The sequence below is a fragment of the Silene latifolia genome, chromosome 5 (genome assembly GCF_048544455.1).
Source record: "Silene latifolia isolate original U9 population chromosome 5, ASM4854445v1, whole genome shotgun sequence".
Classification (NCBI taxonomy): domain Eukaryota; kingdom Viridiplantae; phylum Streptophyta; class Magnoliopsida; order Caryophyllales; family Caryophyllaceae; genus Silene; species Silene latifolia.
In genome coordinates, this window is record NC_133530.1 from 71221565 (window position 1) to 71292629 (window position 71065).

The 71065-nt window shown below is 38.8% G+C and overlaps 6 protein-coding genes, 1 long non-coding RNA gene and 1 pseudogene across 16 annotated transcripts; 7 read left to right on the top strand and 1 right to left on the bottom strand.

Annotated features, from left to right (window-relative positions):
* The first annotated feature begins 6158 nt into the window (after positions 1–6158).
* LOC141657520 (uncharacterized) lies at positions 6159–14033 on the top strand. Of its 2 annotated transcripts, XM_074464786.1 has the most exons (9): positions 6159–6496; positions 9835–9950; positions 10590–10643; positions 10740–10764; positions 10937–11059; positions 11717–11883; positions 12398–12467; positions 12612–12710; positions 13652–14033. In XM_074464786.1, the coding sequence occupies exons 1-9, from the start codon at positions 6284–6286 to the stop codon at positions 13733–13735; spliced, it is 951 nt and encodes a 316-aa protein (XP_074320887.1). In that variant the 5' UTR covers positions 6159–6283; the 3' UTR covers positions 13736–14033. The 2 variants fall into 2 exon arrangements, with proteins under 2 accessions (XP_074320887.1, XP_074320888.1); XM_074464787.1 differs by lacking the exons at positions 12398–12467; positions 12612–12710; positions 13652–14033 and adding an exon at positions 12179–12341 and having other exon boundaries at positions 6194–6496.
* Positions 14034–17540: 3507 nt separating this feature from the next.
* Positions 17541–18894, top strand: LOC141657519 (ribonucleoside-diphosphate reductase small chain-like). Its single transcript, XM_074464785.1, has one exon. The coding sequence runs from the start codon at positions 17719–17721 to the stop codon at positions 18715–18717; it is 999 nt and encodes a 332-aa protein (XP_074320886.1). The 5' UTR covers positions 17541–17718; the 3' UTR covers positions 18718–18894.
* Positions 18895–18995: 101 nt separating this feature from the next.
* Positions 18996–20675, bottom strand: LOC141657523 (arabinogalactan O-methyltransferase 1-like). Its single transcript, XM_074464790.1, has 2 exons — positions 20149–20675; positions 18996–19507 (listed from the first exon to the last, which is right to left on the bottom strand). Exons 1-2 carry the CDS (start codon positions 20673–20675, stop codon positions 19186–19188), a joined length of 849 nt encoding a protein of 282 aa, XP_074320891.1. The 3' UTR covers positions 18996–19185.
* Positions 20676–20743: 68 nt separating this feature from the next.
* On the top strand, positions 20744–23687 carry LOC141657524 (large ribosomal subunit protein bL27c-like). Of its 2 annotated transcripts, XM_074464792.1 has the most exons (5): positions 20744–20839; positions 21045–21217; positions 21475–22283; positions 23231–23332; positions 23420–23687. In XM_074464792.1, exons 3-5 carry the CDS (start codon positions 22017–22019, stop codon positions 23603–23605), a joined length of 555 nt encoding a protein of 184 aa, XP_074320893.1. In that variant the 5' UTR covers positions 20744–20839; positions 21045–21217; positions 21475–22016; the 3' UTR covers positions 23606–23687. The 2 variants fall into 2 exon arrangements, with proteins under 2 accessions (XP_074320893.1, XP_074320892.1); XM_074464791.1 differs by lacking the exon at positions 20744–20839 and having other exon boundaries at positions 21004–21217.
* Positions 23688–23815: 128 nt separating this feature from the next.
* LOC141657521 (uncharacterized) lies at positions 23816–27882 on the top strand. The gene is made up of 3 exons (XM_074464788.1): positions 23816–24119; positions 24513–24750; positions 25989–27882. The coding sequence occupies exons 1-3, from the start codon at positions 23856–23858 to the stop codon at positions 26567–26569; spliced, it is 1083 nt and encodes a 360-aa protein (XP_074320889.1). The 5' UTR covers positions 23816–23855; the 3' UTR covers positions 26570–27882.
* A 60-nt stretch (positions 27883–27942) lies between these two features.
* On the top strand, positions 27943–29616 carry LOC141657522 (uncharacterized). Its single transcript, XM_074464789.1, has 3 exons — positions 27943–28512; positions 28784–28935; positions 29029–29616. Exons 1-3 carry the CDS (start codon positions 27943–27945, stop codon positions 29201–29203), a joined length of 897 nt encoding a protein of 298 aa, XP_074320890.1. The 3' UTR covers positions 29204–29616.
* An 8417-nt stretch (positions 29617–38033) lies between these two features.
* Positions 38034–41052, top strand: LOC141657526 (uncharacterized). Of its 8 annotated transcripts, none has more exons than XR_012548782.1 (5): positions 38035–38953; positions 39060–39097; positions 39177–39391; positions 40538–40703; positions 40793–41052. It is a non-coding gene; the product is annotated as an uncharacterized LOC141657526 (long non-coding RNA). The 8 variants fall into 8 exon arrangements; XR_012548783.1 differs by having other exon boundaries at positions 39191–39391; XR_012548787.1 differs by having other exon boundaries at positions 39240–39391.
* A 59-nt stretch (positions 41053–41111) lies between these two features.
* Positions 41112–42732, top strand: LOC141657525 (rhamnogalacturonan I rhamnosyltransferase 1-like; annotated as a pseudogene).
* The last annotated feature ends 28333 nt before the right edge of the window (positions 42733–71065 follow it).

A 71065-nucleotide genomic window follows, 5' to 3' on the forward strand; every position in this document is an offset into this window, starting at 1 on the left:
AAGAGGTTGTGGATGTTTTTCAAAAGGTGGTGTATAAACTGGGTATGGAGTGAATATGTCACAGGGCATGTTTGGTGGTATTTTTGGATTTTGTAAGGAGGATAACTGTGCTTTTAGGGTTTTTAATTCGGCCTCTTTTTGGGAAATAATTGGAGATGCTACGAGACTCGTTGCGTTGCAAGTCGCAAGAGTTCTTGGTGTAACAGAGAGATCTTTTGATGTATCTCTTTTACTGCCAGGTCCATGACTGTCACCTTTTTATCTAGTTGCTGCAATAGATTATTTTGGGCTCGAGCATTTTCTGATTGCCAGTTTAATGTTGCTTCTGCAGCACTTATTTGCTTTGAGGAACCATCAGGGTTTTTGATGACTGGATTTTTAATTTTCCAAGAATGTTTTGAATTTTCTTCTTCAAACTCGGTTGGTGGAAAATTTATGTCTTGAGAAGAGGATGGACCAAACATGAAACATGTAGGGATCTCTTTTTGTGGATTGGTATGTTTTTCTTGGCTGGAATATTGTACATAGTACTCAAAAGTTTTTCCAGTTGGTTTTCCCAAGAGACCAACATTAGGATCCCCTGATATATATTTTTCTTTGAGGATTTGTTGTGAGGATTTTTTGTTTTTGTTTCTTTTCTTTGGATAGTCATCTTCATCTGAGTCTGTCATCATGCAATTCTCACAGTCACAGACATCAAAGTACTTGTGTCCTGACTCATCTTTAAATACGTATACTGGATCTCCAAGAGAGTTAAAGGAATGTATAGGAGTATTAAGGTAACTCTCATTTTGTTTCATTGGAATGAAAAGTGGAGTGATAGTATTTATTTCAGTACAGAAAATTGGTGGACACGATTTTTCATTTGGTTCTTTTTTGAAAAAGATCTCAATGGTGCCATCTTTTTGTTTGGTAATTTTGGAGTCTATGGATTGTATAAGAGTGTTGACATCATGTATTCTTTCATAGTGAGTAATCCAGGACTCTGGGAGCAATTTGATGAGTTCATCTTTGGGAATTTGTCTGGGTATATGAATACAAGAGGGGCTATGTGGTGATTCTAATTGAATAAAGAGAGCATCATTTGTATCCCTTGGAATACTAAGGTCCATAGCATGGTTTTGGACTCTATATGCCATTTGATGGTGTAAAGTTGCGGCATATGTGTTTCCAATTTGTGGGGTTCCAGTTATTTGTAGCTGGATGTGAAGATTTTGGAGAATTTGTGGGTCTTCTAATGCCATATTAAAATTTGGAAACAGGGTAATAAATACAGTACCTGCATTGAGTGTTGTTTGTATGGTTGCAATACAAGCATGTTTGTATTCTTTGTACCTTGTATCCAATAGGGCTATTCGTGCCACAACAGGAAGACCTTTCCTTCCATGGAGAGTTAGTGCTAAACGTACTGCTCCATAATGAAGGTGGGTGTTACCACTTGTTTTCCAAGAGTGAAGCATAGCTTCATTAAGTCGGAGAGGAATCATTTGTTCTGCTTCTGTAGCTGGAACAAAATGTTGTTCTAACTGTGAGGCTAGAATAATCTCTTTAGCTGTATTTTTATGTGGGCCAAATGCCTGTTTGATTACTTTTGGAAATGAGGAATTTGGTTTTGTGAAGGCTCGGTATGGATTTAACAAGGGAAGTTGAGTAATAGGAACTTTTTCTTTTTCATCTACATATTCTACTTCATAAAGATAATCTACTTTATTTGCATTTGATTTGCGAGAAGAGGAAAATGGATGTGCTAAAATATTAGAAGTATTTTCCATATTTTTTGATATGAGACCAGAAACCATAACAGAATGCCTTATTTCTTATCTTTCCTTTAAAATTTTAAATTATAATGAGTGTTCCTCCTCTTTAGTATAATATAGCGGTATAAAGAAGTAATTTTGATGTTCTTAAAATTGCTAAACCGAGACAACACATAGTTTTAAACTTTTGTCTCAAGGTACAAGCTTTTAAGAGCATCATAATTAATTCTCTACACTTTGTTTCTCCTAGTATGAATTTTTTCTGATGTGGAAGATCCACATAGTGGCAACCACAGAGCATACTTTCCATACTTAGGGTTTTTGTAGAGGGGATAACTCATTATACTTTAAAACTTTTTAGGAAGATAAGAGCCAAAGCTTAGACTGCCATGACTCTGATACCACGTTTACGAACACATAGTAAGTACAACCACAAAGGAGGTTGAGTAGGATCAAAGTTGTAATATTAAGGATATAGAGTAGAAGCTAGAACTTATATTAGGAACAAGAGTAAAGAAGATTTTTATGTGAAGTGTTTTTTTATTTCAACTTAGCTTGTGTTTGTGAGCTCACAAGCCTCTCTATTTATACTACTCAAGGTAGGTTACATGATAAGCATGCCACACACACTTGGCACACCTTTGTTGTGACACCCTTAGAAATTAGCGATAAATAAACGCGTAAATTCTGCAGAAAAACTGACAGGATATGTTTGTAATTGGTTCAACTAGACAAAACCTGTAATTTTTAAAACTTTCCTAAACCAATCACAAACATTTCCAACATTCCCAAGAGGAGGGTGCCAAAACCTGCAATGCTAACGAACTAATTTACATGCCATAGCTAATGATAAGAAAATATAATGATACAACCCAAAGAAAAAGAGGGAGACATATGTCCCTTCAAAATATATACAAAACCAAAAGTCTAAAGGTTTACTATAAAAATAGCCAAAACTAGGTCCAAGGTTCCTTTTTGCTCACTAGCTCGTCTGTGTACCCCAACTAAGCATCAAGTACCTGTCAATCGCATTTTATACAAACACGAAAGCCACAATTCAATGGGGAGTAACTTCGAGTCCTCCCAGCCACGAAACGTCATATTTAATGTAACATGTAGTATAACATGTAAACAACATGATAATTAATCTAATTTCCAAGTATTCTAACATATGAATACTAAACTGACCAATTTAAGCTATCATGTGAAACATATAACAAGTAGTAATCCAAACTTTATCAATCAGAATCACATCTCACCTATTACAGTTCATAAAGTCACCATACAAGAAAGGGCAATATATCAAAGACAGGCATAAGTTCTTAGCACCGTCAATAGTCACTCTGTAACTCGAGTCTATACCACGAGGTAGGGAAGGTAATCGAACCGGTATCTTGGCTCAGCGGTTAATATTAATAAAACATGGCCAAGACACAACACAACCCTAGCCTAAAATCTGCGCAGACCTAGACATACGGATACACACCACCGCACCCAAGACCCACAATTTTTCTAAAACAAAGTGAGTACCCTAAGGAGTCCACCAAAGGGTTGGCTAGTACTTAAGCTGACCACTTACTATCAAAATAAGTAACGAGGTCATGCCCCAACTTGGATATAAATCCACTAGTCAGAACACAAAGGCTATTAAGCGTTGAACATATACTCGCCGAAACTATATAGACTTATCTATGACAAACACAACAACCTGCAAGAAGTATTCAATACCAATTCTAGCAATATTAACAATATTAAAGGCTTCAGGGAATCTAGGGCCATTTCTACAATATAAGAAACTATTAAATTCAACCAACCATACATGTGAACTTTAAAACTTGATAAATGGCCTAAAACAAGAAAAAGGCCGATTATCCAATTCATATAAAATTTCATCCAACCGAATTTTTACCCGCAACCCCACTGCGGCAGTGCGGGTTAAATTGCGTGACCAATCAATCACACATTGACTGACATCGAATCAGTCAAAGGGACCAAGGCTCAGTTTTCGGCACAATCATCAAAACATTGCAATTAATGCTATAAAATTCATTTTGAGCCTATTATTTACAATTTCATTTTCTAACCTATACTAACATGTGCAACTACCAATATAAACATAATTTTTACCTTTAACATAATTTTTACTACTAATATGATTTAATTCAAAAGTGTACTCATACTAACTATGACATTAATAAACCTGAAATGACAAATATTGCATGGAAAACCGCGAAACATGCAACGGACCAACCCGGGCCAGCCGTGGGCCTGCCGGGCCTGCTGCCGCCACCCCTACACCTCCATTTTTCCGTTTTTGTTCATTTAAACTCCGTTTTAAACATTACTTAATCGTTCCTAAACTAATATACTAACTTAAACTAACAAAAGACAAGCATTAGACATGCATGCATCCAATTTTATCATGTGAAAATTACTACTCAAACAAAAATCACAAAACATACAAAAACAACAAAGAATGTGACGATTATTCGTCGAGTAACTCGAAATATGTTACCTTAAGCTAGAAAATGAGCAATTAGCACCTTAAAAACCAAACCCTAACAAGCAACTATCCGCTATCTTCGACAATATACGAGTCCCCAAACTCGTCTTCCAATTCTTCACCTAAATAAACAATAAAAACACAATAATAAGTATAAATACCGAAATTTGCCAAAATTCGTCTTAAAACAACTTCAAGAAAACTGAAATTAAAATATACCAGGTTGTAGATCTCGACGAGAGGATTCCGGAAATATAAATTATGTGAAAAATCGACTAGAAATGAGGAAGTTATGATGAATTTTGGCTTAAAAGCTTAAGTTTTATAAAAATGGTGTTTTTGGAACATGAAGGAAGGTGATAGAGGAAAAGAAAAATCAGAAAAAAGGGAAAGGGGAAGGGGGTGCCGCGGGTTAGGGGAGAAAGAGAGGAAAGGTGCGGGTTTAGTCGGGATTTTACGAGTCGGTTTTGGCTCGTTTCGATAATAATTAAAACCGTTTGTCAAACGCAAATTCCGACAAGACCAAAGTTCTTAAACACGAGATTACAAGAAAATTGAATACTCATACGACCCATTTCCAAAATCGTTTACCCAATTTTCAAAAGAATTGTCATTTTCCCCCCGATATGCCCTTATTTCGAAATAAAAAGTTTTTACACGGTTTAAACTATTTTTAAATATTTCGAAACTATCAAAATAAATACTTTTCTTCAAAATATAATAAAATTATATTTCTTTGAATTATTTTTACTTTAAATACATTAATATCAAATTTTACTTGTTTAATTAATTATTTCCAAATATATTAATCATTAAAAATTACGGGGCGTTACATTTGTGTTACACCTTGCACTACACCTAAGACACTTAGCTAACTTATTTATTTTACACTTAGCACCTATGTAGTGTCTACACCTAGCATACATGATTACTACAAACAATTTACCTTAATGGTAAATCTAGATTATTTATTTACATTTACATTTCTTTGTCTTATTCTACATTTCCTTGTCTTGGGTTATATGTATTTTGATTAAGCGATATGATATAATTCACTTTTAGGGTATGTTTTGAGGGAAAAAAAAGGGAGGGAGAGTAGGAGATTCAAAATCCATTGTTTGGATAGAAAATAGGGGTGAAGGACAAATCAAAATCTCTCCACAATAGGCAGGATTTGAAGAGAAATTGTATCCAAACACTTACTTTTCATTCCCCCTCCCCTCTCTTTCCCTTCCCTTCACCCCCCTCCCTCCCTTTCCCTACACTTTTGCTATCCAAACACACCCTAAGACTCACCCCCTCAACTAAAAACTTTGTCAAGATTATTATAGATTATTGGTAGTGTTGAATGATTATTATCTCAAGACTACCAATAATCTTACCCTTAATATCCACCAAAAGTGCTCGGATTTTCTTCGGCAGTTCTCTCCATATAAATATGGAAATAAAACAGATTGCTACTCAATAAACACTTTGTTTTTGTCTTATCTATACATATTTGACTTGCCGCAAGTTTGCGACAGATACGTTCCGTCATAAATGAGAATTTGTGGGAAAAAAAAGGGAGTACAGAAAAATACCAGCATAACGATATCACCGAAGCAGTAATTTTGAACAATTAGTCTTGCTGAAGTTCCGTCATAAATGAGAATTTGTGGGAAAAAAAAAGGGAGTACAGAAAAATACCAGCATAACGATATCACCGAAGCAGTAATTTTGAACAATTAGTCTTGCTGAAAACGGGTTGGAGCAAGTTACGGATAATGTCACTCACAAAACGAATAGGGGGGACAAGGTGGGGGTACCTCATGTGCTTTACTCTCTCTCTATTTGGGTCATTTGTGAGGAAAAATGGTATCCGTCATTCAAAGTGACGGATACGTGCCGTTACAAATGAGATTTTGTGAATTTTGAATTTCTCAAATTTATTACAGCAACTCCTTTACTAAGGTGATTTCCTAGTACAAGCGAGAGCAGTCTAGTACGTCACACATTCATACTCCGTAGCGTTTGTGGCTAAAAAATGGCGGCAATCGCCATGAAAATCAGCATACAAATTCCAGCAGATAAAGATATCACCGAAGCGTCATCACTCTCTTTCCGACGTTCTTTTTCTCCATTTCGTCGCACCGCCGTTTCTTTCCGACAACCTAAACCGTCGTCTTTCTCTGTCCAAGTTAAAGCTGTTAAGAAAAGCCCAAAGCGTCTCAAATACTCTGCTCCTCGCTTCTCCAAGGTATTCCTTTCTCTCTCCTCTCATTTTTACGCTTTATTTGCTCTAATATTTGTTGCGTATTGAACTAAATTTTCATTTTGAATTAAATTTCCCGAAATGTGTGTGTGAAAGGATGAGTTACTGTTGAATTGAAGATTGTTTAGTGGTTGAATCGAAATTATCTTGATTTTATTGTACTGTGAGGATTGTTTTTATGGAAGTTTGTTGAGTTTTTGGCGAAATTTATGTTATTTTTCTCTAATTTTTAGGTTTTACTTCTTCTTATTGTTACGCCTGCGTAAATTTTATGATTGAGGCGATTTTGTTGGGAAAAGATTCTATCTTTCTGGTTAAGTTCTTGGGAGAATTTGTTGTTTTTGGAGATGTTGATTTTGGTGGAGGGTAAATTGTACAGAGTAATGATTGACTGATTTGATTTTGAGGAAATGTTTTCAGTGAGATTATTGCAGTTCCGGAACATACCTAGAATCACATTACCTTTGCGCCTCAATCTCCCACATGTGTCGTGGTAGGGATTGCCTCATGTACAAGCCTTCCTACCCCGATCCTTACCAGTAACCAAGAACTAAAAATGCTCCAGAATGAAGTTTTGGTGGGTAAGTGTGGGCGAACTGATAAGTTGTGGTAAACTACCCTATGTTTTGTGATACAAGGAAATAATGTTGAAATCGTAGTCGTGATATTTCGAGTATTGTAGCACTTAGGACAGATATAATGTGACTGGTAATTTCGACAATGTGGATGTCGATATGGGCTGTTATTGAGATTACACACTCTACAGCTGTGATTACTGGGTATGTTTTACTTTCATCCAATTTGCTTAACTTTCGCTTCATTATTTTTCAGCATTTACTCAACTTCTGCTGTCCACTGTGTTCTTAATTTCTTATGACTGCCATGATTTGGGTGATCAGTGATCTGCTTATGATTTTTACTTCTAATTTTGATCTACTTTTATGATAATTTTTCTGGGTTTATGTTAGATTGCAATTATTATTTTAGTGTTCTTATTAAATGCAATTGGTCATTTTTGTATAATTGATGGATGTTAATATGTTATGGTTGTGACTTGTGATGTGAACCCTCCGTACTCCGTTCCAATCATTTGCTTACATTTGTAAAAGGTAAAGAAAATGACCGAGAGTCCGAGACGTAGGGAGTATCTGTTTATGTTGTTGATGTGTATGTAGTCCTCTTTGATCAGAGGTAGGTAGATAATTACGTGAGTTTTTGAAAGTTAGGCTGAGAATTTTCTGATTGACTTTTAATGACATGTTTGAGGACACGAAATTGACTTAAATTTTGTGATTGAGACATTTCAAGCGTTTGGCATTGGACTCGATTTCAACCTAATTAAAATTTTAAGTGCTCAAATTCCTACTCCCTATTAGTCATAATATTGTGTCCAAGTTTAAGTATACCGGCATGGGTTCGGAAATTCTCGCTCAACTGGAAGATAGGAGATACTGTGATGCTCGGACTCTTCACCTGACCCTGATGATCCGGTGGACACGGATCCGGACATGGATCCTTGACGGATCCTTCTATGAGAAATCGGTGTGAGAGTGTTTTGTTTTTAACCTCTGTTTTGTACAGCAACCCTATATCAAGAGTGATCTTGACATGAATTTAATGCTGTAATAAAGTCTTCATTCATGTTAAACATGAAGAAACTACTTTTCCTTTCTTTTCTTTGATTTTTTTAACTAATAATCAAATTTATTTTCAAAAAAATAAAACATTAGCCGAGTCCAAATTCAAATTAGGATCCTCGTATCTGAGTCCTTGTTTTTGAGATTTCAAGGATCGGACCCTCGGATCCGTGTCCGTGTCGGATCCTCGTATCCGAGTCCGGGCATCACAGAGGAGATATGCAACCATTCTCACGGATTCCACTTCCTTCAACACCTGTTTTACCCCCTATAAACTCCTTGTAAAACAAGCATCTCACATCTTCAAATCGGAAATCAACCCCCCTTGCGATTGTTTGGGCTGTATCGCCTGAAAACACGAACCCCTCATCCACATTTCTACATATATATTTGAAAAGGGTAATTTGCCTCATTGTCAAATCTTGCACTTCATCAATATAAATAAAGTCAATGAGGTCACCATTATATCCTTCATGCTTCAACCGCCTATGAAGATCGTTCACAAAATCGGCCAAATCAAACTCTCTTCGCTTCAGTTTCATCTTTTCATAATCTAAGAATATGTGATATATTGATTCCCTTGTCACGCGACATAAAGTCGATGTTCGACCTCCAGACAAATTAAGATAGTCTTCCTATGTAAGCCTACCACCAACAGTCTGTTCCACTTGGAGGCCACCTTTAATGCAAGATATTATCTCTGTGAATACTCTAGTAGCATTAACTTTCTTGGTCAACTGTGAATTTATCATAGTTTACTTCCTTCTTTTTCAGTAAGAATTCAGCTGATTTTAAACTAGTATGACCACCGAATGAAGATCCGATCCAGCTTCGTCATGAAACCGATGAAAATATGATGCACCCAAGGTGCCATCAAGCATAAGTAAGAACTTGTTGAAAGTTAGCACGAGCGGGTATGAATTTGGAGGGAGACCAACAAATGAATCTGGAATATCCTTGAACTGATCCCCGTCATCTATATCATCAATATCAATAGACACACTTTCTGAAGAACTGCTCTCGCTCCGCACAAAACTGTAGAGCAAATTTAAAGTTAGAAACACTAGCAGCATAAACTCTAACATATGTTGAAGAATGAAGAATTCAACAAAAATTGCAGCTGAGCATAGAATACTAATATAATTAACATAATTTGCATAGAATGCTAGGGACAAGGTCTCTTGTAAGGCGGTTTAACAATATACTTATGGTAAAACCGCACTTTATTTACCTAAATAGCCACATAAAGGTTTTACACAAGTAGTTCTGCTTTAGACACCCAATGCAACTCTTACTAGCTTAAGACTTCCTTAAAAAGTATTTGACGCATTGGATGCTTTAGCAGTGGGGAAAAATGGCTTCAGAATGAGTTACTTACGCAACACTACCTAATGCCTCAAAGGCTCCCATTTATGACGATGTAAGCGGGGGTTACATACTTACAAGTACACCGCCTTATCTCTTGTCAAAAACACAGAACTGTTTTCGGGCGGCCCATAGTAAGAACTGTCGAAAACTGCATTGCAAGTTGCAACCACTTCATAACATAGAAACATAAACAGTTTAATGATCATTGAGTGATTCACTGATTTGCTTTATATTATAATGTTCCAAAACCCAAATCAAATACTCGTACTAGTGAAGCTTCAAAATTAATTACTAAAAGCTCAATGTCGAAAATATCAGGAAGATGGCCTGCTTTATATTGAGGTTGATCCATCAGGAGCTGACAGTTGGAAACTAGAACCTGTTATTGAGCAACTTAAGCAAGGAGCTGTTGGTGTCATCCCCACAGATACCGTGTATGTTGCTCCCCTTCTTCAAATACGCGATTGAGGATAACTAATGCCCACTATTCTCCATTTTTCATCATTGATATATTTTACCAGCAGATTGGAACTTCTGCAGTGACCGTTCTTTTGCATGTATTGAAATAAATTATGATTAGTGTACAGCAGGTCTATCTTTTTTGTCTTTTGTTATTCAGTTGTAGTCTGTATCACAATTTTTACATCACCTTTGGATAACAAACAAGGATAGAAAGGGAGAGGTTGGGGAAAGAGGCAAGGGGAAAAAATGGGGGAAGAGAAATAATTTGATTTGTAGGGGGAAAATGGAGCCCTCCAAATCACTCCAACTCCATTTAACTTTCCAAACAAAGCAAATTGTCCCCTTCCTGATCCCTTCCCTCCAAATTCCCTTATCAAAACAAAGGGGTAACCGGGTAAGCTTACTACCTACATTTGGGAATAGACTAGTTGTACTTATTCCTTATTACACTACTCTCTATATCTTTCCAGAAGAAAAACAAAGTTAAAAAACCTTGACTACGACTTAGGCATTGCATCCTTTCCCTTATTGAGGGAGAGGATAAATAGCATCAGTTATAAGCTTTTGCTGAATTCTTCTTCTGAGGTTGTCTTTCTTTTTAATTTTTACAGGTATGCTATTGTCTGTGATATGAAGAGTCAGTCAGCCCTTGAACGTCTTAGGAGGTATTCCGTTAACAGCTTATCGCTCACTTTTACCATATAAATATGCTGAGCCTCTTTGTTACTTTGCTTGACTTCATCAATGGGCTACTTTTGCAGGATCAAGGAGATAGAAACTACTAAGGTAAAAATATTGACATCTCTAGCATGCTACAATATACTTAAATCTGTTTTAGATTGGCTACTTTGCCTGAGATGTTACTTTGTAAAATTTGTATGATGCTATTTTATATTTGACTCTATGTATCCTTTGCGAGCCGGTACTCTGATTTCTGTACACTTCTGTTGTTTTACAGCCACTTAGCATCTTATGTCGTTCATTCCATGATATTGACGTGTACACAATGGGATTCCCTCGTGGTGATAGCCTTGGTCACCCAAACATCTTTCGAGCTGTCAAGCATTGCCTTCCTGGACCTGTAAGTGATCTTTGTGTTTCTACTAATTCGCTTGGCAATATTTATTCTTTTTGTGTTTGAGCCTTGAGGATGAACTATAAATTTGAAGACTTGCGTGATGGTTGTTGTGGGGCCCATATCCTTCTATTTTTGAAGATTGAGAGGCAAGGCTGTTGATAGCTAGCCTATCCCTGCACTAGCTGATTCTCTTTTTTGGCCTTTGCAATCCCAATATGATGTGCAGAGCAGTAATGTCATATACTTTTATGGAATAGAAGACCAGCATACTCGTATGGCTTCTTGTTCTTTATCACTTAACACCCCCCCCTTCTCTCTCCCCACAGTACTTCTTTGGTCACGGAGACAGATCCTAGAGTACAGGGTCATATTTAGTTTCACTGTCATTTGTTTTTTCATTATGAAAGCTTTTTTAGTTGTTGAATGCTGAAACCTTAAGTTAGTTACATAGTTCTGCACAATGAGATTTAAGGATTGAGTGATGTCGTATTTGTTGATTGGATGTTGGATGTCATATTGTCATTTGGGATTTCCAATGATTTTCTCCTTCTCTTTACAGCACCAATTTTTTAGTTTCCTTTCTAAGATAAAAGAAACATTCCTTAGTTTCCTCATATATGTCAAGGTTCTGAATTTGGATTTGTCATATTCTGGTGGCAGTACACCTTCATATTAACGGCAAGCAAAAATTTACCCAAACAATGTACCAATTATGGCCCTGGAAATGCTAAATATACACCGAAGAAAAGCATTGGAGTCCGTATGCCTGATGATCCTATAACCCAAGCAATTGTCGAAAAATTGGATTCACCTTTAATTTCCACAAGGTCAGTTGGAAGCTCTGAATTCTGTAATTTCTTCTCTTTTTGGAATAATTGGTGAAATTTCAGCTGTTGTATGACATGTAAGTGAAGCACTTCAAAATGGTTATGATATACATAGATCTCCCAGGCCTTTTATAGTTGGATCTTTGCTGGATAATTTTTTCTTTTTATGTTCTTTTTGTCATGATTCCATATTTCCAATGGAGCCAAAGATTCATTACTCTTTGGTTCTGGATTATGATGGAATAAAGCAAAATGGCTCACTAAAGTGGCTGCTCTTCTTTCTCTTGTGAGGTAGTGGTCCTTCGATGCAGTTCTCGACGCAATTTTCATCTTGGGTCTTTCGGAAACAGCCTCTTTGTGTTGCTAACACAAGGGTAAGACTGCGTACATCCGACCCCCCCTTACCCCGCAATTTGCGGGAGCCATTGAGGCACTGCGGGTAATGTTGTTGTTGTATGTTCTTTTTGTCATATGTCCTAAATTTCTGGTTCTCTCTATGTCATCCTTATTGCAGTGTCAAGAGACAAACTGAAGCTGAATGGATATTAGATCCCGTCGTGATTGCTGACGTGTATGGAAAAGAGGTATCATTCGTGATGATGGAAATATGTAATACAAATTTTGGATTATCCCTTGGAGTTTTGAAGTGTTGCTATGGTCAACATGTTTCAAGTTAGTGACATTTTTTCTGTATTGTGGGCCAATGATGGCTCTATTTTTTTTTGTAGGGCCTTGATTTTGTTGTTGATGCTGGTCTTCGAGTAGCTGAGCCTTCGACTGTGGTTGACATGACTGGTAGTCTCCCAAAAATTCTCCGGTTGGGGAAGGTATGTGATACTTGGCGAACATGCTGTCGTTACAGTACTATTTGAATCATTGATTCTTTTGTGCCTTGCATAAGAATTTCTGCGTGAGTTATTTCTGAGAAAGTAATTTCTAGCCCTAGGAAAGGTCAGTGTCTCTGTGTTGCTGTATCTCTCTAGATCCTGAAATTGTTACTCGGATCGTTGGAAAGGTAATCTGATACAGATGATAAGTTGCTATTAAGTGATTGCTTATAACTTAGCTACCTTTCCTCTTGTGACATTCTGCAGAGGGACTGTTGCGAGTTTTCAACACTTCTGTGATGATATCTGCTCCCTTTTTTTAGTCATTTATTTTGAATCATTTGTTGGGGTTGGGTATTTTATTTTAAACTTGAATTCCTTGGTTCTTTGTTGGGGGTCATGCTTCAGTTGAGGCCTTAAGAGTACTGGAAGAGGTAATAGAGGTAAAATAAGGTGATGCATTGGCTGTGGCCTATGTGGCCTCCGCCAATGCATACGTAATTTAGTTTCCTTATTTGAGGGAAATAATTACCGGTTTCCCCCTCTTCTTCTTTGCTGCATAAAACTCACCAGTTCCTAATACCCATTTGAATTCGTAACCTTGGTCCAAGCAAGCCCATATTCTTTACAGAGCACTATGGGTCAAGTATTTGTTAGGACCAAAATACTATATAATCCGTATATATTTTTAAATTACTGTCACTTGCATTTGTACGCCTGTTAAAGTCACCGACACACTCCACCGTTAGGCGGACAGTACCACAGGAGGGGTAAAGCAATCCCCCCTGAGCTGCAATCTCTGGGAATCAAAATCAAAACTTCATACTAAGCTAGATCAGCCCCATACCAGTCCATCTAAGTGCATAGTAGTACCACCATTGCCTTTATTAAGTGTGGGAATTGTTGCTCAAGGCGCAAACTTACTAGGTTCATTGACGCAGGGACCACAACAACCTTGGATGGTTTTCGAAGATGATGAAGACGAGGAATTTCGGGGAGGCAGACTCATGCCTTCAGCTGCTTGAAGCATCTCAAGTCTTCACCCTTAGCTTGTTGACAACTTTTGTAGAAAAGCAAGACAATAATCCTTGCTTTTTTGTGTAGATAAGTGTGCTTTAAGAATCCCATTAGAAAGCCACGGAAACTGCAGCGTCTATGACTGTATTTTTGTACATGAAAATTACTCAAATGGGGATGTATGTGTTAAGAAAATACAGTGTCTATCATCTCCATGTTATATACTGCAAGAGATTAACGTAAATTTGAGAGCAAATCAGCCTCTCTGTTTGACGTTAATTGTTCAAACCTAGTTGCACCTGAAAATTGGTCTCCAACTTTTGCTGGCTTAAAGACAGCCTTCAACCTTTTGCTTCTTGCATCTCTGGTTATGGCGCTCTCGTCATCAAATATGTGAAGTACAATGATCTTGGTAATTATATACACTACTATTGGAAAAAAAGGACAACGGTTATTATAGATAGTAGTATCTTGTGTAAGATCTCTGTATACGTGTAACTCAATGGATATTTCATTTATAGAATGACATATGTAACATGTAATGAGTGTTGTACGCCTATAAGAGTTTATTTCTACAATTGGTCTCCTTGTGACGGGTTACCATTTGTGGCGGATATTTTGTGAGTTAAAATGGTAACAAAATGGGTTAGTGGAGAAAGGGGACCACGTGAATAGTGTTGTAGAGAGAGAAAAAGTGGGTACTTTGTGAGGTAAAATGGTATCCGTCACTCAAGAGTGACAGATATGTGCCGTCACAAACAAGAATTTGTGTTATTTCTAAGAGTTGTGTGATGATTAAACTATTTAGAGGAATCAACTAGGGATGGCAATGGGTGGGATATGGATGGGGTGAAGCTATATCCATATCCATATCCATTTCATTTATGGTCATCCATATCACACCCTTATTCATTTAATATTTTTTCATCTATCCATATCCATATCCATTTCATTTATGGTCATCCTAAGGCCCTGTTCTTTCTTTCTTTTTTAAAATTGAATCAATCGAATCGAATCAATGGAGCAATGAATCAATCAATCGAAATGAAACTGAATCAATCAATGGAGTGAATCGAATCGAATCGAATCGAATGGAGTGAATCAATCGAATCGAATCAATAGAAATTGAAATAAATCGAATCGAATCGAGCTCAATTGAATCAAATAATCATAATTAATAATAATAATAGTATTCAATATTATTGTTATTATCAACTATAATATATTAATATTCATAGTATAATAGTAATACTAAAATTAATATTTATAAGAAAAAAAATTATAATATTATATATGAATAATCATAAATTATAATAATGAAAAAATAGTATTTTTCTACTAATAATATTTTTAATAACAATAATAAATAATAAGGTCATATTAATAATGATATTAGTAAAATAATTGTTTAGAATAAAAACACTCAAGTAAGCGTTGCTCGAATTCAGGTCGAGTCAACGCCCTACTCTCATATGACATCTGAGCCTATGCTTCCTCTCTTCGGATGGATCTTTCACGCGTAACAAAGGCCTCAGAGGGTATGCAAAAGGTTCTTCTCTGATGTCTTGCGGTAATGGTGGATAGTCGGGACCTTGCTTGAAGCTAAGGTCTCTGTGGCCTCTTGTAGTAGCTCGAGTAGTCTTACTTCTAGAGAGAGGAAGTTGTTTGTGAGAAGTTTTTACCATTGATTGATGAATAGTGAGATATTTATAGGTTTTATGTGTACCTCAAATGATGGTTTGGCAAGCATGGTTACCATATTCGCTATGAATACACCTTACCGATTCGTGAATCGCTTATAGAAAATGTGTTACATGTATTTTCAGTAATCAACTTGATAGGATTCGCTTTTAACGATTTGTGATTAGTAGGGTACCAAGCGAATTTGTACCCATGTTGGCAAGCGTGTTGACTTGTAAGACCCCGTATTGGCAAGTGAGTCAAGTCGGTTCGGTGTGCCTCATTAATAATATTAATAATAAATGCTATGAATTTTAATAATAATACCAATAAATGTTATGAATTTTAATAATAATACCAATAATAATTATAATAACAACGACAATAATAATAATAATAATAATAATAATAATAATAATAATTGCTGCCCCCAAACTTATGAAGAAATTGGCAGATATTTATTTCGCGACGGTTGCTGCTACCTCAGAGTCTGTTTTCTCTTTGACACCACGCCAGCTTGCTTTATGGCGGTCTCGGCAGGTTCTCACTCCTCGATTGGTTACGTGCGGTTCCTATCTCGGGTTTGGGTCGGACTATGAACGGGAGGACTTACCGTAGTGTCTTTGGGGTATCGTCTGGTGTTCCGTTATTCACGGTATCTAGGCCATGTCCCGCTTGCTCTCGGGTTTTTTGAGGATGTTTATGGGGACCACGCTTGTTTCTTGTCTTGGCACTTTGTGGGCGTTAAATATCGGCATAACCTTGTCCCAGGACACTCTTTTCGACATCCGCTATAGATCCGGTATTCTGCGAGAAAGGAGGTTGATATCGGTTTGGTTGATGGACATGGTGGCTCTCTTCGTCCTGCGGATTTATTGCTTTATTCTTGGGACGGGGGCGTGATGTGTGCGTTGACTTGACGGGTTCTTCTCCTTTGACTCAATGGGATGACGGATTTTGTGCCTTAGTCGGGTTGTCGCCGATGCCGCTCGGCGAAAGTGTGCTAAGTATGGGGATTTGTGCGCGGTGGCGGTGTTATGTTTCCTTCCTTTCTCTTTCTCTTCACTTGGGGGGCAAATTGGATGTTGTTGCCTTGCTCAAGCGGATCCAGAAATTCTCGGTATCTCAGGATGCGGGGGCTCGGGTGGCCACTTACATTTTTACTAGACTTAGCTTTGCTGTTGCTAAGGGTGTGGGAGCCCAGATTGTCTCTCGGCTCCCCACCAATTTTATGTAAACTTTTATGATTCTTTTAATGAAAGCTGCGCTCATTATAATAATAATAATAATAATAATAATAATAATATCAACAACAACAACAACAACAACAATAACATTAACATTAACATTAATAACATTATTATTCATTTTAATAATAATATTCATCATCATCATCATCATCATCATCATCATCATCATCATCATAATAATAATAATAGTAATAATAATAAATAAATAAATTATTAACAATATTATTAATTATAATTATAATTATAATAAATAATAAATAATATTAATATTAAAAAAATAGCATTATTGTTAACAAAATTAATAATAACTATTATTTAAATTAGTAAAGTCAAAATGAGTTTAATTTAATGGAGTTTATCGAATCGAATCAAATCAACTGAAAATTGAATCGAATCAATCAATCGAATGAATTTTTAAATCAATCGAATCGAAATGTTGAATCAATCGAATAGAATAGAAAATTGAAATAATAAAAATAAGCCCGAAAAGAACATGGCCTAAATTCACCCATATCCATATTCCACCCGAAATTCTAAAAAAATTCATCACCCATATCCACCCATTTAATTTCGGATGGATGGATATCCACAGGACAAGAGCGAGACTGTACTCAATTACTCTGTGTATCTTTTAATTTGGCATAAAACAATATCGTTCCTAACGGTTGTCATATACGGAGTATAATTATATATCAATGCATTTGAAGTCTTCCGTCTTTTCTCCATGGTGTGAATTAAATCTCCTAATTATTCTCCAACACATGGAATTTGACATAAGGCGGGAAACAACACCAAATTCAAAATAAACCCAAAAGGTGCATACTAATTTTCCCGCTAAATCTCCCCTCAACTTTCCCCGTTAAATCTTCCCTCGTACGCTTTCAACTTTGCCCTTTTCAAACTCAAACTTCCCAATTTATTTCCATAAATTCCCAATTCATTTCCCTCTTAATTCCCCCGCAAGCTTCCTCTTCAAATTTCAAATTTTCGAATCCCACATTTCTTTAAATACCCTTCCCATTCTCCAATCAATCAATCAATCAATTTTCAAAATTCCGAAAATGCCGGCGATATTTGAAGAAACTGAACCCCTCCTCGCCGAAAACCCGGACCGGTTCTGTATGTTCCCAATCAAATACCCTCAAATCTGGGAAATGTACAAGAAAGCCGAAGCATCCTTCTGGACCGCCGAAGAAGTTGACCTATCCTCTGATCTCCGACACTGGTCCGACACACTCACGCCCGATGAGCGCCACTTCATCACTCACGTGCTCGCCTTCTTTGCTGCCTCTGACGGTATTGTTCTCGAAAATCTCGCTTCCCGCTTCATGAAGGAGATCCAACTCCCTGAAGCGCGTGCATTTTACGGTTTCCAAATTGCTATCGAAAACATTCATTCCGAAATGTATTCTCTCCTTCTTGATACCTATATTCAAGATTCCGCTGAAAAGTCGAGTCTCTTTCGCGCTCTGGAAACGATTCCGACTGTCAAGCGTAAGGCTGATTGGGCCTTACGCTGGATACACGGTTCGGAATCGTTTGCAGACCGTATAATTGCATTTGCTTGTGTTGAAGGGATATTCTTCTCTGGAAGCTTCTGCGCTATATTCTGGCTGAAAAAGCGTGGTTTAATGCCTGGACTAACCTTCTCTAACGAGTTAATTTCTCGAGACGAAGGGCTTCATTGTGATTTCGCATGTTTGTTATACTCTCTATTGAAGAAGAAGACGAGCGAGGAGAGAGTCAAAAGTATAATTTCTGAGGCGGTGGAGATCGAGAGGGAGTTTGTTTGTGACGCGTTACCGTGTGCGTTGGTTGGGATGAACGGGGAGTTGATGAGTCAGTATATTGAGTTTGTTGCGGATAGGTTGCTTGGTGCGTTGGGATGCGGGAAGGTTTACAATGTTACGAACCCGTTTGATTGGATGGAGTTAATATCGCTGCAAGGGAAGACTAATTTCTTCGAGAAGCGGGTTGGGGAGTATCAAAAGGCTTCTGTTATGAATAGCTTGAATGGTCATGGTGGTTCTCATGTGTTTAAGCTTGATGAAGATTTTTAAGTTTTTTTTTATTTGCTTGCTTTTTATAATACTCTGTTCAATAATATAATGTTGCTAATGTATAATATCAATACTCTGTTCACAAATCATAGTAATAGTTTGTCAACTTTTAATTTTATATGTTCTTAGATTGTAATCGAGTTTTCATTTATGGTGTTTACTTTGTTAGCCCAATAACACATGAAGCATCTTTAACTATCTTAAAACAGTGATGGGTCGAAGCTACATACGTGGCCATTACTTTATAATTTAATTTGTGGGGCAAAACCTCACTCACATAAAAAAAGTCTCAGTTTAGAGGATACCGGGACGCTTTCCAAGTATTTTGAGGCGCCGCAATCAAGATATGATGTATTCCGAATAATTAAAAAAAAAAACATTGATGTTCACATGAAAGTCATGTACAAATGAATGTAGTTTCACAAATTTTGGTTAGGCGGATATATCCGTCTTAAAGTTTTGAGAAACTCAACAGAAAAAGGTATTGGACTTTAAAGTCTCGTTCTTAAGTGCAGGAGGTATAACAAAATGCCAAAGCCTTCCGATAGACTTGACCATATTCTTCCGGCAAAGGAACCTAAGAGCATAGACCTTCTCAACTTTCCTATCCACATCATGTAAGAATACATGAGTTTTCCCGGGTCTTGTCCTTGTTCTTGCCATCACCGCTGCTGTGTATATTGCTGCCATCCGCCCTGGGAACTCCGGCAGGTACCCTTTTGGTCCGTCTATCATTATTACATCCCATTCTCTGTTGTACACTTCATTCGGCAAATCACTTAGGATTAACCTGATAAATATGATGGAAAAAAAGCAAATGTCTTGTTAACAAAATGTTAACTCAACATTCCAAGCCTCATATGGTAATTGCCAAAATGTTAACTCAACACACTTTTAGTGCTGTATCAACAGAAAATAAATTCCACCAAACACCCAATTAATGGGATTTATTAGCAATTTAATCGGTCGATTGTGACCGTTCAAATTCACCATCATGCCTTTCAACCACTCAAGCCAATGTATAGTAATCTCTCCGACTCAAGAAGTTGTTTACACTTTTATTCTTTTGTAAGGAGTATTTTAATCAAACTTAAACAATTTGTTGAGTCACAGAGAAAGTACTATAGAACTCAACTCAATGAACAACTTACTAACCTAGCTTGAATTCATCAATTTTCATAGTAACATCGATATAAACAAGAAATCGACTAATAGACTTACAACTCTTTGTTATACAACTCTAAGGCGATACCAATACGGCAATACTCAAATAAGACTATTGTACGACATCTAACCAACCAATTCTATATTGTACCCATCAGTTCACGAAAACAATAACTATCATGTATTTTGTATCATACAATAATCTTACACAATATCAACAGAAACATTAATCTCGAAACAATTTCGACTAATAAGAGATATACTAACCTGCATTTGTTATTACCCTGGAGCTGTAGTTTAGGAGGCAAGCAAGTAGGCTCAACCTTATAATGGTCCAACAAATTCTTAGCATCATAAAGATGAGTCTCATATTTCACAGGGTAAATCCTTAAATTAGGAGCCTTGGTTAAAACCTTCTTAACCCAATTAGGATCTTCCTCAAGAAACATGGTGAACCCATTTGGATTAAACGAGGCCCACATCAACGAATCATGACCCAATCCGAAAACCAGGAAATTACATGGGTACATTGAGTATAATACGTCAAAGCTAACCCTGATCTCTGCTGATGTTTGTTGGGGGACATCACGTGACGTTGCGTAGTGTAGGATTGCATGGAGTTGTATTGGGACAATGTTCCTATCGAACGTCGTTGTTGTGGACGTTCCCCATAGAAATGTTGCATTACGGGTGATACTGAGGTTTAGTATTAAAATGGCTAATGTTGTTGTCACGGACACTGCTAACACAATGGTTAACCATGGTTTGTCAATCGACAATCGCCGTGGTTTCATTGTGGATTTGATGGATGATTAGATAGGATGTATGAAAAATGTTTAGAGGAAAAATGTGAAGAAGGCGTTAGAGTGGGTAGTGATTCATGAGATTAATGTTGTTTGTTTGTTTTGTTGTTTGATGAGATTGGCTATATGGTTGAAAAAGGAATGAGCTTGGTTAGGTAACGCTTACAAAATTGATGTTTTTTTTTGAGATGGAATTTTCCCATTTTGTTTTCTTTTATAGAAAAACAAAAACAATTTATTGGGATATACCAAGTATTGAAGAGTACCAATTAGAATTTAATTAACATAGTTTTATTTACGTCGATTTACGATCTTTATTTGATAGATAACATAGTTTTATTTACGTCTTTCAAATTCCAGCAGATAAAGTTATCACCGAAGTGTCGTCACTCCCTTTCCGACGTTCTTTTTCTCCATTCCGTCGCACCGCCGTTTCTTTCCGACAACCTAATCCGTCGTCTTTCTCTCTCCAAGTTAAAGCTGTTAAGAAAAGCTCAAAGCGTCTCAAATACTCTGCTCCTCGCTTCTCCAAGGTCTTCCTCTCTCTCTCTCTCTCTCTCTCTCTCATTTTTACGCTTTATTTGCTTTAATATTTGTTACGTACTGAACTAAAATTTCATGTAGAATTAAATTTCGCGAAATGTGTGTGAAAGTATGAGTTACTGTTGAATTGAAGATTGTTTAGTGGTTGAATCGAAATTATGTTGATTTTATTGTACTGTGAGGATTGTTTTTATGGAAGTTTGTTGAATTTTTGGCGAAATTTATGTTGTTTTTCTCAAATTTTTAGGTTTTGTCTCTTCTTATTGTTACGCCTGGTAAATTTTTATGGTTGAGGCGATTTTGTTGGGAAAAGATTGTATCTTTTTGGTTAAGTTCTTGGGAGAATTTGATGTTTTTGAAGATGTTGATTTTGGTGGAGGGAAAATTGTAGAGAGTAATGATGGACTGATTTGATTTTGAGGAAATAATTTCAGTGAGATTATTACAGTTCCAGAATAACATTACCTTTGTTCCTCAATCTCCCACATGTGTCGTGGTAGGGATTGCCTCATGTACAAGCCTTCCTACCCCGATCCTTACCAGTAACCAATGAACTAAAAATTCTCCAGAATGAAGTTTTGGTGGGAAAGTGTGGGTAAACTACCCTATTGTTTTGTGTTACAAGGAAATAATGTTGAAATCATAGTCGTGATATTTCGAGGATTGTAGCACTTATGACAAATATAATGTGACTGGTATTTTCGACAATGTGGATGTCGATATGGGCTGTTATTGAGATTACACACTCTCTAGAGTCTAGACACCCAATGTAACTCAGGTCTGAATTTAATGGTATCATTCAAAGGACTATCACTAAGCTCAAGTTCATCATCATCCTTCGTCAAAGGCGAATTTGGGGCTCCCACTTTGACCTTACCCGCCCAATCAATCCAACCTTTATTGCCATACGGGTTGACGATTGAGTCGGCCCATAAGAAGGGTGCTGGAAGTACCAAGAATGGTAGAGATTCAAAAGGACAGAGACTTGGTGTTAAGATTTATGGTGATCAACTTGCTAAACCTGGTGCCATTATTATTCGTCAGCGTGGTACTAAGGTATATGCTAATGCTCATTTATTGTCTTTTTTTGGGGTTTAATTGATTGTTTGTTACTTTGTTTGTTTGTTTAAAAATGAGATTTAAAATTTTTGTCATGTTTGTTTTATACTTACGTTAAAGGTCTCTTATTTAATCTTCTAACCATTTTTTGGAAGTTCTAGCTAGGTTCTAAACTGTCTGCCTTCTTTTTTCCTGTAATCGTGTGGTACAATATCAAGTTAGTAAGGCTGTTCTAATTTGCGGGATCCATTAAAGCACTAGGGTAACGTTGCTGTCGAAAGATATGAGCTGAGTTGTTTGAAGGTCGAATTCATACATTGATGTATCAGTGTAATCCTTCTAGGATTAGCTTCTGCATCATGAAAAATGTAGCTTCTGTCGTCCTGTAAATCTCAATTGCTGCAGTTCTGAGTCTTGTTCTCCATCATTGACCTCAGCGTATGTGTGGAACATATGCTCTATTGCTTACAAAACTTTAATTGCAGTTCCATTTAGGAAATCAATTTGTGATTTCTTTGGATGGAGCATTGAACCAAGTACATACAACATTTCTTCAATTGTACTTCATTTTAGGACGGAGCCGAGAGACCATGTGTTGAAAAAAACCGAGTCATGTTGAGTTCGACATTTGGATACACCCCTACCCGAGTTTGAGTAACATAGATTGACTATAAGATAAACCCATAAATTGAGCTCAAACAAGAAGTGATGATTTTCTTAGACAAGTAGTACACAATTTTTTCAATTGTTCTTCAGCTGTATGCTATGTGATTGTGTTATTTGAATGCTGGAGAAATTAGTGGTGGTAGATCGATAGCTATGTGTTCCACGTACCCTTACCTTATTATACATGTTGCCTCTGTTCTTGACAAGAAGCATGCCATTTCTTTCCATTGCGTAACACTAGTTACCTATCAGTCTCACACAAAGCATACTTGTTCCAGGTCCACCCCGGTAAGAATGTTGGTATTGGCAAGGACCATACAATATTCTCATTAATCGACGGATTAGTTAAATTTGAAAAGTACGGGCCTGATAAGAAAAAGGTTAGTTTATCTTACAATTCCTCCTTTTTGTAATTCTTGGTAACGGAAACGTTCAAACATAAGTTTGACGAACAAGGTTTATCACAGGTTAGCGTGTATCCACGAGAAGTGCAACCTGAAAATCCGAACAGCTACAGAGCAAGGAAAAGAGAGAATTTCAGGCTACAACGCGAAAAAAAGAAGGCGAGAAAAGAAGGTTACTTGGTTAACCCTCAATTCATAGTGGCATCTGCTGCTACTGATGAGGGCATCATTGATAATCCAGTATGCTAAATTGCTAACCTGTACTGCACTGAATCTTTCTTATTTGCATGGCATTCAAGTTCAAAAATGTGAAGGCTTTTTGTTTATAGCATTCAGTTTGCAAAAAAATGTGCGGAAAATATTTGTAATATTATCAATTACCAACTATGCCAAGTAGAATGATAGTAACATCGCTTTACTTTGACATGGTAGAAAATATGAGTTGTAATATTATCGCATTCGACTATTCCAGTTATCAAGGCTTTGAATTTCCGAACCCATGCCGCCATGCCGGTATACTTATCCGAGATTTAGTTCTGCAAAACACAACGTTATGTGCTCTGAGCTGAAGCAGTTGTATGTTGCTATCACTCGCACTCGACAACGGTTATGGATCTGTGAAAATAAAGAGGATCTTTCAAAACCAATGTACGACTACTGGAAGAAGTTGCGTGTTGTTCAGGTTAGAGAATTGGACGATTCTCTTGCTAGTGCAATGCAAGTTGCAAGCAGTCCCGAGGAGTGGAAAGCCCGCGGCAGAAAGGTTCTATGTTCACAAACTTATACCCCCTCTATCTGATTTATATTGTCCCATTTCGTTTGGTGGCATACCAATGTGAATTTTGACTGAGACTTACTCGTAATATACTAGAGTTATAACTTTTTAAAATGATAATAATGAAAATATATGTTTTGCTAAATCAAGAAACAAATTTTTTTTTTTTTTTTTTGCATGTCTACATATATATGGAGACACCGCTGAACTGGCCTAACTCCTAAGTCAAACGATAAAAAATATAATTGGATGGACGTGGTATATAATATTTGGGCTCATTTGCTGTATATGGACTGAATGCCATATCTGGAAGTATAGTCAATAATATCGGTAAAACTAATAAAGTTAACCCTCTGGGGGAACTGATCTGATTGTCTACAGCTGTTAGCAGTGGAAAACTATGAGGTGGCGGCCATGTGTTTTGAAAGGGCTGATGACAAGCACTGGGAAACTCTTGCTAGAGCTTTAGGACTCAAAGCTTTAGCCAGTCGAACGGATGAAGTCGATCCTGAAGCAGCCTCAAGCATGATTAGACGAGCTGGCGAACTTTTTGAGAGCATAAATCTGTTTGTGAAAGCTGCTGATTGCTATTTTGAGTTGAAAGATTACAAGAAAGCAGGTGACATCTCACTCTTGGACTGTTCGTTTTCAGCATAAATTTATACTTGTATGTTACATAGACTTTTTGTATTGGTTGTGCTGTCGGACAGCAACTAGGCACGACACGAGATTTTGATATATTATTTTAGGCCAAAGCATGATTTTTATGTTCAAAAGATAGCTGTGACCCGCACTTGTATCCAGCACTTGCTACAGGCTAGCTGGAGTCTTAAATAAAATAACATCTCCTAAAATCTGGGATCCTTTTGTATGGAAATTGTTGATTAGAAAGTGTACCGTCCCAAATAAATGAAAAATGACGTTTCAGTACTCAGCTTTAGATGGTTTTGAAATGTAGAAACACCAAATAAAAATTATGCTTGTGGTTTAGTTTCGGGTATCTTGGACTTCATTTAAAGTTGTCGCTAATAAAGGTTATTTCTGGTTTTCTGTCTTCACTGATGACTATCTCACTTTCGAGTTCAAAAACATTTCCCCCCTTTTGAATCATACCGTACATTACCTCAGGAGCTCCTCACAGGGTTACAGACTTACAGCCTATGCTACTGTTCTTCTGAGAGCCTTATTCAGACATGAGACATCTTACAGATTTGAGTGGTCATGTTTTGTCGAGCCGTTCATTGAGTTGAACTCTTGGCAATTGAAGATTAAGAACTAAACATAGTCTACTGAGTTGGGAATTTGAGGCAATGTGCATATCTGCACTGCTTTGAAACTTGAGAGGTCGCGGTCATATTAATTATTGTACATACATAATTTCTTAATCATTAGTGTGGACCTCTTACATTTTGAATGTAATCGGGCGCTAATTAAACAACGATCCATAATGTTAAATGTTATTTATGACCTAGTTGTCGTGTTTGTTTCATATAAACACCTTTTTTACTTCAAAATTGTGGGATTTTTTTTATGTTTCTAATGGAGTCAAAAGATTTCCAATTTATTGGTTCTGGATTTTGATGGAATCAGGTAAAATAACTTACTAAATTGGCTGCTCTTGTTATCGTGAAGTATATGGAGTACCACTTATTGAATGCAACTATGACGCAATTTTCATTATCGGTCAAACAATTTCTCTTGGTGGTTATTACCATGGTAAAGTTGTGTACATCCCAGATTCCCAGTCCTTTTACCCGGCCTTATGGAGGAGCCCTTGATGCATTGTGGTTATGTTGATCATATTTGTTTTTATTTTTATTTTGAAGTAAATTAAGTCTGGCTTCTTTTTTCTCACAGGGAATTTATATCTTCAGCATTGTGAATATTCATACCTAGAAAAAGCCGGTGAATGTTTCACATTGGCTAGGTGCTATAAGCTTGCTGCTACTGTTTATTCCAGGTGTAACATGTATTCGCAATGTTTATCATCGTGCATAAATGGGAAGTTGTTTGAAGAGGGACTGCAGTATATACAGACCTGGAAGCACCAGAACATAGCGAAGGAGTTCAACATGATGGAGCAAGTTTTTCTAGAACGTTGTGCTCTTTTTCATCATCGTCGAGGTGATATGAAAGCAATGATGAAATTTGTTAAAGCTTTTAGCTCAGAGGACTCCATACGTGCCTTTCTGAACAAATGGGGATGTCTTGATGAACTTCTGAATTTCGAAGAAGAATTAGGAAATTTCTCAAAGGCTGCCGAGATTGCAAGGGATAGAGGAGAGTTTTTACTTGAGGCGGATCTATTGTTGAAGGGTGGATATTTCAAGGAAGCCTGTGAATACCTTTTGTGGCATGTTTTTGCTAGTTGTCTTTGGGCTAAAGGTAGTAAAGGTAGGCCTTTGAACAATTCCAGCAGGAGGAAAAACTGTTGCTGAAAGCAAAAAATTCCGCTCACAATTCAGGGCAACACCTTTTATACGAGAATGTGTGTTATGATATCCAGATTTTGCTGAACGTAAACTACTCACTCCTTCAGTTGCATGAGTTTCTGGTCTTTTTTCGGAATTGTAAGAACCTCAGAGGAGAGCTTGTGTCTACAAGGAGAATCCTGGACTTAATTTTGCAAAGTCATGCTTCCAAGTATGAATTGGAGACTGGCCTTTTAACAAATCCTGCCATGCATTCACTGCAGAAGATTTCGGATGACAAGATCTCTTTGGAAACAATGATTTATTTTTGGATGTCATGGCAAGAGACCATTTTGGCTATATTCAAGTATCTTGATACAATTGAAGCCAATGACATCAACAATGTTCCTGAAATTGGAGAAATTTGCTTAAACTACCTCGGGGTCCGCAAAGTGCCTATTAATTCAGGTATAGTTTATGTGTGTCTGCACCCTGATGCTGAATGCTTTAAAGAAGTAAAAGATTCTTTCAAAACGTTTGGAAAGTCGGTCAGCATTGATGTGCTTCAGTTGTTAGTTGCTGCACGAACTTACTGGTCTACGGAGTTGGTTTCTACTGGTATGGAAGTTGTAACAGTTCTTGATGAATTACAAACAAGGTGTAAAGAGGATATTTTGCCTGAGTTTAGCAAGGCCAGGATTTTGCTGTTGGGTTATGAAATTCCACAGTTTCTATCAACTTTTAAGTTTGGTAAACTGAAGTATCAGAAATCACGGCGTAGTTCTGAGTCCTCCATGGTAGAGTACTTTGAATCCATTTTCCCTCTGGACTGGAGAAAAGTTGTGAACAAAGACATTATATGTTTAAGGGAGATGGATGTCTCATCTAAGATGCTGGAAGGAGTCATATTATTTAATGTATCAAAGAGAAACAAGATCTGACGTATGGGCAGCTTGGACGTGTGGCTGTGGCCCTGCTTGGATTGCCCAAGTGTAAAATCGAACTTTATGAGACGGTGGTGAAAAGACTTCATAGAGACTCTCCTTGGAGCCTTTTTTTCAAGGCCCTCTTGACATGTAAACTATCTGAAACATTTGTTACTCCCGAGTTTTCACTTGCTTGCAAGCTTCTTGAACCTCTACGCGATGCTTATGATGCCAACTGGAGAGTAAACGATTTCATATCCCCATTTTTTTTTCTCTATCTAGTTGACCGTTTAATGGTTGCTCTTCTAGAGTTTCAAGGTCGAATGTTTATCACTAGATCATCTCTTGTTGAATGGTTGATCAAATCTTGAATGGAAAGGCAGCCTAGTAAAAAATTTCTGTGTTGATTTGTTCGAATCTAGTATTTTGAGCAATGCTTATGATTTTCTGGCTCATGTAGTTCATTATTTTCTGATGAACATTGGCGAAACTGTGGAATGGGTTGATAAAACAGTGGGCATCATTCCAGAGGACAAAATATCTTTGCTTGTGCTGAGACTAGTAATTCTGATGTGCTTAATTCATTTGAACTCTGGGGACTATGACTTGGAACTCCAAGATGTATTAAACACTGGTGAGGTGATTTCTCTGTTACCGCCGGTCTTTTGCGATGCTCTGCAGAAAAGGACAGCCATTGGCTTTTTCAATGCAGTTACCTTAGCTCTGAATTCAATTGGAGATCCTCTGGTCATCGTAAGCACAGGAGTAGTCCAGTCACCAATTTCTATTTCCTGCGGTGATGCAATTTCTCTTGACATTGAAAACCAGAATAAAGAGGATTTGTTGAGAGTATTGTTCCGTAGTGATGATTGTAATCCTTTGTGTAACACAAGCCATCAGGCAAGCATCGACCGTCGGGAAATGGCAGGTAAGATAACAGCAGTAGACTGGGATGTATGGCAACTTTTTGAGACATTGAAGTTGGTTCAAACGAATGATAACAAAAGTTGGCAGACATTTGTGTCGAATGCTGCAAATCTGAAGGTGTGTTTTTACTCCTGTCTTAGCCATTTGTGTTTTTAATGTTAAATAAAGTGTTTTGCGGCTCTCTATTTCAGAGATGTACCTATTTGACTGGTAAACAATACAATTGTTACTCCAATTTCTAACTTGGCCATCGTAAATACACTTGCAGCTTGCGCGACTTGCATTAGCTTTCATAAAAGAAACGATTCATTAGCAAGCGTTAAATTAATTTTCAAGTGTAGTCTTTTTTTTCTTTCTTGACAATCACTTATTCCTGGTTTTTTAACAGGTGCAGGTTGACCAATTATGTGACCTCATGAGAGAAGTCACAGCCATTGCACGGGAAAGGGAATCTTGTGGTGATGGATACAGCAGCATGTTTTCCGAAGCTGAATGCATGCTTCTTGAGCTGCGTCTGTTGTCTTCAACTTTGGCTTCAAAGTTAGTTTTATGCCTATATTGCAAAATAACGAGTATTTATGTTTTTACTTGTCCACTGTACATTCTTAAGTTCGGATTTGTGTTTAAATTCAGTGGAGAACAGTTGAAGAACAGGCTGTTAATCAGAGACGGTGCAGAGAAGCTGCTGTCAGGTAAACAGGTATTTGAGTACTTCTTAAGTCCACTTATTCCCCCAACGGACCCGGAGAAGCATGAGGCTGATGATGTTGAGGGAGAAGAAATTAACAGCCGAGGCTGTGAAGGATGATACATATCTGGTTACAAACGGAAATCAAGGGAGCAGCCATGGCGAAGAGAAACAAGAAGCGAAGGTGGAAGAACAATTGAAACAAGCTGACACTGAAAACATTAATGGATAAATGAAAGATGGTTGTCAGTTTTTGGACTGTAAGTATCTAATGTTTCTTGAAGTAATGTACAGGCCACAGATTCCATGGTTCTCCTTCATTCTATGTTCTGTTTCCTGCACAGCAATTCTGCCGAAAAGCTTGTATGAGAGTGTCATGACTTATGAGACCAACTCATTGACCATGAGTATCGTGAGACCCACCGTCTTATGTAAGACTTGGAACATTTTCTCACTGCATATGTAAAATTGGGGTTATGTACATAGGCAAGACTCAAAGAGTAACGATTTGTGTTGTCATCTTCCGCTTTAAATGTTTGAGATCAGTTTCCTGCTTTAATTCACTTTTCAATTTTATTACTCCCAAAAAAATAACTTGCCTGAAGAATTCAATTTATTTGTCGTGTATTGATTTGAGGAGATTATGTTTCTCAAGCTGTTGTAAAATTGCAATGCATATACCTTGTTATCATTAAGTTTGTGTAACGAAAACAAGTGAATTCTGATGAAAGATTGATTCAGATTGGCTTTAACGGAGAATTAAAAGATTGTAAAACTCGGTGACTAGCTAAATATTCAGATAATTTATCGAGTATTTGTTAAATTTCTGAATGAACATAAAAGCCACCGCGAAAAACTTCAGGCAAAAACCATTTGTCCTAGTAATTTTCCAGTCACTAACAATAAAAGTGAGGCAACCGGTGAGGGTAGATTTGGAATATGGGTATTTTGTGAGAGGAAACGGTATCCGTCACAAGCTTGTGACGGATATCGCCCGTCTTCAATGAGATTTTGTGTTAGGAATATTACACAGAGTAATCATAATTGATTTTTACTCTATTAACAACGGATTTGGTATGCAACTGAACACGCTAAGACAATTCTTACACCTCAAGGGAAAAGGCTAGTGTTTCCTTCAATGTGTAAAATCTTTTATACACTGCGAGTAATGTCATGACACGTGGCAATGATGAGACAAGAGATATAATCTTTTTCAACTTTATTTTGTTATATTTCGGGAGTCAATTTTTAGAACTCGAAATTTGAATTTTTTTAAAATTTATGAAGAGAGATTCCTTTTTCAGATTTAATAAAATTATTTTTATTTTCTAATTTCTCCTTTTTTGGGAGTGGCTATTTTCAACACGACCATTTTATTCAATCCTCCACAAAATTCCAACTTTTTCCTACTTTGCCCCTCTCATTTCACACTCATAAAGAAAAAGAAAATTAATCCTAACTCAAATCCTAACCCCATCCACCCCTCAACCACTCCACCGTGGTCAGGCACCACCGCCCGACATCGACCATTGCTCCTTCACTGTCATCGACGATCGACAACTTGCCCACCGTCCCCCACAAACGTCATTTATTCGTAGTTCTCTATTAAGAGATAATCAACATTGAGTTGACATTGTAATTTATAATTGAAACAACAGTATAGCAAATTAGTATGCTTTAATTTCATAATAACACACAATTTAGAAAAGGAAAAATAATCAATGAAGCACAACAATGTGTCAGAAGAATTGAAAAGAAGGAAAGAGTAATTTTGGCTTAATCATCAAAAAGTTGACGAACTTCAATGACGATTGTCCGAGCAACTCAGCAATGGCTTTGCCGTCGATTAATTAGCCTGGGAGCGGTGATCTTCGCCGATCTATGGCGACTGATCATGGTGGGTTGGCAGTTAATGTATTATACAACCGGTTGTATATACAACTTATTGAGTGTTGTGGAGCTTTGTTACAAAGTTGTTGAGCTCTATTAACAAAATTATCGAGTTATGATACAAAGTTGTTTAGCTTAATAGAATAATTATTAAGCTCAATAACTTCGTAAAATAGCTCAATAACTTGTAAAATAACTCAACAACTTTGTGTGAGAGCTCGATAACTTTGACGCGGTTGTACATAGCTCTTATACAACCAGTTGTAGGATAATATTTGTGGGGTGAGAAAGGGGGAAGGGGTGATTGTGGTTAGGGTTTGAATTAGGTTGAAAGAAAAATTTGCATGTGGAATGTGAAGGGCAAAATTGGACGAAGTTGATAATTTTGTGTAGAATTTAGTAAAATGTGTGTTTGATTTAGCAATTACGAAAAAATATTTTACCATTATCTCCTAAAATTTCTACCCTAACAATCATACGGTTTCTACCCTAGTTTAAGAATTGGGCACAAAAATAATAGTAATGCCGATGAATCAATTTGCTTCCCTTACATCCGAACTCGAACCACTAATGTTGATTCGTTTGGCTTTACACCTGCTATTCAATTTCTATTTGAAGTAGAGTGACGAGGCTGTTGCGCCGGTGGAGGTGGGGGGTTTACACCGGGTGTCAGTCCAGGTTTTGCCGACGTGAGATGTTGCCGGCGCCGGTAGTTTTGATGACAAAGAGGGGGAAGTCATGGTGGTACGTAGGGACTGATATGAATGGGTGGTTGTACCCTATAAATTTTCGGTAAAAATATTACGATGATGGCCAGAGGCTTTGTCGACGTCAGAAGTCGTCGGCGCCGGTTGGTATTTGACGGTGATGTGGAGGTAGTGGCGGTGGTGGTAAGGACTGGTGTTGAAGTTAGATATTGATTATGGATGGACGGAATATCATACCGTTAGAGATAAAGGAAAAAAAAGGGACGCGCTATTTCCCGCACATCATTTTACTAAATCCTACACAAATTTACTTATTTTTCTGATTTTACCCTCTCATTTCACACCCAAACAAAAAGAAAATTAAAACCTCTCCTTGCCCCGACCAGCCCTCCCTACCCCAGCCACCGTGGTCTGCCGCCACCGACCGACAACAACCACTATCAATTTATTCCCCCAGTAACCCCAACAACCTTTGAATCCTCTTGCCCTTCTTCATCATCATTACAATCCCCTTATCCCCTCTAACCCTAATTCTCAAATCAAAGCCAATTACGTACAATAATAACTTCAAAGAACAAGCAATCAAACACATAAAACAAGCAGTAATCTAAGACAACGCTTGAAACTACGCTAAAGTCTTCCCTCGATAACGGCAGAGTCGGGTTGGGACCTAGTCTGAGCAAGGTAGACGTCGTCGTCCAGGCCTGGCCTAAAGAAAAGGTGAAGGCTGGCAGCAGCGATGATGCGGAGATGGAGAGGCTTAGGGCCTGTCTCGATTCGGCGATCGTTAGTGAAAAGCCAAATGAGAAGCGACGATCGGAAGGTGCATCCGTTATAGAAGATGACTCAGAGGCATTTCAGCGACGGTGGTCGCCGGTTGGGTTTGGGGTTTAAGGTCGGGGAGGGGGTGTCGGGGTAGGAGTTACGCTCAATTTTTTCCAACGTTGTGAAATGGAGGGGCAAATTCGGAAGAATACAAAAATTTGTGTAGGATTTAGTAAAATGATCTGCTGGAAATAGCAATTACGATTTTTAATTGGTGATGTATAAAAGATTCTATACACCGAGTGTAACCGCAACATCTTCCCACATCAAGGTTCTCCCTACACAATTATTTCCGCTAGTTTGTAGTTTTCGACGATTCACATGATCAGTCCGGATCATTTGTTCCACAAATATGTCCCTTTCCCTGTCCCACTCTCCCTATTGGACCACGTAGCATAAAAGTGATAATACTCATGTGATTCTAAAATTAATATTACTCTCCCATAAACGACTGTAAACACGCGCTAAATATTCATTATGTAAGTAAGGTAAAGGAAATAGCCCATGTGCCTTCCATTTCTTTTTCTAAGTCTCCAACTTTAATGTTTCGTATTTTGTCAAAAATGGAGGTAGGCAACTAAGCATCTAGATGTAACTCTATGGATCTATAACAAAATTGCTTAACGTAGCCCCTATTTTACTAAACGTTGCCCCCAGTTTCATTTCAATTTGTCAACTTTGCCCTTCTCTCTCTAAAAAATATTATTTACATTTTTGTGACGATAACCCATTTTTCCGATAAATGTGTGAATCGTATACTAATGAAAATTACGACGGAAAACAATTCGAAAATTATTGGAATGCCGAACAACATTATCGATATTACAATGAGTATGATAGTTATGATCAAGGCGAGGGAAGCGGTTATGGTTACGATGATAACAACACGAGTAACACGGAAAAGGAAAGCGGTTTTGGTTACGATAATAACATACGGGCAATGCGGAAAATAAGGTATTAATCGAGTATCTTAAATTTTTAAATCACATTTTTTTTATATATGTCGATTTGCAAAAAAATTTAATTCGGGTCAGATGTATGATTTTGCACAGGAGAAAACGTGTGAAAAAAACGTCTAAGACCAGGCCTAATCGTGTAAACCACACGAAAGGGACTAGACCTTAACGTGTGGATCACACGAAACAGACAAGGCCCAAACGCGTGATCTACACGATTAAGCCCGGGCTATTTCGTGTTTTTTACACGTTTTGGCCCAGGTATGTAAGTGTTTTCACACGTTTTGGCCCAGGCCATTTCGTGTTTTTCACATGTTTCGTCTTTTTTTTTTAAAAAAAAAATATTTTCATAATTTTTTTTTAATTTAGGAAAATGTCGAGGAAGCCCAAGGAGTCGGTGTTGATTATAGTGATAAATTTGTATTTGATTATACGTTTCACACTTTCGAAGAAACATTTAATCATATTAATGTTGTCGCTTATGGGTTTGAGTTTCACCTGATAAAATAAAATAATCACATGTAAAAAAGTCCTTCGTATAAAATTGTTGCATGTGAGCGTAGTAGACCTTACAAAAGTAATGCGAAAGATCCCGAAAAACCGCAAAGAAAGTCAAAAACGAACAGTGTCCATTTGCAGTAAGGGTGATAAATAGAAGTTAAGGTGTGTGGGATGTAGTTCCTAAGTGCGGGTTTCTATTCATAATTTTGGAAAGTTTCTTGAAGGTCATACACGTAGAGTAAAGTTAACTGATGAACAGAAAGAATTTATTAAGCAACAGTGACAGTCTCATGTGAAACCGGGGATGGTTAGACATGCATTTACGCTTAGGTTTCCTGATCAGCCGGCTCCAGTTTTGAAACAAATATACAAGAGAATGCCCGATTTAAGTGCAAAGGATAGGGATGAGAGGAACAATGTGCAATACATGTTACATCTAGCGAATGAAACTAATTATCTCAGTGAATACATGGTGGAGGGGGAATCAAAGGCTCTTACACATGTTTGTTTTGCTCATCGTGAGGGTGTAGAGATGTTAAAAGCGTGGCCCGATGTTATTTTAATCGACTCTACATACAAGACGAACAAGTACGACCATATACTGGTTCAATGTGTAGGCGTTACACCTGTTGGAAATTTTTTTTTAATAGGTTACGCACTAATTAAGAGGGAAACTAGTAATAGGTATATTTGGGTTCTGAGAAGGCTGGAATCATTGTTGGGACCAGATGTGAAACCAACGGTCTTTGTCACTGATCACGAGTGTGGTCTAATTGTTGCACTCCCTTAAGTATTTCGCACTTCCCACCATTTTTTGTGCCTATTTCACATTTACAATACAGTTGAGGCCAAAGCAACAATCATGGAAAATAATGGTAATTTTGGGAAAGCGGTAGCACATGGCGCTTGGAAAAAATTTATTGAAGCTCCGAAATAGAACTACTAGAACCCTCGGCATAGACCTCAAACCTACCTTTCTCACCCCGCCTGACAAGTAAATCAGAACTGACCTCGACATTACCGGCTTCCTCATTACCCGCATCCTCATTTACCGGCCCCTCATTTTCCGACCTCTGATAATTTCGTGCCTCTTCCTCAAGTTCTCTCTGAAACTCTTGATACTTCCCAGCATAGAAATCTTCCGACTCATCAGGTATCGTGATAGGCTATCACATACCTAACAAAGATAAATACCCCAGACACAAATGAATGTAGTACGTAGGGGTCGAATCCACAGAGAGACGGTGGTTGTTAATTAGTTGTTTATGGAGCGAATTTTATCTTGAATCGATTATCGTATGATTGGTTGGTTGGATAATGGAAGAAAACATTAATGATAAAGCGGTCCGTTTTTCTTAAGACCATTGCTTTTGGTCTGAAATAAGACGGGTAACATGTCATCATTTTACAATAAAATGTTGTTATTTTTTGATAACATGTTACCATTATTGTTCACATCATTTTCAGGGTAAAAAATGACACCTCTAGTCATAACATTTTGTGAATTGATTGGTTACATTTTCTTAAAAAATGGCAACATTTTATCCGTCTGACAAATAAGACCAAAAGTGTCCGTCTGAAACAAGAATTTGTGATGATAAAGAAATAGTCTAGAGAGGTTGGGTTACATATGCGAATTATGTAAATGCTCAAATTAAACATAGGAGTTGATAAATCGTTAATTGTTTAGGCTTAGAGACGCCCACCTCTCGATATTAGTGTCAACCATAAACCGGGTTCTAGAGAAACTCTCGTTTATGACTATTAGGTCGTCCTACTACACATGTTTAGTCTAATCCGATTTCGTGGCTCTCTACTTATAGAACGAATTAACAAATTTAATCTAAGATAGTGATCAATTATCAAAGACTAACAAAAAAATGCAAACATGTAAAAGAAACAATGAAACGATATTATAACATCCTAGTTCAACAATTGCAAGAACTACTTATGCATGGTTTCCCTAATCCCTAGACAATTGAATTACTTATATTATGCATAATGAAAACTAATCTAATGACATATGAAATGATAAAGATAAACATACTAACTAGTGATGTAAATGGCAAATGAATAACAAAACAATATTGGAAATAAGATTACCTTAACAATTGGGAATGGACTTGGAAATGAAGAACAAGATAGAAGAAATGGAAATAACTTGAAATGTAAATTGTATATAACTTGAATAAAATTGTTTATAATATAACTAGTTTAGCTCCCGTGCAATGTATGCACGATATATATAGAGTTTTACTTTTTTTATGTATTATATTTATGAAATTTAGATTAAGTAATCTTTCTTTTTTTTTTTTTTTTTTTTTTTTTTTTTTTTTTTTTTACATTTCTCATCCTTATATTTTGATTTGAAAAATTAAAGTCAAAATCGTATTAATCATGAAATGAGTATTTCAATGAAAGTTTTTTCTATTACCGAGAGATTAATGGTGTTATTTTCAAAAATTTTAGTGATAATATATTTTTAGCCGCAACTTTTTATCATGGAAAATCAATGAATTTTTTCCGTATGATTCCTTAAACAAAAAAAGTATAAAGATTGGAGATAATTTTGTGTAGAATATAAAATACTAAATGACATAAATATATAAATGTGAAAGATTATGTGTATTATAGTGCACCATACTTATAGAATATGTTAAAAATAACTAAACTTTATTTTACGAAATATGTTTAGGCGAAAAAAATTGGAATTTCGCCTATTCTTTTTGTAAATAGGGGATGTAAATGCTAAAAGGAAATCTAATCTAACCTAAACTAAGAACTAAAATGAGAGTATAAAAGCGGTGTAGAAGGTGTGTAAGAAGTGTGTGAAGTGTGTGTTGATCAACACCCTTTATATAAGAATAAGGGAGTAAAATTTGCAAAGGAATCCAATGCTATGTCTTAATGCTCCTTAATTCCTCCGGTTGAATGCTCACATGGAATCCAAAATGGCATCCTAAGCACACTCTTAATTTTCCTTCAATTCTTGAGTAATTGCAAAGGGAATCCAATGTGAGCCATTAATCCCATTTTTAAGCCTCCAGTTAATCACACAATTTAGCATCCCATGAGCATCCAAAGTTGAGCATCCCATGTTAAGTTTGTGTGGATTTCTTAATTTGGGCTTCATTTGTGATTTCATTTGTGCATCGACCCACTTCACAATTCTTCATGCTTGGACTTGCCATTTCCATAATATCCTACCATGGTCCATCTTGCTTTCACACTTAGCCTTGATTCTAGTTACTTGCACAAGTGATGGAATAAGCTTCTAAAAGCTCAACTTCCTACAAAATGTGACCAAACATGCAAAGACAACTAGACTACAATATTAGCTCATAAAATCACTAAGGTTAGTGCAATAATCGTATAAATTAGAGCTAAAATAGGGGGTAAAAGCATATATAAAATGGATACATCACATCGATATCCCTCTCGACCCAAATAATAGTAGATCCCACCTTCACCGTTAACGTTTTTCGACGATTTGAAGCATGTAGTTTATTTATGCGTTCATTGGCATCAGACATCTGCAAAATATCCAACAATTGTATTAGTAATTAAATAATTAACAATTAACTAACTACGAAAATAATTTAACAAAATGAATATATTTATACAAAATACGTAAAACTAATTGAATAAATACGTAAATTAATGACACCAAACTAATTCAATTAAAACATACTCCCTCCCATCCACTCTTTTCTTCCTTTTTGAAGTGGGCACGGGTATTAAGGGTGGGGAGTATAATATTGATAAACATATGAGTGGAGTTTGGTAATTGGAGAGAGATATGAATAATTAGGATTAAATATTAATAAAAGAGATGAGTAGGGTTTGGTTATTGGAGAGAGGTAGGAATAATCTTTCACTTTTACTAAAAATGTGAGATGCACTATACTGTTCACTAATGAACAGTACTCGCGAAATGAACAGTAGCGCCTTATTGGTTTCGGGCTTGTTCTTTGTGGGCTTGCTGCGGTTTGGGCTTGTATGTCTCTGTCGACACAATCATTTCTCACCTACCTTATTCTCTCCTAATTTCCTCAATCCACTATTTCTCTTGGGCCTTTTCCCTCCTCAATCCACCTTATTTTTTCACCGCTTTCACCTGTTCATTGCTTTCCTCTCTATCACACACATACACACACCACTATTGCGATTCCTCAACCCTAGCATCCATCACTATCCCCATTCCAATAACAAATTCGCCGACGATCATCGTTGTTACCGCTGTAAAAACTTAGAATCAGTCATTGATGATCAGTGTAATATGGCGGATGATTTTCCGACTGATATGGGGTTTGTTTAAATTGGGGAAAGTGATTTGATTGGGAGGATTGATAAATTGAGTGGTGCGACAGTGCTGCGAGCGAACTATCTGTTAATTTTTACCAAAATGTTTCTCCTGATCAAGGTAATTACTTCTTTTTAAATTCTCTTGAACGGTCAATGGCTTTGACAGCCTTCGATTCGATTGGGACCAATATTATACGCAAGTTCGATTCTATAGCAATTTGGCTCTTATTCTCTGCGATTCAGGTTTGGTTCAGTCCGGGTATGTCTCTAATAATCTTCGTGTTTTTTGGGGGTTTCGATTTTTATTGATTAGTATATGCATGGTTGTTTATGTTCTTAAGTTTTATGATAAAATCTCTGTATTTTCTGGAGATTGGTAGTGCTTCTAATTAGAACATAAAAGAGATAAATTTCATAAAAAGGGATAAATTCTTGAAACTTAAATTGTCGATGCCTTGGGTTTTGAATATGAAAATAGTCACTTAATCAATAATCAATCTGTGGTGGGCTTAATCAGTTTGGAGCTGATTAAGTTTATTGGTCAATTAATCAATAATCAATTTGGAGCTAATTTTGGTTTTCTTTTGATTAAATATAGCAGGATTGTATTTCGTGATGTTTGCTGACTTTTCGAGATAGTACTGGGCATTTACTCATGTACAACAACTTCCTGTAAGATCATCATGGTATCAAACATGACTATTTTCTAACGTTTTGAAGATCACCACTGTCTCATTAGTTTTAGATGACAAGTGTTTAATTTTGATGTTAATGCTAGCATGTGTTTTGCAGGAATGCTGCTGAGATTATGAATGCTAACAAATCTCAAAGTATGATTCTCATTTACAAAGTCCCTTTTTTATTTTGTTTTTGAGATGTAATTTTAGTTTGATACTGGTTTAATTAAAGTTTATAGGCTTTAGTTTGTTTTTCTCATTTTCAAATTCTACGCACCACTCATCACTTACCAAGCGGTGGCGACGTCTCCGCCAGTTTAGTCTCTCACACAACCTTGACCGAAGCTTCTAGAGATACGAAAGATGCCGCCTGTCTTCTATAAATCTCCGAATCAAGTTGATGCAGAGAGGTCAGGCCATCAAGGACAATCTAATGATTAATATTATGTAAGCTTGGAATGTGCCATGTTCTGTTATTTGTAGATGTTTTTTTAATGCTTATTATGTGCTCCTATTTTTAATGTTCTAGATTTCTTTTAGGGTGTTTCTGATATTCTTTACCTGAAAGAATTAAAGAACCATAGGTAGTATACATATTCGTAATTTGATCTCATTGTCTTGTCTTGGTAACGAAATGTGTTAAAAAGTTCTTGATGCATGCCCTATAGCCTTTTATTTATCTATGATATTCACTATTCAAGAACTTTTGATTGCTTTTGAGTGATAATCGTATCTGGATTTTAAACTCATAAGGTTCTGTTCTTGTTGTGTTTTTTAGGGGTTTATGAGTATAGATATTAGTTGGGGGGTGGGCAGTATTGTTTTTGGGGAAATAATTACCAGGATGTGTATTTGTTGAATTAAAAACTAATTTGGCGGGCTTAGGGTAGACGAGGGCACGAGACTTGGACTTTTAGATGTTTAAAACAAGAAACCAGCTCGATGTTTGATTGGAATTTACGGTAGTTCTTTATTGCACGCGCAGCTGAGAGTGTGTTCTGGCAATTGACGATGAGAAAGTTGTCATAATGACCCTTGATTTTGTAATGGGTCTCAAAATGAATAAAGGTTATTCCTCTACAATGCAGGTGTGCTGGTTTTAAGTGATAACTATATGTTATAGCAGCTAAGTCATCTAGAAAAACACTAATACAGAGCCTTTGAATATTGGTTTAGGACATTGTCAATGGGTAAATCTTACTGGGAAATTATAGCATGTTGACTTACATAGAGTCATGAATAATAGACCATTAGGCCATACAACCATTGAGTTGCGTCAGCTGATAACATGGGAGGATGGATTGCTGAACAATTCGGCCTTGTTTGAGGTTGACCTTCCCTTGAATTCCTGAACCCGGCCTTTTGATCATGTTCTATGCAGATTTGTGAAATGGTGGCAATTGCAAGATACCTTAATGTCACCCTCATAGTCCCGGAGCTGGATAAAACTTCTTTTTGGGCTGATCCAAGGCATGTTATTGTCTTAATCTCTTGTATGCTCGGTAGTCTCTGGAAATTGTCTACCTATTTTCAGAACAACTGATTCATTGTTGATAATGAAAGACGTTCTAATTAAGTTACTCGATTTGGCAGTGAATTTCAAGACATATTTGATGTAGATTATTTTATTTCATCCTTAAGAGATGAGGTAAGGATCTTGAAGGAGCTCCCACCGAGGCTCAAGAAAAGGGTAGAGGCTGGAAAGGTTTACACAATGGCTCCTGTTAGTTGGTCTGATATATCTTACTATCATAATCAGGTTAGTCCTAGCAATCTAGCATACCAGGTTTTTTTTTGTTGGTTTCACCGAGTCTCTATTACAACTCCACTTTTATTTGGTGATATCAGATCCTTCCTTTGATACAAAAGTACAAGGTTTTGGATCTAAATAGAACTGATGCCCGGCTTACGAATAATGGTCAACCTTTGGAAATCCAAAGGCTTAGATGACGTGTTAATTTCAGTGGGTTAGGATTTACTTCACAAATAGAGGAGCTAGGAAGAAGGGTTGTTAAATTGCTGAGGCAAAGGTCACTTTTTGGTTCTTCATTTGCGATACGAGATGGACATGCTGACATTCTCCGGTTGTACCCGAGGCTGCAACAGCGAGGAAGTGGAGGACTTGACAAGAATGAGTGCAGTGTTCTCCCCATATTTCTACATTTTGTATCTTCCGTTGCTCTATCATGCTTATACATTGATGACTTTCCGTCCCTTGGCAATACTAGATATGCATATCCATGGTGGAAAGAGAAAATCATTAATTCTGATCTGAAACGGAAACATGGACTATGCCCATTAAAGCCAGAGGAAACAAAGTTGGTGTTTAGGGCTTTGGATATTGATCCCAGTTACTAGATACCCGAAGCTGATTAGTTCATAGCATATGCATTTGGTTTATCAATCATATGTATTTTGGAACTTATGATACTGTTTCATAGCTTCTCATAAGTCGTTATCGTATAATAACACAAGTGAGCAAGGAGACATTGCTCAATCCAGCAGACTTGAGATTCTTTCAGAATCATTCGTCCCAAATGGCTGCTCTAGATTACCTCGTTTCACTGGAGAGCGACATCTTCCTCCCAACTTATGATGGTAATATGGCCAAAGTTGTTGAGGGACATCGCAGGTACCACTTATTATTTTGAGTACAGATTAAATTATATATTACCGCTTCACCTTTTTCTGCCTAGAAGGAGGGGATTTAAATCGGGCATGGGGAAGGAGGGGACGTATGGTTTCTGTGAGGCACACAATCTTTGATTTTAGTGATCTTTAAAATCATATTATTATTTAAGTCTCTGTTTGAGGCTGATATCTGAATTAGTTGACGCTGCACCGCCTCAAAATACAGTTACGGTAATCTTCAAAACCTTGTGAACTGTATCGCAAAGCAGTGACGAGGTTGACATCGACATCTACACTCTAATTGAGTGAAGGTCTAGAGGGTCAAATTTGTATACACAAGGGTCAAATTTAAAAGATAAGCTAATTTAAAAACTTAGGAAGGCTGAATTTGTACGAATAAATAACTTTCTAGGGAAGAGATAATGAAGCAAAATTTCTGATTTTTGTTTTGATCTTTTAGGTTCAGTTGTTTTGCTAACCGATGTTGTCTCATAATTCTCATTATGGATATGCTTTCTTGATTTTAATTAAGCGTTCTGTCCCTGAAGATAGTCTACCTATTTCAAGTTACATTTCCTTGTGCATTTATGTGGTGGAGACTATCTTGCCACTTGCACACGCTTACATAAAGAACGATCCAAAACCAAAAGTAGACTTTTAGCGGGGACAGAGGGAGTATCTTTCCAAATTATATGAAGAGTCATTCATGGTATTTGATGCCTTTTAGGTACCTTGGTTACAAAATGACGGTCTTATTGGACCGAAGACTATTGGTTGATTTGATAGACAAATATACATCGGGATCACTGAGTTGGGATGAGTTCTCAGATGCTGTGAAGCAAACTCATGCACATCGCATTGGAAAATCAACTAAAAGGCTGGTCATTCCAGACCGACCGAAACAAGAGGACTATTTCTACTCTAATCCTCAAGAATGTCTCCTACCCGAGGAACAGTTAAATAGCATGTGATCTATATACACAGAGCTTATTATACTTGTATTTTACTGTGACACTGTATTCCACTGGAATCTGTTAAAGAGGATCTCGGCTCAGGTTTAGAGCCCCAGTTTCAAAAATACGTTTGGTAGGACCGACCCGACCCGACCCGAGTTGGAGGAATTGGTCATGGACCATGGTTATTATAATTTCGGCTACGAAATTATAATTTCGGCTACGAAATTGGGGGAGAGCAGAAGGTGGATGGAGCATATTATACATGGCCTTGTAGTCTTCCGTTGGTTGCGGGGTGGAGTTAGATAGCCTGTTGTGTACATGTAGAGAGACTTCACATATAGATTGTTTGATTTAATTCCTGAGCTTTTAAGGTTAGTTTGCCATCTTATCTTTTATCTTTTAATTTTTGTATTACTACTACTACTACATTTTCCATAGTTTTATCAGGATTTTATATTCACTCTCAAGTATTCAAATTTTGAGCAGTAACTCGAGATTCATTATTGTATTGTTTATATACATGGAAACGTTGATGTTCCGAGTTATCCCTCAACCTTGAGTTGACGAGTTTGATTTCTGTATTTTCCCGCGAGGGGATGGGGAGATGAGTTACTGGCTATTGACGGTGGACGGTGGCCGTTGTGATTTTAAAAGATTTGATGAAAATTAGTTTTATGTTTCTGAATTGATGTGGTCCAGTGGTCCTAATACTATTGTTGATATCATGTGGGAAGGCAGCTATCTATTCTGTTTGACGTAATAACATAAAGAATACACTCATAATATCCAACTACTTCAAAGACGATTGATAAAGCTATTATTTGGTTGGCAAGTCAATCACTACTACTTCTACCTATGATTGTTGGTAGAGCATCGTAATCGGTGGCCTATTGTAATTTGTTCGATTGCGAACTACGAAGTATTTATTTCTGTAGGTCTTAAGTCTTAACCGAGAATTTGTGATTTAGTTATTTAAAACGTTTTAGAGTTTATTTATTTGGTCTCCACTCTTGAGCCTAATTCAAATTAGTCAGATGGGAAGGAATGTTAAATTGACTAAATTCCACACTTCTTAATTTAATATAGATATTCGAAGGTCTTAATATGAGATCACTAATTAAACAAAATCATTTAATTTGTTCTTATGATAACGTAATATCTTTCATCTTCTGTTATTTAAGGTTGGGACTAATATTTAAATTAATTAAAAATGAGAAATATGAAGAAATTTAAAGAGTCGAAATTTAAAGAGGGAATAGTAAGGAAATAATGGCAACTAACCAATATCGTATCCGCTTAGAATCTATATATGATGCACTGTGTTCTAAACAAGTAATCGACTAACAAGATCCATCATGATTGGTTCAATTATGTAAAACCAAAGAACCCGGATGCGAGCTATAAGAAGAAGGAAATAAGAAGGGATAGGGAGGAAAAAGAGAAAGGGAAAGATAAGGATGAATAACTCGAGGACATAGTGAAAAAGGAGTATTATGAGAGAGAAAAAGGAGAAAATGGGGAGGTGGGGGCCGGTGGAGGTGGTTAAGGGCGCGAGGATGTTAGAGAGAAGACGAGGAGAGAAAAAGGAGCATAAGAGAGATGGAGAGGTACGGGGAAAGAGGAGAAAGAAGGGTAGGAGGAAAAAGGCGAGTAGTAATAAGAAGAGAAGTGATTACAATGAGAAATTAACAAAAATTATAAATTAAATTCCACCATTTCCTAGCCATTCATTATAGGAAGATAATTGTTAAGAAGAGAATTGAGACACGAAAATAGAAGGGGGGAGAAGGAATAGGAAAGCGGATAAGGTGGATGAGAAAAGGGAGGAGGATGGGGATTAGGAAGCGGCAACGTTAAAGAGAAAAATAAAGGGGCCAAGAAGAGAACGAGAGTAAAGGGCTGAAGAATAGGGGGAAGAGAAGGAGGAAGTGATAAGGGGAGTAACACAAATAGTAGGAGGAGAATATAGATGGGGGAAGGAGAAAGGGATATAGGTCGAGAAATAGATTAAGGGGAAAGAATATGAGGTCGGGAAGGGGAACAGAAATGGAAGGATGTGAACGATAAGAGAAAAAAAAAAGAGCAAGGGAGAGGGAGGAGAAAGGGGAATTTATGGAGGATGGAGGAGGAGTACGAGGAAAAATGGGAGGATTTAATATGAGAGCAAGTTGAGGAGAAGGGGAAATGGAGGATATATAAGAGGAGGATAGGGAAACATATAAGGTATAAGGAAGGAGAAAGAGGAAAAGGAAGGAGGAATACTAGGTTGAAGAAGAAAACATGGTTTAGGATGCGACGACGTTGAAGAGAACATAGGGAGATAAAGGGGATGACGAAGTAAAGGGGTATGAGGAAAGTTTGGGAAAAGGAGAAGGAAGATGAGGAGTAAGGAGGGCTAAGGGGAGAAGAGCGATTAGTCTTAGGAGGAAGGAGAGAAGGAGGTGTGATGTTTACTTTACTTCGCAAATTACAATATAATACTGTTGTCTTATGTATTCCATGTAATTGTGTTTTTTAACAGTTAACCATCTAAGCAAAAAGTGTAGTCATATTCGGATATTCATGCTCTCAACAAAGTTAAATACAAATTATTTATGAAAGGTTATAATTTTGTTTGCAATCGATTCAACCATCAAAATAATATAACAACAAGAGTTTCATTGTGATCGATAGTCAATATGTACAGACAACCGAACCATATCATATATTCATGTTCCCTTCAAAGTTAGATACGAAATATTTACGAATGTGATCTTGTTTGCAATCGATTCAAACTTCCAAAAAAAATATAACGACTAGAATTTCATAGTGACCGCCCATGGAAATGTATAGAAAACCAAACAAAATCAAGAATCGCAACTATGCATTTGAAACGTAAACAATTAAAATAACTTGGGGGACAGCGCGCAACGCGCGCCGTGCAACCAACTAGTTAGAATTAAATATTAATAAAGGATATGGTGGGGTTTGATGAGTAGAGAGAGGTAGGAGTATAATATTAATAAAAACTTTCTCAAAAAGGAAATGAGAAGAAAACCTGAATAATCCGTTTTAGGAAATAGGGAAGAAAAGAGTGGATGAGAGGGAGTATTAAACACAATATAAAAAAGTTATTATTTTTCCGTTATCCTAATTATCATATGCATTACATGTTTTTTTTTAAAATGGCCGAAACGTGTGAGAAACACGAAACAACCCAGGCCCAAACATGTGAGAAACACGGTTCTGGCCAGGCCCAATCGTGTAACCCACACGAATAAGCCAGGTGCAATTCGCGCAAACCACACGATTTGGCCCACCCCATTTCGTGCAAACCACACGGGGCCAAATTCCAGATTTTTTTTGTGTTTTTTTTTTCGGGGTTCAAATCGTGTATAAACTACTAGATCTATACAAATTTGGCTCTAATCTCGTCACATATTACCTATCCAAAGTCACCCTATAAACTAATCTACACTAATTTAACAAATTTAAAAAGATTGCAAAAAAAAAAAAAAAAAAAATTAGCAAACACACCTTGTTGTTGATGAATTGGTTGTTGTTGTTGTTGTTCTTCTACACGATTTTTTTTTTATTTTTTTGTTATTATTTCGATTTTTTTTGGTTATTGTTGTTCTTGTACATGTTTTTTTGTTATTTTTATTAGTTTGAATACGGAAATGAAAATAAACAAGATGGTAATGTATAATGGAGCAAGGGGAAAAATAGTAATTTATTATGGACGACATGAGTAAACTTAGGGGCGACGTTTAGCAAACCCCATCTATAATCCTAGTTTCTTCTTATCCACCATACATGGTTCAAGTAACAAATTAGATTTTTACTTCCCCATTCTCCAACCTTACCTATCAACTACATAAATTCAACACCTTTTAATTACTCACATAATTTTTGATCAAGATCTACAACTTTTAAACATTCTCATCAACAATGGTAATTTAATTATTTAAGTTGCTTGTTTATGATTGAGATAATTATTGAACTTCTCCTTCTATGTTTTCATTTTACCCCTGTTTTTTATTTCCATTTTACCCTTGTTTTTTTTTTTCCAATTTTCATACAGGTCAATTCAATTGAGCAGCACGCAAAACTTTGGTAAAGAAGTCGAAAATTCCGATGTTTCTCGCAGGTAATTCATTTACCTTAATCTTAACAATTAGTGCGTGTGTGTGCGCATTCGAGTGTGTCCTGTCTTAAGCTTAAGACGGATAGTGCTGTTTTAAATGAGAATTTGTGATTCGAGTGTGTAGATGTAGACATTGTTAGCATTGAAAATATATTTTTCTTGCTTGTAATGAATTCATAGGAAAAGCAAACTACAAAGTCTGTACTTTTGAAAAAAAAGGGCTTAATATAATAAAGGGATTTTCTATACGGTAACCCCCCGTATTATTTCAGTTTCTACATAGTACCCTCCATTTTTCAAAACCTATAAGGTATCCCTATGTTATTTAAAGTTCCACGTGGTGCCCTTAATCATAATTTCCGTTAACCTTTCTGTCAATTAATCATTTTACAGTCAAACTTGTTTGCTTAATCCACAATTAGCACCATGTTCATCAATACACATATTTACCCAATTAATGATCCGTTTCCTGTTCATTCACTATCTTTTTCACCACCATCCATCATCTGCTCATCATGATTTTCTTTCTCCTTCTACTTGTTGGGAAATGTGTCCTCAACAATAGTGCGATCACATGATTTAAATATCATTATTAAATATCATATAAAGAATACGTAAAGGATGATTCAATTATATAGTCGACTGATCAACATTAATCGGTAACGATTGGCTTGCTAGAGTTTGACGTTACTGTCGTGGGATGGTGGTGGTCAGTTGATCCCTTAAGGTCACACCTAAAGGATGATGCCCTTATCTATAAAGTTGATTAATTGTATGACGATGCAAGTTGATCAATTCCTTAAAATTGAACAATTCGATTTGTGAGAGAGAATATCTTATTGTAATGGGATTAAATAAGATTTATTTTAGTAATAAAATGCTTTGTTACTAAAATTATTTATTGTTTGAGAAACAATAGAGATAGGAATGAATGGTTAATTATAATTACAAGATATTGTGAATTATAATTACATGACCCATTTTATTTATGTGATCAAGTATCACTAGTCAAATTATTGGATGTAATTTAATTAATTCATAAAATGATATTTATGTGATAAATATGCATTAAAATTAATTAATAACATGTAGCATACTACATGTGACATATTGTGTGACAAATGACAAATGACAAATTGACAAAAATAAAATGGTAGTCCATTTTATAGAAGTGGACCTAAATATTGTGGGTGGTAGGCTTTAGTGGGTGATTATTTTATGTGATAAGAATAATTTAATAAACCTACTCTACCTATTCTTACACACCTATAATATTGAGAAGAGCAAAAGGAAAAGAAATGATGCCATTTTGGCTCTACCCCAACCGTGACACTCCCCTTTTATGATGGGTTGTTGATTATTATTTTTCCTCTCTTACACATTCATATGATGATAATTCATTCACATGTTTTTTCGCTCTTCTCCTTCATTTTCTCTAAACACCTGAGAAACTTTGATCCAAATTGTTCAAAGAAATTACTAAAGTTATTAATGTAATATATGAGTGTTAGTAATCAATTTTAAGGTAAACTACTAAACTAATATCTAGCTAATATTATTTAGTGGGGATAAGGGATAATCTTGGGTGCAATCAAGAGGAGAGATTCTAAACCTGGATCTTGTTCATCCATTATTGGAGAGCTCAAGAACTAACAAGAAGGAGATCTTGTTGGTGCCCATAAAACCGAAATCATGTAGTAAGGACAATGATTTCTTCTCTTTTAATTTAAGTTTGCATGCATAAGATTTGTAAGTTAATTTTATGACTAAATTAATTGAAACATATATGAATATGTTCTACATTATGAGATATAGATTTCTAACAAGCGGTATCAGAGCCTTTGGTTGTTTGCATGCAAATCGGTTAAGTTTTTCCGAGTTATACGATTAACATATAAAACTTGTAATTTTGTGTTATTATGATATATCACGAAATTAATTATGCATGTTAAAGTTTCTGATCCTAAAATGTATTTAGGATATTTTGGTTAATTTATGGATTTTTATTGTTCATTTTATATAATATTGGCATTAAAATGTGATTTTTATGATAAAAATGTCATTTTTGGACGAAAATTAGCTAAACTTCGAATCTTTCAGTCATTTTTGGATATGTTTTCACATATATTATTTTTAGATAACCTGTAAATTTTCATAATTTTTGGAGTTCTTATACTCGAAATATGGATTTTTCATGATAAAAATCGAATTTAAATGAAAAATAGGTTAATATGAGAAATATTTCGAATATGGTCATAGAAATTTAGTATGTTGTCACATGCAATTTTAAAAGATCTGTGTAAAATAATAGGCTATAATGAAGTCTTCATGCATGATTTATGGATTTTTGATGAAAAATAGCATAAATAGTGACTTAATTAGTGAATAATTGCTAAAACATACTTCATGACTAAGTAAAAACGTCACATGTTGCATTTTATTATATATTTCAGATCTAAAATTGAAAAGTTGATGAATATATTTTTTCTCATGTTTTTATGATTATAATTGATAAATCCGATAAACCGCAACATAGTTTTTCCGATAATTATACAAAATTTTAACCTAAGTTCTTTGAACATTATGAGTGTCATGGTATTTTTCCAGAATGTTCATAAGTTTAAATTTCAAATTTTGAATTTATTTGGAATTTTTGTGATCTATTTGAAGTTTATGGCATTTTATTGTAATTTTGAGTCCATTAATGAACAATTTTAGAAATATGAGTTAATTATGATCAAATAGTTAGTGGAGACTAATTTTGAGTCCTAAGAGGTTAGGGTAATTAACTTGTGCATAAATATGAATTTATGTATTTTATTGTGATTTTAAAAGGTTGAATCACGCAAATCCGTAAAAACCGTTTAATATACGATATTGGCTCCTTAAAGGCGATTTAGCATAAAATTGGGCATGTTCATATATATTATAATGCTGCATTTTATTTATGATTGTCATAATTTTATTTTATGTTATTTTTGAATTATGTAATTTTACTTAGTATGGCCTTAGTTTTTAATTGGTATTACCCGAAATGTATGGGAATATCGATTCGGTTGTAATTTATTGTGATCTCGTATCACCGTTTTGTAATTTAATAGATTTATTTTATTATAATTACAAATGTATAATAGGAAATTATGTAATTTGTTATGTAATTTATTTATTCCGGAGTTCCTTGAAGACGGTGTCACTCAAGAAGGCGATACATAAAGACGGTGTTACCTCGAGATGCGTGCCAAGAACCGAAGTTCAAGGGACCAATGGAGTTGGTTTCCGAATATGTAATAGTTAATTAGATTTTCTATTTTAGGAAGGCCATACTAGGATTTATTTTTATGCTTTGCTTTTTATTTATATGTCGCATGCATCGCTAAATCGCCATAACTAAAACATGCATTGTCATTTTAATCGAGTTTATCGACCGTGTCAATTAGAATTATCGTAGTTCACCGCTTTAGTTGACTTAAAACGTGATAGATAATAAATTGACATGACCTCTCGCTAAAATAATCAATTGAGACATAGCCTTACCAAATAGTAGAAACCATGAAGTACCAGTTTCGCAAGGGAGTTGAGCCGGCTTTACCGTAAGACAAACCTTGTTACGTTGGTGAAGTGGGTGATAAATGTCTATCCACCGAATTTATATTTGTTCCGGGTGTAGTTCCAGAGCATATTTGTTACCACGTAAGCTTGTAGAATGATGACTTTGCTTGACTCTTCCTTTCGGCCTCTCCTGAAACAATGAACAAACTGAGGGCTCGGCTTGGTACCGAGCGAACTCACTCCGACGCTCAAGTCAGTAAACTTAAAGGGATTAAGTTGTGTGTTACTTGGCAAAGTATATTGTAGAGAGATAAGGGAGTTTATACCAGATTAGTATGTTTAATTAATTATTTGCGGATCCTTTTCTCGTTGAGAGAAGTGGAGTATTTATAGACTTTCACCTTTTGTCACGTAGTGGCCAAGTGGCAGAGCAGGTGGAAAGACTGTTCTACCCTCAGCCGAGGGACCCATGGCAGGCCGGCAGGCCCTGTTGACTCCATGCCGAGGGGTCTTGGATGTGAGTACGCGGATGTGTGTCCCGGCTGGCTAGTTGCCTGGCCGAGACCCAAGTGACAGGCCGACTGGATACGTCGGTGAGGCTGTCCAAGGTGTTGACTTGCTTTGGATATCTTTGACCTTGCTCAATATGTTGACTCGGTCAGCGGGTGCAGAATATGCCCCATCAATTTGCCCCTAGCGTAGTCTATGCCGTGGTATGGACCTTCGATGAGTGTTGAGCGTATTCTGCGTAAGTAAAAATTTCAACATGCTTAGGAACGTATAAGTACGGTTGAGAAGCGCAAATCGGACGCCTCGGCATGGCCGAGAGTGAAAGAGGAAGCGATCAACACGTCTACAGATACGAACGCTGTCGCGCCGTAACCCCGATTGCCTCGGCCAGACCGAGAGTGACGGGGACACAACGACCGATACGCTAACATGTTCACAACGGCGGTTGGGAAACGCAAATTTGACCGCCTCGGGCGGTGGAGGAAGCGACCGACACGCCAACATGTTTAAAAACGTTAAGTACAGTTGAGATACGCATTCTAACTGCCTCGGCCAAAGCCGAAGGTGGAAACAGAAAAGAAGCGCTCAATTAATAACGTAAGAAGACAACTCGAGATGAAAATGAGAAAAGACCTCGGCCAAGCCAGAGGCAAAATAAACAAACTCTTATTAAAAATGTTTACAGGTAATACAAAGAAGAAGTCGACGGCCGTCCCCATAGGGATAGCCTAAACACTACCTACCAAAGTTTACAAAAAGAAGGAACAAAGAAAAGGGTACAGGACATAAGACATGAAGTGCCAAAAATGGCGGGGAGGAAAGGCTTAATAATTGGCCCCGAGCAGTGAAGCTATCCGAGATGCCGGGTGAACCCGGTGACGACCGCCCGTCTCCCTATGCTTCTTTGCTGCTCGCCACCGGCGACATCAGCAGCATCATCTTTGGTGGGCGACCCGAGCGACTTGGCGGCTTCGGCTTCACCGCTTTGCCATCTCGGCTTCCTCCCCGGCCGCCTTCGCCTTTTCGGCATGGGCCGCCTTCTCCGCACCTCTCCTCTTTCTCCTTCTTCACCTCTGCCTCCTCCGCAGCCTTCGCCTCCGCGGCCTTCGCCTTAGCATCAAGCTTATCATCAAACAGCTCGTCAAATCTTTACCATGGGAAGGAGCCTTCAGGAAAGAGCTCTCCGATCACTTCCCTGGCGGCTTCTTCGGCCAGGTCCCGGTATTGGGCGCACATGTTAGGGAGGACGACGCTTTGGAGCGTCTCAATGTCCTCCTCCCTCTGGGTGAGGATTGCCTTTGTGTTCCTGTGTGACTTCGCCTGGGCCGTATACAGGGACTTCCATTCCTCCCTCTTCTTAACAGTGAAGTCGAGGGCAGCCTGAAGCTGGTCACGCTCCTCCAGCAGCTTAGCGGCATCAGCCTCCGCGGCCTCAACCTTGGCTCTCTCAGCAAGGACCGCCTTTTCAGCGTCCTCCCTAAGTTTTCGCTCAGCAAGGACCGCCTTTTCAGCCTCGACCTTGGCCCTCTCAGCTTCCTTCTTCGCAGCAGCGAGCTCAAGCCTGAGCCGCTCAAGCTGTGGGGCAGCTTCGGCCATGACCTTTTCTTGCTCCATAATATGAGCACCGCCATGTCACCACTTCGCCAAAGATCTTCCTAATCGGGCGGGGAAGGCTTCGGGAGGAGGAGATGACGGCGACATCTTTATCACCCGTCTGCGCAGGTCGCTTCTCAATAAGCCGTTCAGTCGGACCGGTAGACGGCGGCGGTTGATCTACAAAAAATGCGGACAAAGCATCCATGTCAACATTCATTGACATGCCGGAGAGCCTGTCATCAGGAACGCCTAATGAACCAGCTAAAACGAGCCACGAGTTAGATCCGTACCCCCTGGGCTTCTTAGACAGAGGGCCGGCCGGCCCCATTTCTTTGCCGGCCTCGGTAGCGATAGCGAGGCGATGCGATCTCTTTTCTCTTACGTAAGAGAGGAGATTCCTCTGCCACGGTGACCTCCTCATCGGTAATATCGATGACCACCACCGTCTCCTTTTGGACTGCAGGGATTGGAGGTTGAACTGAAGTTGACGCCGTCGCCGCCGAAGACGTTGTTTTTCGCTTTCGGCGCGGCACGTTACCGGCAACCTTCGCCTGGGCCGCCGTCACATCTAGGGCCTTCAACTGCTGATCCATGAGGTCGTTTGGCGCCGGTCTGCGATCACGTGTCTGGGCCTTAGGATGCAAATCAACAACTTTCTTGTCCTTGTCAAGTCCCATCCTCTTGAGGATTTCCTCAGACAGATCCGGGCCAAAACGGTCTGCAAAGGAAACGAAGCAAGAGTTAAGTAAAAGAAATAAATCAAAGTTCAAAAACAGAAACATTAAAAGCAGAGATGGGCCTCACACCGACCCCACTCACCCTGTTCGAGGGCCGGTATGTGGCCGACGTGGAAGAGCAGCTCATCCTGAAGAATGATCTGCGTCGGGGGCATCCATCCCTTCGGCGTCCCATCCTTCTCAGCCTCAAACAACCTCATCGCCCGCCTTTCGTCCTCATTGAGATGGACCCTAAAGGCGTCCATCTTAAGCTTACTCTGGGAGACATATTTCTCACGCTCCCCCGACTCTCACACCGCAAATTGACGCGGTGCTGGAAGGACCGGGGCAGTGGATAATCCTTCGGAACCTCGACGTATACCCACCGCCCCTTCCAGTCCTTCCAAGATGTAATTTTGGACACGGTAACGTAACCCGGCTCTGTCTGCACGCTGTACCACCCCGTGCCACCGGGGGTTGATGGCCGAAGATGATGAAGCCGGCGGAACAAGTTAACCGTTGGGGCCTCCCCCTTGAAAAGACAGAGCCACACAAAGCCAACTATAGTCCTAATGGCCAGCGGATGTGTGGACAAGGCCCTCGGGAACTGCGTCCGCGGGATCCACACTAGGCATAATCGACTCGAGGTTCTTTCGAATCGAATTAAGACATATTAGAGTCGCCACCAATTTTTATGGGAACTTGGAACCGTTCAAGTCAACTTTACACCTTTCATCGAAAAGCATAAAGCCAATCGACTACGAGTGATTAAAGATAAAGACTTGTACCCTATATCACTCGATTTGAATGACTCTCGTAATCCAATGGTATTTAGACGGATCCACAAACCATAGATCTTGAGTAAGGGGTGAGGGTACGTGTTAGGAAGCCCATAAGGACACCTAACCCCGCCCGTCGATAACGGCCTCTACTAAGTCAAGTGTCGGATTTCAAACAAGGTCATAGCTACTACGATATATGATATGCAAACATCGTTTTAAAACCCTAACATGTGACAACAATTTCTATGTCGTTTAATGCATGAATACTAACTTTGTCAAAGTTGTTTTAGCATGTTGGTTGATTTGAAATAAAAGATGCGCAAACACGGCTTAGGAGGAATGGGGGAGCCATTGGGATCTATCCTATTACAACCCAGGCATTTCATGCCGACACAAGAAAATAAATTACAACTCAATCTAATTACAACAACTATCGTAATTACTTTGACTCAGATTACAATACAAACTAACAAAATACAACTTAAACTATTAAGTCTTAATAAACGAAACAAATGTAAACAAAAAAGCTAAAGCTAAGTTAGACTAATTAAAGATGTTAGCCAAATTATTAGTTAATGAACAAATTAGATTAGAATTAAACTAATTAAATTAAAATAAATAAGTACAAAGGCTTGAAATAAATTAGGTACAACTTATTAATTAAATTGAACCCAACTTATTAAAATTATTCACCAATCCATATTTATTAAAATAGGATTAGTAAACAATTAAAGAAACAAAAGAAGAAAAGAAACTAAAACTGGCAGACCCGTGCAGTGCACGGATCAGAAGTCAGACAGACCCGTGCAAAGCACGGTTTTTGTAGAAAAGCAAAGTTAATTATGTTTTAATTACGAAATCAGTAAAATAAATTACGAAAAAATTCATTAAATTAAATTTACAGATTTTGAACCATAAAAGATAATTAAAACAACTTTTAAAAAATTAGAAATAAATAAAAAAAATTAAAGGTTAATTAATTACAAATTGAATTAAATAAATACGAACTAGGTTAGGTACAATTCTAAATCGTCAACGAGTGCAAATGGAAAGGTGTTAAGCACGCACTTCCATGCTAGCGAGAAAATTAGTGAAAGGGAAGATGAATTCAATTAAGTTCTGAGAATTGTTAATCGGTTTTTAAAGCTATGTCGATGTACCCTAATGTGTCTAATTAGGTTATTAAACTGATCTAATATCATCTAAACGAGTTATATGTTAACAAACAGAGGTCATACTAACATGTAAATGGTCCAGGGGTAGGTCGAATCACACGAGAGAAGAGAGGGGTCAAAAGCGAAGAGCGAAGTCAGAATTTGTTTTATTAATGCCCTACCTTGAACACGAGGATATGTAAATGAGACGGGGGTGTACGACCGACTGATGTAGCGGTTTCTTTCCCATCTCAAGTCAACGCGGGTGTTCATGGTGGTACTTTAACTCATACTCGGACTAAACTAGTTTCATAGTTAATTAAACAATCGATAAACAAAAACGATAAACGAATAAAAACAAACTATAAAAAACAAACATAAAAAAACGAAATAAAAGGGAGAAAAAGGAGGATTTGATGCACCCTCAACCTACATGTATCGTTGACACCGTCTTGGGTCGTAATCGATGGTATATTTTATCTCGAGAGGCCGTCGTCGACGAAGAAACAAAGCAAACACGCGTTTTTATCGAATCTGGACAGCAACTTTCAAACAGTGATTTCTCCCTCGTTTCACGATGAAAATTCGATTTAAAAGATGTTTTGAAAACTACAAAGAGAGGAGAACAGATATATTAAAGCAACCCCTGCTCATTTTGAGTTATTGGGCACGAAAAACGAGCACAAACAGAACTGGACAGACAGGAACAAACCGCGAAAACAGAGTGTATAACACTCTGTTTTTCGAGGGATTTCGTGTACTCTCAAGGGCAATTTGGCTCGTAAATCTTTGTCTAATGTGTAGATGGATGTTATATGGTTAATTAGGAACAAGAAACTCGAGTTTTGATGGAGGTTTGAAGGAGGAACGAATTGTTTTTCGAAGAGGACACACAAATTGTTTCAGTTTGGATGTCGGTTTTGTGGAGGGTTTTTGAGAGGCAATTAGGGTTTGTTTCTGAGGTTTAAAGCTTGTGAGTGAAGGTAGGATGTATGGAGAACTTAGAGGAATGAATGTATGGTGAAGGGGTGGTATTTATAGGGAGTTAAAGTAGGTTAAAAGGGAGGAGAAGCAGACGGGCTCAGCTGAGCATAGCTGCTGTCCAGCAGCTTTTGGGGGGTTTTCTAGGGTTCGTATGGGGGGTTTTCTTGGTGATTAAGGTAAGGTAATATGGGTAGGATATTAGGGTATGGGTTAGGGTTAATGGGCACGGGTTTTGGTGGTATTTGGAGCGGGTTTTGGGCTCGGGATTGAGCTGCAAAACAGGGGGGGCTGTTTCGTTTTTACGGGCTGTTTGGGGGGTGTTTGGGATGGGATTTGGGCCATGGTTATGGGGTTCGAACTGGGGTTGGATGGGTAGTAGTCTAGGTTGGTTAGTGTACTCGAGATTCGTGCCAATTCGTAAAGAAAACGGGCTCAAAAACCGAGCTAAAAAACGTGTGTTTAAAACAAGTTCTTTTCGATTTTCAAATCGATTTTTCAAATCAATTAACACATTAAAATAAATGATTTTTCAAACCAAATATACTCATAAAATGATTTTTCAAATCAAATATTTATTTTATTTTCAATAAAATAAACTTGGGAAAATAAATTCAAAATAAAATAAAATAAATTGAATTTACCTAAAAAAAGCCATAATTTAAATATCATTTAAATTAATAAAATGGACTCACTTAAAAAAACATTAATTTAAATATCATTTAAATTAATAAAATACTTCATCGACGACGCCCATTCTACATCGTAAAACGATCTCCAAATAATGACAATGACAACTAAAGAATACATGTGTCCTATCATCATCGGGTGTTTGTCGGGTTCTCTATAAATTCCAATATCGACGGATACGGGTATCTACAGAGCCCCCACTTTGACTGAGGCTTGGACAAGGCGAAAGTCAAAGTATACCCCAGGTCCCTTTCGACCTGAGGATTCTTCGGGTCGTTTATAGTCCATTAGACTTGCGTATATAAGCTCGCCAGCCATAAGAAGAGATCATACCCGAAACTTCGTTGGGGATTGACTCTTGCTTCTGTTGTGTCAAATTATCGTCATTGGTCGTCGACCCATAAATTGCATATATGGTGGATTGAGCCTTATCCTTAGGCGCCTACGTATCCGTTTCTGACGGAATCAAACCCGCGTCGTAGTTCGGCAACTGCTGACACATGCCCAAAGCTTATCATCTGCTGGAATTTGCCCGAAATTTATCATCTGCTGGCAGGTGCCCAAATGGGACGGGACTTTCCGAGGAGGTTGTCGCCGCTTTCATCATTTGCTTTCAGCTACGGAATTCTTCCATTTCATACTCTTGTATTGAATTGAATTCTTGGTGGATGTCATCCTTTACATCTTGATAATGGTCTCTGAAGCCAACGGCTTCAGAGCCCCCAGTTTGTGATGGCTCTAAAGTCGAAGACTTTAGAGCCCCCAGTTGAAGCATATCCTGCTACATTTGAAACACAAAAACGTACTAGCAATAATCATCACATAGGCACATTTGGATCATCGATCTTAAAATTGGATTATTTGAAGGATTGGGTCATCGACCCGAAAATTGAATTTGAAAATTTTGAATAATTGGGTCATCGACCCGAATTTTGAATCACTTAGAATATTAGGCCATCGACCCGAGGTTTGAAGTTGAAGTGTTGGAATGCTGGGTCGTCGACCTAAAATTAAATTCAAATGACTGGGTCATCGACCCGAAATTTGAACAAGTTGAAAATTTTGAATAATTGGGCCATCGACCCAAATTTTGAATTTGACATCACTTTGATATTGGGCCATCGACCCGAAATTTGAATTTGAAACAAATCATTTGGATGTTGGGTCGTCGACCCAAAATTTGATTTTGAACTCTGAGGTTTGAACCTGACTTGGATCATCTATCCATAATGCGCAAAAAGTTTTTGAAATTTTGAAATTTTGAAATATTTGGCATTTTGAAATCGAACCTTGATGGGTGAGCATGAAATACGACTCAGACACTCTGTATGACTCGTAAACCACGTGGGCGTAGCCCGCTACCGTAAAACAAAAAAGGAAAATAAAACCGTAAGTGTGCACGAGTTTTAATTCAATCATTGACTTGTTGGGGGTAGAAATGTAAATTGGCCGTTCCGGCGCCCAAAAAACGGCAAATGGGAATCACAAGGCCATCGAACTTGAGACAGAGATATCGTATGGCATGGGCGTGCTCCCGAGGGCACATGGGAATCAAGATCACTTAGCATTGACAAGGTGGATTAAACTCACGGAGCAACAACGTTGGCTTCGCCCAGACACTAAACACAGACTGATTTTATGAGAACACTTAGACATCACACATGACTCTTGTTGGGAACATTCTGTCACTCTTCTCCTCGCCTCCTTTCTTTTCAGCTAGTTTCATCATTTCTTGCCACCGCCTTCTTTCTTTTCAGCGGGCTTTTACTATTTTTTCTTCCACGCCTTCTTTCTTTTCAGCGGGTTTTTCATATTTTCTGTTCCCAACACAAACCCACATCTATGTGACTCGGCATCTTTGCCTAAACCATTAGATAAAGCTCATTCTGAGACTCGATACTATTCATCCGAACCTATATCCTCATCCTAGCCTACATCGAGTGCTAAGACTGACTCAAACAAAGGTGGCTTCACTTGGACTTGGTTAAGACCCGTAAGAAACCGACAAGATGACAACTTGGATGATGGGTGGATTGAATCCCTTATTCTGAAGGACTGCCTACGTATTCGCGTGGAGCGAAATCAAATCCGACGTAGTTCGATCATGGTGCATAAACATGGCATTTTGATTGTGTGTACACACTCGAAGGTTTCACCTAAGGTATCATGTCATATCCCATTCTAGCCTGTAAAGTACCGTTAAATCCCGTGTTTGGGGTTAGGTGTAAAAGGCTTGGATCTTTTGGGATGTGGAGCTTGGTAATAACAAGTTGGAATGGTTAACCATCATTCTGAAGGTTTGTTTTGTGGTGCTAAGGCCAAGGGCTATGGCTGCTGATGTGGTTGGAATGGGTGTCTTAAGTTTGATGAACCACGAGTGCAAATGGGTTGGAAAACAATGTGGGTTCAAATTTCCATGTCTGGACCCTAAAGGCTGGATGTAACAACACAAACGGAATGATTCTCAAAATTCCTGACTATCCCCTTGTAACTGTGTCAGGAAGGACTTAGAGGGTAAAGAGGTCACTACTTACGCTTTTGGGCTTCGCCCATTGAACCTCAACTATGGGTACTTGACTTGAATTCTGGCTTCCGTAACTTCGACATTCAACCAAAAAGCATTCCGCAATAACTTCAACATCTTTTTTCCTTTTTTTCTTTTTCTTTCATCTTTTTTTTTTCATTTTTTTCAATTTTTTTCATTTTTCCAATTATTCTCTTTTTCTCATTTTTTCATTCTTTTTCATCTTTTTTCTCTCTTTGAAAATGATCTTCTATTCATTCTCTTAGTCATAAATGGATACACCTTGAAAACTGGGCTTCGCCAACTAATTTGGGTAGGAACTAACAATTCCTTGTTAGAACGGATTGATATCTTCTCTCTTCGAGATGGGATGATTTTGTTGGGGAAAAGGCTTGCCTTCCATCATCGATAGGGGAAACAAGGAGCTAATCCGGGTTTGTCATAGAATCATCTAAAAGCTTGTCACAAGCCTGGTTTTGATGGAGGTTTTCTACCGCCAGACATGGAATAGGTAAAGGAATCAAACACGGGATCCTAGTGTACCTTACATTTTGAAACGAGACATATTTCCACCCCAGGGATGCCTTTGAGTGTGTTGTGCGTTTTATCATATTTCGGAATGATTGAGGATTGGAAAGAAGACATATTTGGAAACGAAACTGCAACTTTTTATTGGAAAGGCAATTGCTTAACAGACTTAAAGGAACGATTCCTAGGACACACCCTAGGTCATCGCGGGACAACCGACTCAACTTCAAGAAAAGAAAGTCCTAGACTCGACTCGACTAAGAAAAGAAAACAGATCCCGACTCATAATTTTTCAAATCTGGTCTTGAGCTTTCCCTTGTTCAGCTGTCAGCTTAGATGCTCGGTTCTAGTCCTTGATCCCTTTGATGGTATGCCTCCATACCAAGGTAGTCCTCTGAGGATCTACGCCAATGATGAAGGTCGGTGAATCGAATTGTCCTTTATTAACTTCGTTAACGAGAGGAGTACATTCTGGAGCAAGACTCCCGACTTGAATTTCATTCTTCGGGTTTGGCAAGAATTCAAAGCAATCCACAAATATTTTCCCGATAAATACCCCTTTCAAGTGACATGGGCGGATAAGATGGGAATAATCGACATTGTCTCCGACAGAAACAAAGTTGGCATGATCGCCAAATGGATTGGTGATGTTATTGGGTTTAATAGTTGGGATCGGGAGTGTTCCACCCTCAATCATGTCTTGAATTTCGTGCTTCAGTCGATAACACCTTTCAGTATCGTGTCCCTTCCCTTGATGAAAGGCACAGTAGGCATTTGGTTTATACCATTTACCTTGTTGATCAGCGGGAGGGTCCGGAGTTGGACCAATAGGCTTCAGCTTTCCTTGGGCTATGAGCCTTTGGAGAGCATATGTATAAGTGCATCCAATATCGGTGAATGCCCTAGGTGTTTGGCGTTGCGACTTCTTCGATTGCCCTTCTAAGAGATTGATGGCTTCATCAATATGGGTCGTTGTTGGGGCCTTGCCCTTAGACGATGATGCCCCTTGGTACCCTTTCGGCTTTTCAGCCTCTGCCCTTATGACATCATCTTCTACCTTTATCCCGATTCTTATCAATTCTTTGAAAGAGCCAAAATTCTGGTATTTCAGAGCATTGCGGTAAATAGGTCGTAGATTCTTTACGAACTTATCTACCATTTCAACTTCGTCAGGCTTCTTGGCTAATTTCACGCTTTCAGCGCGCCATCTTGCAAGGAATTCAAAAAGCCTTCTTTGTCTTTACGTGTCATCACCTCCAATGTTCTTATGTTGGTTTGAATCTCGACATTATCAAAGATAGTGCTTGCGAACTCCACCGTAATATCTTCGAAAGTGGGGAAGTTCTTAAGGTCCAGATTGTAGAACCACGCCTTCGGTGTTCATTCGAGAGATTGAGCGAAAATTTCGGAGAGCATGTCGGCGGGTACTCCCTTCGATGCTAAGTACCCCTTATAGGCCTTAACATGGTGGATGGATCTTCTGTGCCCTTAAACTTTGGGATATCAGGTGAGTACCATGTTCGTGGGCAACTTATCTGAATCGGGGCATAGGCCCTAGCATTTTCGTAGTGGATGTTCTTCCCCAGGAGAGTTTCGAGACGGTCTTCAATGAATTTGAACCGTTTCTCCGGATCGTCGAGGTGGGGTAGATGAAGAGGAATCTTCACCCGGCTTGGATTCGATCGCATCCATTCTGGTCATCATGAGGTTCACGGCCTCAGTGAGTTTGTTAACAGCATCTTCCATTGCTTGAAGTCGGGTTTTTGGCGGCCTTTCTACAAGAAAACCCCGTACTGAGTCAATATTTAAAGTAAGAGCCCCTGCACACTTAAGGACACGACCCCAACTTGACTCAAACAAAGACTCGACTTGAGACTGACTAACCAAAGGTTCGAATCACGGTTGGATTTAGACCTTGGTTCATTTTAGACTCGGCAAAACGACATGACTCAAACTGTCATAGCTCGATTCTAAACTGGACTCGGTGTGACTAAACCCGTGATTGGACCAACATAGTCCTTAGGTTCGAGTGAAACGTCCTAAAGGGCCTAGCTTGGACGTTTCTGTGGACTATCCTAGACCAAAAGGTCGACCAACATGACTCAAGGCCCAAGAGGTGAGCTTGGGTGACCTAACAAGGTCGTGTTCTAGACTCTTAGAACGAAACACACCCGGCCTAACACGGCCATGACCTGGACACGACTTGACGCAATTCATGCTTGGTTGAGGTTCAAGAGGCATTTTGGATTGGTTTTGAAAAAAACGAAAGATTGATTCGAAAATGAGATTTGAAATGGGCAGCATGCCGGCTATAAAAGCTCATTTTGGGCCGAAAATTCTAGTCCTATTTGGGCAGCATTCCGCGTTTTTAAAACCATGCTATTTTGAAAGTAAGTTGTTCAAAAGTTCGGTTTTGAAAAGGACATGAGAAATTTCGAAAAGACTCGGGAAAACAATTTGCACATTGTCATTCTCATGTTACAAGGATGTATGCTCCTAGACATCTCTAAGTCTCGGCAAGTCTTCTACAAGAAGGTCTATGCCCTCCATCCTTTTGCGGTCTTATAGAGCAAGGTGTCTTAAGGTAGAGTACCTAGAAGATCGTCCCCACCATCAAGAACCACGCGAGGTAAAGTGGAAGCGAGCAATGTGCAACTTCCTAGCATAGTGGGACGTCGCCCCCCACGCATCACGAAGAAACGCTGGGACGGCCCGGACAAGTCCTTAAGGGTTTATGCATGAATCGTAGCACTATGAGTAATGTTTTACTTTCCGACACTTTCTTTTCAAGTTTCACCTCGGAGGAAAAGACCCTAGAAACAAAGTGTAACTAGTCCTCTTTTCCCAGTGAGTCGCCAAATCGTGGACAAGGCCCTCGGGATCTGCGTCCGCGGGATCCACACTAGGCATAATCGACTCGAGGTTCTTTCGAATCGAATTAAGACATATTAGAGTCGCCACCAAGTTTTATGGGAACTTGGAACCGTTCAAGTCAACTTTACACCTTTCATCGAAAAGCATAAAGCCAATCGACTACGAGTGATTAAAGATAAAGACTTGTACCCTATATCACTCGATTTGAATGACTCTCGTAATCCAATGGTATTTAGACGGATCCACAAACCATAGATCTTGAGTAAGGGGTGAGGGTACGTGTTAGGAAGCCCATCAGGACACCTAACCCCGCCCGTCGATAACGGCCTCTACTAAGTCAAGTGTCGGATTTCAAACAAGGTCATAGCTACTACGATATATGATATGCAAACATCGTTTTAAAACCCTAACATGTGACAACAATTTCTATGTCGTTTAATGCATGAATACTAACTTTGTCAAAGTTGTTTTAGCATGTTGGTTGATTTGAAATAAAAGATGCGCAAACACGGCTTAGAAGGAATGGGGGAGCCATTGGGATCTATCCTATTACAACCCAGGCATTTCATGCCGACACAACGAGAAATAAATTACAACTCAATCTAATTACAACAACTATCGTAATTACTTTGACTCAGATTACAATACAAACTAACAAAATACAACTTAAACTATTAAGTCTTAATAAACGAAACAAATGTAAACAAAAAAGCTAAAGCTAAGTTAGACTAATTAAAGATGTTAGCCAAATTATTAGTTAATGAACAAATTAGATTAGAATTAAACTAATTAAATTAAAATAAATAAGTACAAAGGCTTGAAATAAATTAGGTACAACTTATTAATTAAATTCAACCCAACTTATTAAAATTATTCACCAATCCATATTTATTAAAATAGGATTAGTAAACAATTAAAGAAACAAAAGAAGAAAAGAAACTAAAACTGGCAGACCCGTGCAGTGCACGGATCAGAAGTCAGACAGACCCGTGCAAGGCACGGTTTTTGTAGAAAAGCAAAGTTAATTATGTTTTAATTACGAAATCAGTAAAATAAATTACGAAAAAATTTATTAAATTAAATTTACAGATTTTGAACCATAAAAGATAATTAAAACGACTTTTAAAAAATTAGAATAAATAAAACAAATTAAAGGTTAATTAATTACAAATTAAATTAAATAAATACGAACTAGGTTAGGTACAATTCTAAATCGTCAACGAGTGCAAATGGAAAGGTGTTAAGCACGCACTTCCATGCTAGCGAGAAAATTAGTGAAAGGAAGATGAATTCAATTAAGTTCTGAGAATTGTTAATCGGTTTTTAAAGCTATGTCGATGTACCCTAATGTGTCTAATTAGGTTATTAAACTGATCTAATATCATCTAAACGAGTTATATGTTAACAAACAGAGGTCATACTAACATGTAAATGGTCCAGGGGTAGGTCGAATCACACGAGAGAAGAGAGGGGTCAAAAGCGAAGAGCGAAGTCAGAATTTGTTTTATTAATGCCCTACCTTGAACACGAGGATATGTAAATGAGACGGGGGTGTACGACCGACTGATGTAGCGGTTTCTTTCCCATCTCAAGTCAACGCGGGTGTTCATGGTGGTACTTTAACTCATACTCGAACTAAACTAGTTTCATAGTTAATTAAACAATCGATAAACAAAAACGATAAACGAATAAAAACAAACTATAAAAAACAAACATAAAAAAACGAAATAAAAGGGAGAAAAAGGAGGATTTGATGCACCCTCAACCTACATGTATCGTGACACCGTCTTGGGTCGTAATCGATGGTATATTTTATCTCGAGAGGCCGTCGTCGACGAAGAAACAAAGCAAACACGCGTTTTTATCGAATCTGGACAGCAACTTTCAAACAGTGATTTCTCCCTCGTTTCACGATGAAAATTCGATTTAAAAGATGTTTTGAAAACTAGAAAGAGAGGAGAACAGATATCTTAAAGCAACCCCTGCTCTTTTTGAGTTATTGGGCACGAAAAACGAGCACAAACAGAACTGGACAGACAGGAACAAACCGCGAAAACAGAGTGTATAACACTCTGTTTTTCGAGGGATTTCGTGTACTCTCAAGGGCAATTTGGCTCGTAAATCTTTGTCTAATGTGTATATGGATGTTATATGGTTAATTAGGAACAAGAAACTCGAGTTTTGATGGAGGTTTGAAGGAGGAACGAATTGTTTTTCGAAGAGGACACACAAACTGTTTCAGTTTGGATGTCGGTTTTGTGGAGGGTTTTTGAGAGGCAATTAGGGTTTGTTTCTGAGGTTTAAAGCTTGTGAGTGAAGGTAGGATGTATGTAGAACTTAGAGGAATGAATGTATGGTGAAGGGGTGGTATTTATAGGGAGTTAAAGTAGGTTAAAAGGGAGGAGAAGCAGACGGGCTCAGCTGAGCATAGCTGCTGTCCAGCAGCTTTTGGGGGGTTTTCTAGGGTTCGTATGGGGGGTTTTCTTGGTGATTAAGGTAAGGTAATATGGGTAGGATATTAGGGTATGGGTTAGGGTTAATGGGCACGGTTTTTGGTGGTATTTGGAGCGGGTTTTGGGCTCGGGATTGAGCTGCAAAACAGGGGGGGCTGTTTCGTTTTTACGGGCTGTTTGGGGGGTGTTTGGGATGGGATTTGGGCCATGGTTATGGGGTTCGAACTGGGGTTGGATGGGTAGTGGTCTAGGTTGGTTAGTGTACTCGAGATTCGTGCCAATTCGTAAAGAAAACGGGCTCAAAAACCGAGCTCAAAAACGTGTGTTTAAAACAAGTTCTTTTCGATTTTCAAATCGATTTTTCAAATCAATTAACACATTAAAATAAATGATTTTTCAAACCAAATATACTCATAAAATGATTTTTCAAATCAAATATTTATTTTATTTTCAATAAAATAAACTTGGGAAAATAAATTCAAAATAAAATAAAATAAATTGAATTTACCTAAAAAAAGCCATAATTTAAATATCATTTAAATTAATAAAATGGACTCACTTAAAAAAACATTAATTTAAATATCATTTAAATTAATAAAATACTTCATCGACGACGCCCATTCTACATCGTAAAACGAGCTCCAAATAATGACAATGACAACTAAAGAATACATGTGTCCTATCATCATCGGGTGTTTGTCGGGTTCTCTATAAATTCCAATATCGACGGATACGGGTATCTACAGGATGCAGTTGGGCCACGACGACGTTCATGGCTTTAATTATGGCCATAACGTATTCATTCAGAGGAAACCGGAGCCCATACTCCAGGTGTCTGATGTATACGCCGATCTGACCCTTGGGGGCAACAGACCGCCTGACCTTCCTCAGGAATAACAATTCTATACTCCCTGCCAAAGGAGTAATGGTGTTCAAAAAACTCAGAGCCGGAGCAACTGGCGAACTTGTTTGTCCAAGCACGATCAGGATTGATCTTACAGGCGTCGCCGTGGTCCAAGAGATGCGGCCTCTCCTCATTGGAACGAGTCCTTTCAACATCATCACCGTCATCATCAACAACATCATCATCATCCGAGAAATCCTCCAAATACTGATCGTCAACCTCAGGAGAAGGAGACCTAGGGCCCCCGGACCTTATCGGGATGGCGGCCAGCGCCTCCTCTTCATCAAGACGCGACGGGGAGCCCCCCGGCGCAGGATTACTAGGTCCGGCATCAGCAGAAGACATGACAAACAAATACTTAATAAATAAAAGTTGAAAATTTGGTTGTTTACCTTGGAAAAGTGTTACGCCGAGTAACGCTTTGAAGATTAGAGAGAAGTTTCGTCAAAGAAGGCTAGAAAGAAGAAATTTTTTTTGAGAAAGAGAATTTTTGGCGGCCAAAATCAGGGACTAACTGCTCTATTTATAGAGCAAAGCCCATGAAACAGACCAATCAGGGCAAAGCCCATGAAGCGTCAACCAATCAACGCCGAGCCACGTGTCAAGCATGCAGCCATGGAATGTCAATCGACAAACAGTTACAAAACTTCTTCAACACGCTCCTTGACAGAATGCCAACCGACGTATCTTCTTCAAACACGATCCTTGGTATCTACTTGCCAAACGGCCTGCTGTTCAACCAAGCTTGGCAGCACCGGCTGGGGGCAATCAAAAGCACACGGCACTCAAAACCTCAGTCTCGGCCAGCGCCATTTTATTTTCCACATTTGATGCCCTTTACACATCCATGTGGAGGGGGGATACGGTACGGCCTAAGCAGAACCAAGCCGAGGTAGAAGAAGCCGGGGCAGAAATTTTTACTTACGCAGAATACGCTCAACACTCATCGAAGGTCCATACCATGACATAGACTACGCTGGGGGCAAATTGATGGGGGCATATTCTGCACCCGCTGACCGAGTCAACATATTGAGCAAGGTCAAAGATATCCAAAGCAAGTCAACACCTTGGACAGCCTCACCGACGTATCCAGTCGGCCTGTCACATGGGTCTCGGCCAGGCAACTAGCCAGCCGGGACACACATCCGCGTACTCACATCCAAGACCCCTCAGCATGGAGTCAATAGGGCCCGCAGGCCTGCCATGGGTCCCTCGGCCGAGGGTAGAACAGTCTTTCCACCTGCTCTGCCACTTGGCCACTTGGACACTACGTGACAAAAGGTGAAAGTCTATAAATACTCCACTTCTCTCAACGAGAAAAGGATCCGCAAATAATTAATTAAACATACTAATCTGGTATAAACTCCCTTATCTCTCTACAATATACTTTGCCAAGTAACACACAACTTAATCCCTTTAAGTTTACTGACTTGTGCGTCGGAGTGAGTTCGCTCGGTACCAAGCCGAGCCCTCAGTTTGTTCATTGTTTCTGGAGAGGCCGAAAGGAAGAGTCAATCAAAGTCATCATTCTACAAGCTTACGTGGTAACAAATCTGTTCTGGAACTACACCCGGAACAATTGGCGCCGTCTGTGGGGAGCCATACTAAAAGCTAGTCAAATCCCTTACAAAAAACAAACACAAAACAAAACCCACCCAACAAGCTAAGAAGATGTCGAAACAACAAGAAGTAATTGTGACCGACGAAACTGCATTCTATCAGGATGACACAGTCCACAATTCTGAGATTGGGCGATCCCCACCGCCGAGTAATTCAACCGGCGTACGGGATGCCAATAATACTCTAAACACCGCCGCCGCACGCCATGTCACTCCATGGGACATGTGGTCGATGCAAAACCGGAAAGCGCTCCTGGACCTGATGGGTAATACGCCGATCACCCCCGCCGCAACGACGGTGACGGCAGCACACCCGCAGGTGACCAGGGCCCATAAAGTGACTCCGATCAACTTGACCGGAGCAATACAAGGAGCTGAGCATGCAAGGACGCCGGCGGTGCCCGTGGTGTCGATGGCGGGACCAAAGTCCTTCCCCACCTCGCGGAGGACAGCGTCGTCGCCGCGGCAACAACGAGGCCACCCCCGAAGAAACGAAGAAAGGAGCCCGACTCACCAGAGTCGGATAACAAGGAGCCCTTCCTGCTACGGGGAGAGAAGCCGGACTAGGAATGCGAGGAGCCGATCGCCGCGTGTCATTCGACACGTGGTCGAACCCCCTCCATGACTACGTTCTCGAAGTCCCGGTGCCGACCAAGTGAAGCCGCCGTCCCTGTCATACAAAGGAGACAGTGACCCAACCGACCACGCCGAGGCTTTCGAGTCTTACATGTCGGTATAGGAGCAGCGGCTGATGAGATATGGTGCCGAGTCTTCCCAACAACCCCGCACGAGATGGCCCCGAGTTGGTACAAAGGGCTACCTAATGGCTCGGTGTCTTGTTATGCCGACCTCAGGGATAATTTCATAGCCCGGTATGCTTGCAACAAGCGAAGGGCCGTGGAGACATCGGATCTCCCGACTATCCGACGGGGGATGACGAGTCCCTCCGGAGCTACGTCAAGAGGTTCGACGCTAAGGTTCGGCATTCGTGAGCTAAACCCCGAATCGGCGGCCTTCGCACCGATGAAAGGCTGCCGAAGGGCGATTTCAAAAATGAGCTCATCAAGTGCGAAGACCTCAATCTAGCCTCCGCTTGAAAGATGATGGCCGACCGAGCCATAAAGGTGGAAGACTACCACAAGACTGGTAGGCCACAGCGAAGCCGGGCAACCTGAGAGGAGGAGCGCCGGAGAACATCGACGAAGGTCGCCGTGACAATAATCGGTCACGACCTGAAGGATCTAACAGAAATGAACTCGGCGGGCGCTGTGGGGAGTTCGGGACCATACACCCAGAAGCGGTACCACGGTCTCACCCCCTGGTCAAATCACCGGCCGAGGTCTTTGCCCTGAGCAAGAATGAAGGGCAGAAGTGGGCAAGACCCCCCAAGACAAAGGCGGAGGGCGACGCAAGCCAATTTTGCGATTACCACGGCCAGCCCGGCCATAAGACCGACGACTGTCGGCATCTGAAGAACGCCATCGAGGAGTTGATCCGAAAGGGGGCCCTCAGCAAGTATGTAGCTGGGCCCCCGGAATCAAGCTCCGACGGGGCGAATAGGAAATCGGTGTTCCAGAGGATAGGAGTGATCCAGGTGGTTATCGGAGGTAACGAGAACGGAGGGTCAGCTAATGGGCACAAACGGCACCTAAATGAGCTTTACCAAGCCATCAACTTTGTGCCCACCACAAATGATCCCCGCTTCCACCGTCCCCGATATAACCATCGGAAAGAAAGACTACGAAGGAGTCGTAGCCCCACACAAATGACCCGCTGGTGGTCCACCTTGACATAGCCAACCACTTGGTTAAGAGGTGCCTAATTGATCTGGCGCCTACACAAACATCATGTTCAGGGGAATGCTTCCTCAATCTCGGTCCGAAGATTGAGGACTGAGCCCCTCGTACCAACCCACTATCTGACTTCTCGGGGCCGGCCTGGTACCCCTGGGATCAATAAAGTTGCCGGTGATGTTTAGCCAGGAGGATACGGCCAAAAATGTTTGGTCCGAGTTCGTGGTCATTGATGGTTCGTCTGCCTACAATGTTCTTATAGGCCGAGTCACTTTGAGCGAGGCCGATCTTTGTAATGTCCATCCGGGCCCGACATTAATGTATGTCTCGGACCGGGGGAGGCACAAAAGCTCGTCTCAAAGGACGAAAAGACAAAATTGTCAATGTCCAAATATCCGCCGAGGGTGTAACATGCGGTCCCTCAAAGTGGCGAAGAAATCGAGAGAAGGGAAGAGCCCATCCTTACGACGGAGAGGGTGATCCGATGAGCACCAACACCGTCGGCATGGTCGAGGGGGCCGAGACCGAGCAAGTGGAAATTGACCCGGACGCACCGTAATCGTCGGTGTCGGCCTGGAGCCAAAGATAAGAGCCGATCTCCTGGACTCCGCCGAGGAAGAACAAAGACATCTTCGCGTACTCAGCCGCCGAGATGCCGGGAGTGAGCCGAGAGGTGATCGTTCACAAGCTGAACGTGCTCTCCAACGCCGCCCAAGTCAGAAGATGAGGAACTCCTCGGCCGAGAAAGATGAGGCCATCAAGGCCGAGGTGGACAAACTATTAGAGGCAGGCTTTATCATGCCTTGTACTTACCCCGAGTTGCTAGCAAATGTTGTAATGGTGAGGAAGTCATCGGGGGGGGGGGGGGGGTGGAGGATGTGTGTGGATTTTACAAATCTTAATAAAGCATGTCCTAAAGATTGTTATCCCTTGCCTCTAATAGATAGTTTAATAGACGCAACGGCAGGCTACACTATGCTGAGCCTGCTCGATGCCTTCTCAGGGTACCATCAGGTATTCATGGCCGAAGAAGACATGCCTAAGTGCACATTCATCACCATACACGGCACATACATGTATAAAATGATGCCGTTCGGTTTGAAAAACGCTGGCGCAACTTACACTAGGCTGGTGGACAAAGTGTTTCAAGATAAAAAAGGGCGAAACATCGAGGCTTACGTCGACGATGCTATTGTAAAAAGCAAGTCTGATAGCGAGCACTTGGCCGACTTGAGCGAAACATTTTGTTCACTTAGAAAATACAAGATGAAACTTAACCCAATGAAATGCAACTTCGGTGTCCGGGCAGGTAAGTTCCTCGGCGTGCTTGTCAGTGCCAGGGGAATTGATGCCAATCCAGAGAAAGTCCAAGCAATACTGGACCTACCGGAGCCGAGGAATCGAAAAGAGGTTATGATGTTGACCGGGAGAATGGCGGCTCTCGCCCGTTTCATCTCTCGATCAGCCGACAAAAGCACCCCATTCTTCAAAGTGTTGAAGGGGAATAAAGACTTCAGCTGGGGGGAGGAACAGAGCACAGCTTTCAGGCAACTGAAAGCTCATCTTCAAACTCTCCCAACCCCGTCCAGCCGATCTTTGGGGAGACGCTATATCTATACATAGCAGTTACCTCGGCCACGGTCCAATTATCATCGAGAAGAAGACAAACAGAACACCCAATCTACTTTGTCAGCCCATACACTGTTGCCCGAAAGAAATTACCCACCGATTGAAA

Excerpts from the sequence above, each read along its gene's own strand:
- LOC141657524 (XM_074464792.1), top strand. The coding sequence starts at position 22,017 with ATGGTATCATTCAAAGGACTATCACTAAGCTCAAGTTCATCATCATCC. Across the intron at positions 22,284-23,230 it reads TTCGTCAGCGTGGTACTAAG|GTCCACCCCGGTAAGAATGT; the intron begins GTATATGCTAAT and ends TACTTGTTCCAG. Across the intron at positions 23,333-23,419 it reads ACGGGCCTGATAAGAAAAAG|GTTAGCGTGTATCCACGAGA; the intron begins GTTAGTTTATCT and ends GGTTTATCACAG.
- LOC141657521 (XM_074464788.1), top strand. The coding sequence starts at position 23,856 with ATGCCGCCATGCCGGTATACTTATCCGAGATTTAGTTCTGCAAAACAC. Across the intron at positions 24,120-24,512 it reads GGAAAGCCCGCGGCAGAAAG|CTGTTAGCAGTGGAAAACTA; the intron begins GTTCTATGTTCA and ends GATTGTCTACAG. Across the intron at positions 24,751-25,988 it reads GAAAGATTACAAGAAAGCAG|GGAATTTATATCTTCAGCAT; the intron begins GTGACATCTCAC and ends TTTTTCTCACAG.
- LOC141657519 (XM_074464785.1), top strand. The coding sequence starts at position 17,719 with ATGCCGGCGATATTTGAAGAAACTGAACCCCTCCTCGCCGAAAACCCG.
- LOC141657520 (XM_074464786.1), top strand. The coding sequence starts at position 6,284 with ATGGCGGCAATCGCCATGAAAATCAGCATACAAATTCCAGCAGATAAA. Across the intron at positions 12,468-12,611 it reads CTGACGTGTATGGAAAAGAG|GGCCTTGATTTTGTTGTTGA; the intron begins GTATCATTCGTG and ends TTTTTTTTGTAG. Across the intron at positions 12,711-13,651 it reads AAATTCTCCGGTTGGGGAAG|GGACCACAACAACCTTGGAT; the intron begins GTATGTGATACT and ends TCATTGACGCAG.
- LOC141657523 (XM_074464790.1), bottom strand. The coding sequence starts at position 20,675 with ATGAAACCACGGCGATTGTCGATTGACAAACCATGGTTAACCATTGTG. Across the intron at positions 19,508-20,148 it reads CAGGGTAATAACAAATGCAG|GTTAATCCTAAGTGATTTGC; the intron begins GTTAGTATATCT and ends CATATTTATCAG.
- LOC141657522 (XM_074464789.1), top strand. The coding sequence starts at position 27,943 with ATGAACATTGGCGAAACTGTGGAATGGGTTGATAAAACAGTGGGCATC. Across the intron at positions 28,513-28,783 it reads CGAATGCTGCAAATCTGAAG|GTGCAGGTTGACCAATTATG; the intron begins GTGTGTTTTTAC and ends GTTTTTTAACAG. Across the intron at positions 28,936-29,028 it reads TCTTCAACTTTGGCTTCAAA|TGGAGAACAGTTGAAGAACA; the intron begins GTTAGTTTTATG and ends GTTTAAATTCAG.